Consider the following 72,089-nt stretch of genomic DNA (forward strand, 5'->3'; position numbering starts at 1 on the left):
GGTTTTTGGGGAAGACATAGCCTGGTTCGATTCAGGCGAAATTTTGACTTTGGATGGTGAAGAAGTGGGGTTGGTCTCAAAAGGGGCTTGAGTGGTGAATTCTTCTAGAAATTATGAGATTTTGATTCTGGAAAGGATGAAGAAGATTCTGAGAGAGAGAGCAGGTTTGAGTGTTGAAGAAGAGAAGTAAGGAAATGAGTTGAAATTTTGATTTCAAGTGAGGAAGGGAAAGTGAAATCATGGGTATTTGAATGGGTAAAATGACAATTGGGTCGGGTTGCGAGTCATTTGATTGGGTCGATTTAGAGAAGGCGTAACGTTTGGAGGAAGATTTCAAAATTTAAGAGGGAGAAGTTTTGGTGACTTGGCACTTAAATAACAATTTCAATTTCATACAAGTGCTAAAGAGTCTACTAACTTGAGTTGCAGAGACCAGGTCTCTTGACTGTTTTGGTTTGAAAAACATCCCGGCAAACACTCTGAAATATGTAGTATCACTTATGCTTGCATTGTTCTGAAACATCCATGCGTGTATACCTGTAACAGTACATATGTGAGTTAAATGTCACCGAAAAACACTTTTTACCATAATGTACCTCTCCTCTTATCATAGCCATTGTAGAAAGGAAGGAGCTTCTTCTAATCATGTTGCCTGCTTAGTGTAAAGACCAGAACAACCTGGTCTTTCGTGTTTGCATAGAATGTTTTGCCTTGTTGAGTAAGTTCATGCACTCAGTAACCATAATTAGAAAAATCACACTTTCTTGAAAGGTAGAAAGGACCAGGTCTCTTCATGTTTGCTCCAACACGGCATCTTTGATTATATATCTTCACTATGTGCCTTCTGCACCTTTGGTGCATCTTCTTCAGTAGTAGCCATTTTCATATCATGGGAGAGTGTCTTGCTCATATTTTCTATTTTCAGAAACACACCCTCTCCCTGGAAGCTCTTGAGTGAGAAGAAAAGAAAAAAAGTTATTATTTTCTGGACAACCCTTTTCTCACCCAAGCCTTCTGACTGGATTACTGATTCCGTTTGGGAACCCACACCGAATTGGGTCCCTTGGAGTAGTGAATTAGGCTTCCTCTTCTCCATTCAGGCATGTCTTCTTCTTTCTGGTGAGCACCAGGTTCCTCCTCTCTTGTGTTTAGCAGTGTCTTCTTTTCTCTTAGGTGTATTGGTCTTGACAAGATGATTCCCTTCCAGAGGACTGGGTTATTCGTGATGAGTGCACCTTAATCTTTCTGCTTTAAGAGTGCCTTTGCTATGGGGATAGTTGGAGATGATGGTCTTTTGAGATCCACATTCTTGTCTGTCAATTGTATTCCTCGTATCGATGGATGTGGTTGAGGACCAGGTCTCTTACAAAGATTTCTCCAGCTTGATGTTCACTTTGCACAGGTTCTCTTGAGGTTCCTTATACTTTTTCATCTCAGCTTCAGGACTTACTTTGGCTTGCTCAAGCTTGCTCTCATGCTCATCCTGAGCTTTGCATGCTATTTCCTTCCCTTCAAACAGTGTATTCATCAGCTCTTTGATATGGCTGTTTAGAAGAAGGTTTTCTTTAGTAACTTCCTCAACTTGTTCTCGTAGATCTACGATGCATACGACCATATAATCCCTCTCTTGTTCGGTATTGTCAAGTTTCTCAGCTATCTCCTTCTTTTCTTTAATAAGTCCACGAAGCTCATTTATCAACCTTTTTACCAGGGAGATTAATCTTTTGTGAGAGTGACCTTCCAGTTTTGCTTGATCATCAAGAAGATCTACTTCTTTTTCTTTGGTTTCATCATTAGTGCCAAATTTTTTTAAGAGAATAAGATTCAAATCACTCGTTGAGGATTCATTGTTGACTGCAAACTTGGGTGTATCACTTGAGTCGGTTTCATCTTTAGCCTCATCGAGTCTCTCCATGCAGTTAAGGCCTGCCTCATTAAGTTTTCAGCTACCTCATTTCTTCTGAGCTTTTTTATCAAACGCTAGATTTCTTGTAGCTGTCCTGTTGGAGTTGTCCTTGAGATTTTCACTGTGATTTCTTTTCTTCAGGGATTCAGTACCTTTCCGAACGACTCCCTAAAATCTGTGAGTGAGATACTCGATTTCTAATTCGTCATCATCACTTGACTCACTTCTGCCCTTAGCATTCAGATTATTCCTTTTCTCTTCTTTGTTTGGTAAAGCAACCATAAGAACGATCCTTTCTAAGTGTTAATCTTTTAGAAAAAACATGCTCTGATACTAATTTTTAAAAGCTATGCTTCCACCAAACAATGTATGAAGGGACCTGGTTATCTACCAGTTCCCTTATGCAGTGCCGAAAGTAAATGACACAGAATATTTACGTGAAAAACTCCTTGCTCAAGGGATTAAAAACCATGACATACCACATAGGATTTCAAACTCCACTACACTGAGCAACTTTCATATTACAACCTATTGTAACCTCTTAATCCATCACCCTTACAATACCTATATTGTAAGCTACAACTCTTGACAACCCCTAGCCAAGCACTTAACATAGTTTGACTACCTCTAGCCAAACAGACTAATACACCTTGAATACCTCTAGACAAGTGTACCACTCAAGAGCTTGAGTAAGTAAACAACCTACAAACAACTTTTGAGAATTCTAGCTACCTACACACGGCTTCCTTTTGAGAAGAGTAGGTTTACAAGTTATAGAACAAAGGAACAAAAGACTTAACACTCCTAGGACTTAACACATCATCAGTTGTAGGGAACAAGTCCTTGGATTAGTTGAAGCTTTGTTCTTGAACACACCTTGATAGGTGGAGACTAGCAGTCAAGATCTGAACAATGTTGGGATGTTGCAAGAATAATCTTTCCCTTAGGATATGTTGTGTATATAAGAGGAGAGGCAAGGTGAGAGTGAGAAGTCATAAACCTTGGACCATTGGTTAAGCTTCAGCAACTCTGCTGTTGTACTGCTGCACTGCTACAGTGTCAGCAGCTTTACAGTTGTCGAGTTGACTGTACGACGCCCAGGGGACCTGATCGAGTACCTGGTCCCTCTAACGACATAATTGGTTCTTCGAGTGAGTTTGTCAAATCATCAAAACCCGAAGTAGCATAGCTTATTAAGTAAGGTGTCGTGAAATATAGCAAAACCCTTCATAAACTTATGATCATCAACATCACCCGCTTAGTCAGAATCACAGAAGCCATGTAAGGAGTGTGTGCCTTGAGATGGGAAGGAAAATCAATGAGTAGGAGTGGCATTTAAGTATTGCAAGATGCACTTCAGCAATTTTTGCTCTCTATGTTTATCATCAACTTAATGAAGATGAAAACCTAAATTTTATTGAGATAATTACACCTTATGTTAATTAGGGTAACAATGCTACCAAAATTGACCCATATTATTTTAAATCTTACAAAAAATGACCCAAACTTTTTCTCCTACCGCCTGAGCGTCGTACCCCTCCCTGCTGCGTTTCCCAACCTTCGCCACTGTCATTCATCGTCTTACCCCTAGCTGTGCCGGTGCAGCAAGTCAACTTCTTTCACCACCGACCGCCTGAGCTAGATCTGGCAAAAAATTACCTAGATCTAGATCTATCTTTGCTAGATCTTGTAGACATCGAAATTTTAATTGAATTAATCCATACAAAATTTGGATTAAATTCTAAGTTATTGACATGTTGACCAAGTCAAATTTTGGCTAATAAAGTCGGATTAATTATTTAAGTCAAAATTACATGATTTAAATGAAATCCAAATTACATCTAGGTTAATCCATTAAGTTGGGCCTCTACAAGAGACGAGCTCAATTAACATCTTTCTAGCCCAAGGTCCCCTAGAATTTGTTGGAGACCAAAATACCCCCAAGCCCTAGCTCACACCTATATAAAGGGGTCACATATCCCCTTTTGAAGACATCTTAAAAGTGATATAGCATCTTGAAATCTGGAAAGTGGCTCACCATCTTGACTAGAAGCAAAAGGAGAGCAACGACATCTACATAAGTCTTCTCCAAAGGTCTTCAACAAGAAGGAGAGTTTGAGAGACGTCTTCCCTCTAGAACAATCCAAAGTGCTGCTCAAAGTTCTTCCAAGATTCAACACATCAACAGAAGTTCATCCTTCATTCGAGAAAAACGCTACATTGGCCCTCGAATCAAGGCAAACAACACGGAGATTAGAATCAAGGGATACATCCAGAGTTGTACTCACAAAATAATCAATAAAATGATTTTTTCTTATATTTGTTTTATGATTGCAGTTATTTATTTTCTGCTAGCAAAATTTATCGCGAACAGATTTTTGGCACGCCCAGTGGGACCAGCTCTGCCCTTCATCTCTTCATCTCTAAAATCAAATCTGCAAATTTCCAGATCTACTACTGTGATGACCTATGAGAAAAGCTTTGATGTTTCATCCACAAGTGTTATTGTTGTTGCTTGCCCAATGACTCGTAGCATGTTCAAAGCTGGCGAAGTGTTTCATCTCCTTGGAGACGTTAAACAAAGCCAAACCGACGATGGCAACTGCAAGATTTGGGGGGAAAACCTTACTTTCGTTGTCTGGAGAAGTTTCTCAAGCATGCTTTAACTTCTACGAGTCCGAGGACTTGGTGGATTCTTCAACTTCTAACGTGGTAAGTGCCATGATGACCAATGCAACCAACGCAGAGGAACAACTCGTCACGATGATGCAAACTATTGAGGCGTTGAAAAAATCCGTGCAGGACAAAGATCTTCAAATAGCCTAATTGATGAACAAGTTGGAACTCTACATCACTGGCGAGTCAACTCACATCCCAACACCACAAGAAAAAAAGGTTGAATTTGCCACCAAGATGCCCAACTATCAAAGTGCAAATCAAGTTAATTTAGTTGTGACGTTGTCTGTCAAACAACTGCAAGACATGATGACAAACACCATCAGGGCTCGATACGATGGACCATCACAAAGCTCATTGTACTACTCTAAACCTTACACCAAGCGAATCGACTGTCTACCTATGCTGATTGGATATCAACCACCGAAGCTGCAACAATTCGACGGCAAAGGAAACCCAAGACAACACGTCGCACATTTTGTGGAGACTTATAGCAATGCTGGTACATATGGCGATCTTCTTCTCAAACAGTTTGTTCGCTCGTTGAAGGGAAACGCCTTTGATTGGTACACCGATCTCGAAATAAAAAAATCAATTGATAATTGGGAGATAACTTGAAAAGGAGTTCCTCAATTGCTTCTATAGCACACATCAAACGGTAAGCATGATAGAGTTGACAGAGCCACCAGGCAAGGAAAGGATGAACCAGTAATGGACTACATTAACCGCTGGCGAGCATTGAGTTTGGACTGCAAAGATCGTCTATCAGAAATGTCTGCTGTTGAAATGTGCATCCAAGAAATGCAATGGGGCCTTGCATACATTCTGCAAGGACTTAAGCCATGAACTTTTGAGGAATTGGCAACGCGAGCACACGATATGGAGTTAAGCATTGCGACTCATGGAAAGGCTTCCCCAGTTTTCGTTCCAAGGAATGAAGAAAAAGAATTCAAGCGACTATCAAAGCACCAAACTGAAGATACTATGATGGTAGGAGCAACATCCGTAAAGTTGTTGCTAAACAAAAAATAAAGGAAAAAGATACAAGACAAAGATCCTCTAAAAGAAAAGCGACATCCAACGTTGAAGGAAATAGAAGCAAAGTTTATCCTTTTCCAGACTTTGATGCCCCTTTGATTCTTGACAAGTTGCTAACCATGAAGGTTATTGAACTTCCTCCATCAAAGCGACCTAACGAGGCCAAGAAGTTAATGATCCCAAGTATTGCAAGTTTCATCGCATCATCAGTCATCCAACTGAAAAATGTTTCATCCTGAAAGAGAAGAATATGACGTTGGTTAGGGACGTAAAAAATAATCATTGATGATGAAGATATAGTCGAGGCAAATCATGCCAGTGCTTATCTTCATAACAAGAAGAGTCCGAAACTCGAAGATGTAGGCATTTTGTTGCTTCTCCGAAGATTGGACAAAGAAAAGTCGTGCTATAATTTGGGAGCTCTGAACCAATTGAAGTTTCGGCTTTGAAGAAATCTTTAAACACGTCCAAGGTGGATATCCACTCCCACAAAAAGGATGGTGAAACTTGGACTTTGGCTGCTCACAAAAGACATAAGCATCAAAAAGCATTAAAGCAACAAACCTCAAAGGCAAAAGCAACTAGGAATCAGCTGCAAACATGCAAAAGCATAAAGTCCGACATCAAGAGTTGGTGCAACAATGCTTTATCATGAAAGGTTCGAAATCCAGTTACACTATTGGAGTTCTTTCCCAAAATGCTCCTCGATGCGCGAGCTTAAACTGCACATCACGATGCTCCTCAACGCACGAGACTAAACTGCAAGTTGCAACGCTCCTTTTCGCACGAGCTTAAACTGCACGTTTCAACACTCCATGATGCACGAGTATAAACTGCATACAAAAACAAAACTCAAATAAAATACTCTTTCTGAACTACGTAATGACTTGATCCTCTTCACCGAGGTACGTAGGCAATTTAGAATTTTCTTCTAAGTATAGTCACATGAGTAAAAAAGAAAAAAAACTCATCCCTTCAATGCGAAGCCAAAGAAAAGTTGCTTGCATGAAGTTTCCATTGCTGCTTTTCGCACGCTTGGAGAATCTAAAGACAAACTTCTACAACTTTAGAGGATGGAGCGATTCTCCATGACGATCTTCTTACATCAACTTCTTCGTAGTAGATAGATCTTGGTGCATCATGAGTTTACTTACTCTGTCTGGGGGCATATCTACTTAGTTCAGGTACTTGCTCGTCATAGATGAAAAAATGAGGTACTTTAAGTGTCTCTCTCACCAACCTGAAGAAGGAGATGCACCATCAACATTCTCGCCAAGGTTGGAAAAAACTACTCCAAGTGTCAATCTCACTAAGCTGCAAGGATGAGGGTCACCATGTTATTGTCCTACGAACATCGCAAGAAAATTCGAGTCTCCAAGTTGTTTCTGCAAAAATGCTCGAAGGATGGTCACACCAAGTTTCTTCACCGATCATATGGACGTCTTCTTGGTCTGATATCTAGACCATTTGTGATCCTTCACAAGCTTGCAAAATAAAAAAAACCACTACGACAATGCCATAGTGCTTCAGTGCGGGTTGGCGAACATTGTGACATACACTTCTCTATCAAATCTTGAAGGATGAAACGCTTTACAAATTCTTCTGTCAAGTCTTTGGAAGGATGAAATGCTCTTTGTACGTCTTCCTCAAAATGACATCCACTTCTCTTGCCAAGTCGCATAGATGAGATGCACCGTCTAGATAAAATCTTGCTCACCAAGGTTGAAAGGCTACTGTAGTCTCCTCCATCAACGTCGCAAGAAAGGTGGATACTCTAAGTGATCTCTCCGATTCCTCAGGAAAAGTGGACGCACCAAGTCTTGTTCCCAAGAGGAATGAAGCCCGTCCAAATACGTGACAACAAAGATGCCAAGTGATGTCTTGCCAAAGTTGCAGGGCCACAAGGAAGGATGAAACATTAAGTGGTTCTTCGCCAAAGTAGAAAACCCACAAAGGAAGGATGCACCAAGAAGTTTCTCAGCAGAGCTAGAAAGAGGGATGCAACAAGTTTCATCAAAATCGGACAGATAAACACTCCAAGTAGTTCCGCGCCAATCAACAATGGATGAACTTTGAAGGCAGTTGCTCTATTTATGGCTTCAAGAGAGGGTGGTGACATCACGTGCATCTTCTTGGTCTGATATCGAGACTATTTACACCTCGTGCAAACCTACAAAGAAGAAAGAAAACAAAAACAAACAAAAAAAAAATAGCGTCCATGAATGTTGTTTGAAGACGAAGTACCAGATTGTGTCACCAACTTTGAAAATTTATTCTAGTCGATTCAGAAGGAGTTTTGTTTTGATTTTGGATATGTTGTAGCCTTGGATATCTTCTTTCTACAAAATCAAACCGCTCATCATTTGGACACTCCAATATCAAAATATGAAGTTTTCTGTGAGATTGCGCGAAGCTGTGAGATCATGGGCCAGAAGTGCATATCTTCTCCAAAGTTCAATACAAGCTCTGAAAAAAAGGATTTGCTGAAAGAGTAATAGAAGGTTTCATCTAATGGGATAGCAAGAACTTAAAGCAGATGTGAGAATTCTTAATGCAAAGCATCTTCTTAAATAGAATTTCTTAGTTGGTTGAGTGAGGGCTTACCAAGATTAAGTTGGATGAGAATCTATTTTCTCCAAATTTGGCTTGGAGTGATTAATGTCTTCAAGAAAACAAAAGAAAAAAATAGATGCTTGATTGGTGTTCAACACGGAAATGAAATCAAATCAGATTACTCAAAAAGAGTGAAAGGAAGAGCAATATTTTCTTCAATTCATGTGCATTAAATTAGTTCCTTACCAAGTTTGCAATAGAATGACTATGGCTCTACATGGAAACATATGTGGAAGGATCTCTTTGCCATATGGAGTTATAATACAACTTTGGTATTTGAATATTGATCAAAAAAATTGAGGCAATAAATTTTTCCCCAAAATTGACGGAAGAGAGTTGTCTCTTTTTGGTTGTTCAAATTCAAGTAACGTTAACTTTTGAGCCACATCTCAAGAAAAGTCACCGAAAACAAGTATCAAGGAAGTTTGGTCGAAGACAAAAAAAAAAAAAAATGGTCTTCACGGGTACTTCAAGTCTCGTCTACAATTTCGGCAAGCCTACACCTCGACAAGTCTTGAAGTAGGGGGCATCTGTAGACATCGAAATTTTAATTGAATTAATCCATACAAAATTTGGATTAAATTCTAAGTTATTGACATGTCGACCAAGTCAAATTTTGGTTAATAAAGTCGAAGTAATTATTTAAGTCAAAATTGCATGATTTGAATGAAATCCAAATTACATCTGGGTTAATCCATTAAGTTAGGCCTCTACAAGACGAGCCCAACACACATCTTTCTAGCCCAAGGTCCCCTAGAATTTGTTGGAGACCAAAATACCCCCAAGCTCTAGCTCACACTTATATAAAGGGGTCACATATCCCCTTTTGAAGACATCTTAAAAGTGATATAGCATCTTGAAATCTGGAAAGTGGCACACCATCTTGACTCGAAGAAAAATGAGAGCAACGGCATCTACATAAGTCTTCTCCAAAGGTCTTCAACAAGAAGGAGAGTTCGAGAGACGTCTTCCCTCAAGAACAATCCAAAGTGCTGCTCAAAGTTCTTCCAAGATTCAACACATCAACAGAAGTTCATCCTTCATTCGAGAAAGACGCTACATTGGCCCTCGAATCAAGGCTAACAACACGAATATTAGAATCAAGGGATACATCCAGAGTTGTACTCACAAAATAATCAATAAAATGATTTTTTTCTCATATTTGTTTTATGATTGCAGTTATTTATTTTCTGCTAGCGAAATTTATCGCGAACAGATCTAAATCTATCGTAAAAGCTCATCGAGGTGATGGTGGAGTAGCCGTTGGTGGAGCGTTGGTGGAGGAGATGAAATTACCGGCGGTGGGGGTCGCCGGAGCTGGTTGAGGTCGGCGATGGAGAAACCGGTAGGTGCGGGTTAGTGGGTGTATAATAGTGTATAATATTATATATGGGTGTATACATAGCTCTTATACACTATTATACATCTTTATACACCTACATAATGTATCTGTCCTGTATACTTATGTATATAGGTGTATAAATATGTATAAGTCTTATTCAAAACCAGTCCATATTTATGTTTATACCTACTTATACAATATTGTATAATTGTGTATAAATATGTATAAGTGTGTATTTTCTTGTATAATGCTGTACAATTAAATTTTTTAGTGTATATACCTACACATTATACACCTTCAAACACCTATATACATAATGTACTTGTCTTTTGTATATAAGTGTATAACGTTGTATAAAAGTGTTTTTGGGCCAAAACTTTGCAATATAAGTTTTGGGCTTTTTTTTTTGCAATGTAAGTGAGCAAATTCTATATTTCTGAAATTTCCCCAATTTTATTTAGGTTTGACTAACATTTCACATAATGCGTAGTGATACTTTTGGTATGGCCTGAAAATTACCAAGATTAAGATGTGGTTATTTTTTTAAATGACATGTATTTAACTCAAAATTAAATTCTAGAAATACTTTCGAAAAGACACTAACAAATGCGCGTCAAGTAAACATTGTTTAATATTTTATGTAAGTTTTAGAAAAAATTATACTCATTAATTTGGAATACACAAAGAAAGCGTGTACCCAAAAATTAGTATATTCAATATGAGTGCCATAGGTCTGACTCTTAACCAAAAGAATAAATTCAACAAGTACTTCCTTTCTCCAACTTCTCATACTACAAACACATATAAATAGCGGCGATCTCGAATCATATATACTTTTAATATGAGATTTTCCACATCAAGATTACAAGATACACAGGCTTAATGTCTGGTGATGCTATAAATGTCAAAGAAGCAACTTATATCGAGAGAAACAAATGAGTACATTAATGTCTTGCAAGGGTGAAACTAAAGAGGGTAACCGGAAAACCACCTATCAACCATGGGTAGGCATTGTTCCGGCTTGTATTCAGGAGCTGTATGACCCGCACCCTAAATAAATTAATCCATGAAAACAAAAGATAAAAGAAAAGAAAGGAAGATTAATATGTAATGTTGTTGGTTTAAGAGTTCTAGGGAGTAGTCCTTACCTTAACAGTTGCATATGTCAGCTCATAATCATTTTGTGAATACTTCACCTTGTATCTACATAAACAAAGTATGAGAACAATTAAGAACTACTGGTACATGTTCAAGATCGGGGGAGTAAAAAACATATTAGAGAAAAAGGAACCAACCCTGCAACTTGACCGTCAACAAACCAAGGCTCCCAATCATCTACAATCGGCAGCTTCAAAGTGTCTATCCATTCTTCCGTGCTCAAATGAGGAATAACCATGTCATGGTCACCACTATCAAAAGTAAAAATTTATCAAACAGTCTCTTCTGGTAACTTTTTCCATGATTAATTAGGCTTAAAATATAGTTTATTTTTCTTAAGCCAGAACCCAGGCTAACAAAATGAGTAACTTCATTCAATATTCAAGTTGAGCTGAACCTCTTCTTTCTTTGTCTTATTGTTTTTTCCCCTTATCTAGTGATTAGTAAAACATGAGGGAAAATCTTTCTAAGATTAGCGACTAATATACTAAGGTTACTTAGAAGAACGACGTAACATGAAGAAAAAGAAACTATTTGGAGTAATACCTATAAATTAGAGCTCGACAGGATTTGCTGGTGAGATGCCGATGATCATCAATGACACTTTGGACATCATACACATATGACTGAGTTCTCTCCTTACCTCTATAATGCATGCTTTCGTTGCATCTCACCCACTCCAATGTTGTTCCCTAGTTTTTTTCCATGACCATATTCAATATCTTTGGGGGGGGGGGGGAGCATTGGATATTGACCGTAGGAATAAAAAACTATATTTGCATACCTCACGAACATTTAGTGCTTTCTGGACAGCTTTATCATTTGCCCAAACATATAAGTATATGTAATTTTTTTCCTGGTTTTTGGGTTTAAAAGTTAAACTCTGCAAATTCTTGTATAATATACCAACAGAATTAACACAATACATGATGCTATGGAGGCCTCGTTAGGTGGAAGAAATAGACTTACTCGACACCATGGTCCTGCAATCGGAAATATTGACTGGCCATTTGTAGGAGTTTCTTGGAGAATGCTCACTAAAAATGGCAGGTCACACCAAGGTTCTAAAATATGCGCCCGTCGTATGTTCTTGAGACACTACACACATGCAATGACAGACTATTTACGTCTAATTGAACTTCAAAGATATCTTAGAATTTTATAAGTGCAGAACTTGATCCCTTACCTTTTCTACTCTCTGAAGATCATTTTGACATAATACGTTATTTGGATCAATGGCAGTGTAATTCCCATTGCAATTTGCTTTAGTGGACTACACAATAACATAAGGAAAATTAATTGCAAATTGTAAGTAATTTCTAGTGGTTTGGGGGGGGGGGGGGTTGTTGATTTTTCATTCCTAGACCGTTATTATCTAGTAGGTTAGTTTCATGAATGTAGAGTACAAAGCATAAGATATTAGATACCTGATAGATTTTATCTGAAATAAGTCCCATATGATTAGCATATTTGACTCTACCATTCATATCGATGTGATGATCTGTTAGAGCATTGCCTTGTATATATCCCTACATTCAAACCAAAACCTCATATTCGACAACAGAACTTAAAATGAGAAGTATCACTAATGAGAATAGCAAGAAGGGTGTGCAACTGAATGCATTGGAGTTCATACTTTGATATTCACTCGAGGCTCGTCACCAACTTCAATACCTTGAGAGATAGAAAAAAGTCACAAAATGAGATAACAAAAAGACTGATCCTGAACTCAGGTACAAGATACCATACCATCATATATTTTGCGAGTAAGCAGTGCGACAAAAATGCCTGAGTAGGAATCACCACTAACATATAGTGGATTCTTGAGATACTCGGGATGATCCATAAGCCACTACAACATAACAATTTCATAGTCTCATGAATTTGCTTATGGAAGTTTCATGGTTTAGATGTTACCTTATGCATGTGATCAAATGAGTTCTGATCGACATTGAGACATGATAAGTGAGTTAAATAAATGTTGTTGGAGAAAAAGATTCAAACAGGCCAGGGTCTTGTCACTTTTTTAATCACGTCTCACATCGTAAAGCTTCTTTTTTCAAGATTTACAATACGAAGAGATAACAAATCCCACTATAAAGAATCAATATTTCCTGAAATAACCTAGCTGACCATGGAATTTTGAAATTTAGTCTTAAAACATCTATAGAAATTAATCATATGTAAACAATATTTAGGAGGAAGAAGGATAAATATTGATTCTCCACCTATCATATAAGAGCAACATCTTCCTCTTTTACTGTGCCAGGCAACAGAAAGATATTATGTTCCACACTTGGCGTGAGTAACTGTGTTCCCAAGCTGTAACAAATGAGCTAGAAAGAGTGTTTTTATTGGCCACAGTCCAGGCTAACTGAAGATCACATTTTGTGTTTTTTCCCGAAGAACTAACATAAGCCTTTATTAACATAGACACATTTGTCTTGCTAGCTACAGTTTGAAATATTGAAAAAAGGGTAGATTAGCCATATTGATTGAGATCACAAGATGCAATTTCAGCTACACATAATAATCTCAATGAATTTGCTCAGAACAGATTTCTCTCACCTTTCTAAGGAACTCATAAGTTTGAGTTACAGACAGGGTATCATTGCAGTTGTAAGCTTCTGATGTCTTTGCATATGAGTACCCTGTCCCAGCAGGTTGATCTATAAATATTATGTTGGCCACCTAGTAATTAAAACCAGACACTGCTTATATAAACGAGCAACAATGAAAATATAAGCAAATGCTAAAAGGGTAAGCTTACAAAACCTTGGTCCAAGAATGTGAGTTCAACCGCAATTTCGGAAAATTTCCACTAGAATTTGCATAATCAAAGATTAAAGGACCTGAAAGAAGCATAAAGCATCATTTCTACAACTTATTAACTTTTGAGACACAATAATCCAAACCAACAAGCGTACACTTCTTCAGAACATCCTTGTTTTTCCTCTTAGACTAATGAATGGTTTTTGTTAACAGAATACTAAAGCTTGATGAAAAGGATTCAGCATTGCAAATTCACCAAACAACTTTTTGGACTATCCAACTCTTGAGCTAACAAAACCAAAAGCATCTCATTGACCCGAAATTGATTATTGATATTCTTTTAGCCATCATTCTTATTGCTTACACATTGTAAAACATTGTGTACATCTATTGATATATGGAAAACATTATTTATGACACCTTATCCAACCTTAACTAGCTTTTGTTATTTCTTTGTCCCAATTTAGTGACAACTTTGCTTTAATGGTTTCATTTCCATCTCCGAACTTCAAAATTAAAACCATCCTGAATTATGCCTTTGCCAGTTACTGAGTGTCAACTTCACTAATTTATAAAAAGAAATTAGAAGTTTAAGACAAAATTCACCTCCAACAATAATAAGATGCAGTAGTTAGTATTCACCGGGAAGAACCTGACCTCCTCAAGAAACACTGCAGTAACTTTTTTGAAGAGCCATCAGAACTTATGGTACCACATTTTTAAAATCTACAATGTATCAGAATTTCTTTTCAGTTACTCTTCATAACTGACCTTTTCATAAACACGGAGCCATGTTAATTCATAAAAGGTTATAATGACAATGATACACCTTTTGCGAGTTAGGATCCACTGGAAGCCATGTCATTGATGACTGGATTAATCACACATGAATTGGGCTCATTCCATTTTGGCGGGATAGTTGGTTACAATTAGTTGGCATTTGAAACTCAAAGATTTTCATTTCCAATTGTTGCACTTCATTTTATTTTCCATTCGATTAGCATAAATAGTAATTGGCACCAACGTAGTCACACTAGGGGTGCTTATTGGTTGGTTAGGTTCAGTTTTTGTGACTTACTGATTCGGTTTATCGGTTTTCGATTTCTATATATGCTAAACCAAAACCAAACCGATAAGATATTCATTATCGATTTTCGATTTATCGGTTTTTGGTCCTTAACGGTTTGATTTTCGGTTTAACCAATAAGAAAATGCTCTGCTAATTTTTTTTGCTCTCTCTTGTTTTCATTTGCCTTCATGCATAAAGTCTACACAAATTACAAGACAAAACTATAAAATGCACTTTAGCAATCTTTCAAAAACAAAATAAGGCCAGTTCCAGTTCATTTGTTCATAAACAAGGCCAACTCCAACTTCTTCAGAAAGAAAACACCAGCAACAAGACAAAAACTATAAAAGGCGAAACAAAAACTATAAAATGCAAAAGAAAGCAGTAATCAACAGCACCACTAAGACAACAACTTCAAAGATCCAAAAGGTTTGTATTTAAAAATTAAAATTTAAAGCCACTAATATATAATTAGGGATAAAAAGATAATGACTCCCTCCGTATAAAAAAAAGTGTCCACTTAGTCATTTGCACATCCCTTAAGAAAATACTAACTCCAAGACAAAAATAGATAATTTGACTAAACTACCCCTAATTAAATAGGCATTGGGATTTGATCATATAACACTTAATAGGGAAAAATCTGAAAAAACAAGGTTAATTCTTTCTTAATTTGATAAGTGAACACTCTTTTTGACCCAAGAAAAAAAGGTTAAGTGGACACTTTTTTTATCCGGAGGGAGTATAATATAAGCTTATTGGATTAACGGTTTAACCATTAACTAAATCTTTAAAACCAAACCGATAACCCAATAAAAAAATTTACAAAACCATTTATAAACCGTTAACCCAATAACCCGATATCGATAAACCAATAGCGTTTTTATTGGTTCGGTTTGTCGGTTAAATCGGTTTTTGCACACCTCTAAGTTACACTTTTGGCATGATATTGAATCAAATCTCCTTTTCCTTTTCTGAATTCTCTCTCAATTCTCTCAAATCTTCTTCTACCTTTCCCTTATTTCTGCAAATCTGTCTTCAATACCAACAATTTGGTATCAATTGGTATCAGAGCTCAGTTACGAATCCCACCATGCCTCCTCGTAAAGCTATTGAAACAACCACTTGAAATCCAACTGTGAATTGGCAAGAGCAGTATGAAGACCTTGCTGCTGAACAATTGGATCTGCGCATACTGATGGATGAGAGACACCAAGAAATGCGAGCTGATATGGATCGTCGACAATCAGGCTTCTTCGCATGGTGAATGCGATCTAGGATTCATTGGAGGGCATACAATTGCATCAGAAGAATAAGGACGATTTAGCTGCTTCCAATACCAAAGAAACAAGACAGCCCACAAAAGCAGGGAGTTTTAGGTCCCAATCCTTTTTATGTTGTGAATCCTCAAAACCACAATCTAGTATTTCCTCGATTTAATGGTGAAAATTTGAATACATGGCTGTATAGAATTGAGCAGTATTTTTCTGTGGATGAAACACTTCTAAACCATAGGGTGAAACTGGTAGCTATGAACCTAGAAGATGAGGCTCTAGCTTGGCACCAGTCATACCTATGGTGCAAGATTTCACTTACACTACCTAGTTGGGAAGAGGATTTGGGTGCATTAACTAAAACTTTTGGGGATGAATTTGCTGATCCCATGCTTGAGCTGAAGCAGTTGAGGCAAACAGGAACTGTCAGGGAATTTCAATTTGCCTTCGACAGGTTGCAAGCTCAATGTAATCTTACCGATAAGCAAGCCGATCCTTTTTTTTTTTTTTTTTTGGGTGGATTGAAGGACGAGCTGGTGACATGGTTATGATGCATGAACCTCCTACTTTGACTAGGACAAATGGGTAATGGGCCAGGTTAGCTGAGGCTACTTTAATGGGTAATGCTAGATCTCAGAGATCATCTAGGCTGCATCCTACTCTTGTCAAGAGAAACACTGCTGATAACTCTAACATGAAGCCAAATGTTAATTCCTATGGTCAAGGTGCAAGGCTAGACTTAACTGTTCCTACTGCACCAGCTAATGCGAGGCCTAGAAGAACCATATCTCCAGCTGAGATGCAAGCTAGAGAGCTCAGGGCTTGTGCTCTTTCTGTGAGGAGAAGTACACTCCTGGTCACAAGTGTAGGTTTCCCAATCAGCTCCTTCATTATGGAACTAGAGGGTCCTTGAAGTGGAAGAAGTAGCTCATCTATCAAGCAAAATTTCGTCATTGATCCAAATTCCACTGCGAATGGTTGAGGGGGGAACTCCTATGATATCTGTTTGTGCCTTGACTGGAATACAAGGAGCCCAAGCTATTCATGTCAAGGGGTATATCAACAAAATACCAATCCAGATCCTGCTAGATGGTGAAAGTACTCACAATTTCATTGATGTTGAGTTAGTGAAGAAGCTGGATGCTCAGTTGTGCCTACACAGATGGGCTATGTGAGTTTGGGCAACAACTTTTTAGAAGCCACTTCTTGTTAGTGAAGAACTTTGAATGGATGTTGCAAGGTACTACTTACAGTTCTGATTTGATTGTGTTCCCAGTGGGTAAGTATGACTTGGTGTTGGGAGCATTGTAGATGAAAACATTAGGTCCAGTTACTTTGGACTTTACAGAGCTGACTATGACCTATAATCACCAAGGCAAACAACATGTACTACAAAGAGTGTTAGGATCGAGAATCCGAGTAATGCAGAATTTAGCCAAACAATGTTATAATGACAATAACAAAGACAATCGTAAGTTGATAACAACGGCAAGCAAAGAAATAAGTGAGGCACAAATTTAACGTGGTTCGGTCAGTGTGACCTACGTCCACAAGCGGAGAGGAGTAATTTCACTAGATCAACAAGAGTACAATAGAGAGTACAAAGAGTAAATACTCTAATTACCCCAAAAAGTATCCCATGAGAATAACCTTACAAGATCACTCCAAAGAAGGGTTCACACAAGTGTTTCCCAATACACAAATCTCTTACAATAATACTCTAAAAGAAGAGAAGAAGACAAAGAGAAAGAGAAGCTCTTCAAATTGTTTTTGGTGTGTTTTCAACTATGGGAAGCTCTTCTATTTATAGCAAGAAGTACTTGGTCTCCAAGTTTGTGATGCCATGGTTAATGTCATGAATAAATGTATCCACCACACATATTAAAACTTGGTGCCCAAGTTAATTGCTAATAGGCTTATGCCTATATCAAAATGAAGGCCATATTACAAATCTCCACCTTGGCCTAGTTTTGAGTGATATAGTAATTTTGCTCCACCATCTCCGCTAAAGCCCATATGGGCTAAATCTTCCTTCATAAAAGGCGATCAAGTTCAACTAGAGCTTGAAATTGCCAACTGGAAGAGGCTTTGTAAACGTGTCGGCAGGATTGTCTCTGGCGTTGACTTTACGACAGAGACCTTCCGCCAAGAATAGTTTCCGGATGAAGTGATACTTGATATCTATATGCTTTGTCCTCTCATGATCATCGATCTTTAGTCAAGTTGAATGGCATTTTGACTATCACGGAAAATAGTAATACCACTTGGTATAAGCCGAGTTCACCAAATAGACCTTCAACCATAAGGCTTCTTTGATCGCCTCGATCATCTGCCATATATTCGCTCGTAGTAGATAAAGCTACTACATTTTGTAATGTAGCTTTCCAACTAATAGCGCAACCACCAATGCAAAATAGATAGCCTGTTAGTGATCTTCTTTTATCAACCGTGGCGGACCCAGAATTTAAGGGTCGTGGGTGCAACTAAAAGATAACTACATTTAATATTGTTATTATCAAAAATGAAATGCTGACCAACAGGCCCGAACACAGGTCCCCTTCCACCCAAGCCTTTAAGTTCCACCTAGAAACCAAAGCACCCAGCTGTCTTATTGGTTTCCAGGGTGCTTTTTTAACATTTACACCCCAAGTTTCATATATTTCTTAGATAACTATACCTAATCTACGTCGGATTTAACGGGAGCTGGAGCACCACGAAAAAGTACATAGAACTGCCCCTGTTTATCAAGATCACCCGTATAATCTGAGTCTACAAAACCAACCAAACAGTTAGTATTTCTCCCAAACTCCAAACATGCGTTTAAAAAAGTATCTGAGAATCCATTTCACAGCCTGCCAATGTGATTTACCTGAGCAAGACATATACCGGCTTACCACACTTATGGCTTGTGAAATGTCTGGATGTGTCACACCATTGCATACATAATACTGCCGACTACACTAGAATATGGTACTTGTGCCATATACCTCTCTTCCTCCTCTGACTGCGGTGATTGAGCAATGATAACTTAAAATGAGCGAAGAAGAGGAGTACTCACCGGTTTAGCATCTTTCATGCCAAACCTCTCCAAGTACTTCGGGTCGGGGAATAGCACGTAGGCTCCTCGATCTCTTTTGATCTCCATGCCAAGGATTTTCTTAAGTTTGCTCCCAAATCTTTCATTTCAAATTCACTTTTCAGCTAACGTTTCAAATTGTGAATTTCTGTCAAATCCTTAGCAGCAATAAGCATGTCGTCAACATATAACAATAAGTAAATAAATGAACCATCATTTAGCTTCCGAAAGTAAACATAGCTATCATACATGCTCATCGAATAACCATGATCCAACATAAAGGAATCAAACCTCTTGTACCATTGTCTTGGAGACTGCTTTAATCCATACAAGGATTTCTTCAACAAGCAAACACGATCTTCTTTTCCTTCAATCTCAAAACCTTCAGGTTGATGCATGTATATTTGTTCCTCAAGTTTGCCATGTAAGAAAGCTGTCTTAACATCAAGATGTTCTAACTCCAAAGCACGAATGGAGCTATGTTTAACAATAGGTGAGAAAATATCATTAAAATCAACTCCTTGTACCTGATTATAGCCCTTTGCTACTAATCATGCCTTATATCGTGCATCTTCAACCCCTGGAATGCCATCCTTTTTCTTAAAGACCCATTTGCAACCAACAATTCTTTTTCTTGATGGTAGCTTTACAAGAGATCAAGTACCATTCTTGTGGAGAGATTCAACTTCTTCATTCATTGCAATCAGCCGCTTGGCTAAATCGAAAAATTTTATAATGGGTGAGGCAAAAATATGACATGGTATGTGAGGGAGTATTTTATTATAATTATATTTTGGCCCCACCACTTTATGCTCTTCCTTCTTTTCCTTTCTTCTTCCACGTTTTTTGTCATTTCTCTCTCCTCTCTCCTCTTTCCTCTTTTTTCTCATTTTCTTTTCATCAATTTTAAAATCAATTCTATTATACATAGATCAATTTTTTTAAGATATTCTTCCATTTTATTATTTATCTTTTCAATTTTTTCTTACAAAATCAGTTAAACTCCGTACAAGTTTAAAAGAAAATAATTGGTACTCAAAAAAAAAATGTAAAAACTGATAACTAAAAATGAATGTAGGATACTTTTAAAAGTAAAAAAAACCTTAGGAAATTTATTGCAATTCTTTTTTTCCTTTTTTTTTTTGGTATATATTATTCAAAGTTGCTACATTCTGTACCCGAGAAATTCAAAGTTCTAAGTGTCATCAAAGTAGACCCTGAATTTAGTAGTGTGCAAAAACCGGTTTAACCGATAAACTGAACCGGAAAAAAAAAGTTATTGGTTTAGCAATCTATTTGGTTAATTCCTGGCGCCACCTTTTGACGGGGTACGAGAAGTACCCCAAAGATCTGAATGAATGTAATCCAAAGTATCTTTTGTTCAATGAATTGCTGGAGATTTGAAGCTGACACTTTTCTGCTTCCCGAACACACAGTGTTCACAGTACTCCATATTTCCGATACTTGTCCACATAGGAGACCTCTTTTGCTGAGAATGGAAAGACCTTTCTCACTCATATGCCCCAATCGCATATGCCACAATTTGGATGTCCGAATCAAAGTTGATTTGATGTGGAAGCTGCAAAAGACTCGTATCGGGCGGATTCCAATAAAGTGTACAACGTACCATATCTGCGTGCTTATCACCAGAGCACCTAGAGAGATTTTCAGAACTCCACCTTCACCTGTGTATTTGCACCCAAGAGATTCTAGAATGCCCAATGAGATGAGATTTTTCTTTAAGTCAGGAACATATCTAACATCGCTGAGAGTTCTCACCACACCATCATGCATTCTGATTCGGATTGTACCTTTACAATAACTTTGCATGGAGCATTGTTGCCCATCAAGACAACTCCACCTCCAACAAATTCGTATGTGGTAAACAAATCCCTATTGGGACACATATGATAAAAGCAACCCCAATCTAAAATCCATTCATCATTAGATTTAAAGCTATTGTTAATAGCTAAAAATATTGTTCCCTCGGTCTCATCTCTAAGCCTACACTTGCTTCAAAGAGTTGTTAGTATTTTGGTGCTCATTTTTCTTTTCCTTATGCTTTTCTTTATTTTTCAACTTATAGCATTCGGAAATAATATGACCTTTCTTATGACAATATTTGCACACAACATTTCTGTAGACTTTGACCTTGATTTAGACCTCTCACTACTTGATTCTTTCTTATCAGATCTACCTCTTACAAACAAGCCTTCCCTAAGAGGTATACTAGCTTCCCCAGTAATATCTCTATCTATCTGTGCTTTTGATTTTAAGATAGATTTGATATCTCTATAAGAGATATTATCCTTTCCATAAAGCATAGTATCTCTTATATGTTTAAATGACTGGGGAAGGGAAATAAGCAATAATACGGCTTGATCCTCATCTTTAACTTCAGCATCAATATTGCTCAAATCCATAAGAATGGAATCAAATGCATCAAGATGTGAGATACCTTCAACCATACGAAATGTGTAAAGTTTTTGCTTCAGGTAAAGTCTATTTTCCACCGTCCTCTTCATATACAGGGTTTTTAATTTTTCCCACATGCCTTTCGATGTGGTTTCTGCAGATACTTCACATAAAACCTCATTTGAGAGATTTAAAATGATACCTGATTTTGCCTTTTTGTCTATGACGGCAAACTCAGGGTCCGTCATACCTTCTGGCCTCTTTTCTTTTCCTTCCAATGCCATAGCCAAGTCGTCCTGAATTAGGCTAGCTTCCATCTTCAATTGCCACATCCCGAAGCTTGCACTTCAGTCAAATTTCTCAACATAAGTCGTTGTTACAGTCATCTTTGGCTACTGAAATTAACTCGGTTAGATCCGCCTCTGAAACCAATTTGTTAGGATCGAGAACCCGAGTAATGCGGAATTTAGCCAAACAATGTTATAATGACAATAACAAAGATAATAGTAAGTTGATAACAACGACAAGCAAAGAAAATAAGTGAAGCACAAAATTAACATGGTTCGGTCAGTGTGACCTACGTCCACAAGCTGAGAGGAGCAATTTCACTATATCAACAAGAGTACAATAGAGAGTACAAAATTAGAGTAAATACTCTAATTAGCCCAAAAAGTATCCCAAGAGAATAACCTCACAAGATCACTCCAAAGAAGGGTTCACACAAGTATTTCTCAATACACAACTCTCTTATAATAATACTCTAAAAGAAGAGAAGAAGGCAAAGAGAAAGAGAAGCTCTTCAAATTGTTTGTGGTGTGTCTTCAACTATGGGAAGCTCTTCTATTTATAGCAAGAAGTACTTGGTCTCCAAGTTTGTGATGCCATGGGTAATGTCATGAACAAATGTATCCACCACACATATTAAAACTTGCTGCCCAAGTTCATTGCTAATAGGCTTATGCCTATATCAAAATGAAGGCCATATTACAAAGAGTGTCAAAGGAATGCAAACTGGCAAGTCCCAGGATTGTAAAACAAACTATATAGCGAAGAGGTTCAGTTGTTCATGTTGTAGCTGGTTACTCCTACTATTGAATCACCAATCATTGGCCAGCTATGTTCATTTCATTTTCCATACCTGCCTGGTGATTCTACCACTGATGCCATTGAGGATATTATGTTATTGAGGGATTTCAAGCTTCAGCTAGCCAAGTTTCATTTGGGAAGAGCACAATAAAGGATGCAATCACATGCTAATGCTCATAAGACTGATAGAGAATTCTAGTTTGGTGATTGGGTTTTTGTGAAGTTGCAACCTTATAGACAATAATCCTTGTCCGTTTTTCCATATCACAACCTGACCTCTAGATATTTTGGTCCCTATCCTATTGTTGAGAGGATTGGAATTTGGAGTTGTTGCTTATAAGCTTGCCTTACCTCCTGAAGTCCTCATCCAGTCATCCACCCGACCTTCCATACTTTTCAGCTCAAAGCTTGCTATGACATCCCCATTGAAATCATTAATCCTCCGGTGCTTGACCTTTCCGGTGCTCATTGTCCAGCTCCTAAAATGGTCCTTGATCATCGCTTGATCAAGAGAGGTAATAAAGTTGTGGCTCAATGTCTGATCAAATGGACTATCCTAGATGCTTCTTATGCTACTTGGGAGTTGGCCTCAACATTGAAGATTCGGTTTCCCTCTTTCACCCTTGAGGTTGCTCCACAAGGGGGTGTTGGTACCCATATTGCGAGTTAGGACCCACTGGAAGCCATGTCATTGATGATTGGACTGATCACACACAAATTGGGCTCATTCCATTTTGGGGGGAAAGTTGGTTACAATTAGTTGGCATTTGAAATTCAGCATTTTCATTTCCAACTGTTGCATTTCATTTTATTTTCCATTCGATTAGTATAAATAGATGTGGTGGATGTGTGGGCACACTAGGAGGGATAGGATTAGGAATGAAGATATCTGAGACAAGGTGGGAGTGGCATCAGTGGAGGACAAGATGCGAGAAGCGAGGCTGAGACGGTTTGGACATATGAAGAGGAAACACACAGATGCCCCAGTGCGGAGGTGTGAGAGGTTGGCTATGGACGGTTTCAGGAGAGGTAGAGGTAGGCCAAAGAAGTATTGGGGAGAGGTGATTAGACAGGACATGGCGCAATTTCAACTTACCGAGGTCATGATCTTAGATAGGAGGTTGTGGAGGACTCAGATTAGGATAGAAGACTAGGAGGTAGTCTCGCTTATTCTTTCGTCCTAGTAGTTGTAGTTTTGCTCATTCGTTTATTGTCATTTGATTTCTGCTTATATTTGTTGGTTTATCTATGGTAGCTACTGCTCCTTTCTTTCCAGACTGTTTTATCATGACTTTCTCACTTTTGTTATTTCTCGTTTTCATATTGTTTCGATATATTTGTCCTTATCTGACCTTTTTGTCTTGTTCTCTCTTGAGCCGAGAGTCTTTCGGAAACAGTCTCCCTACCTTTCAAGGTGGGGATAAGGTCTACGTACACTCTACCCTCCCCAGACCCCACATTGTGGGATTCTACTGGGTATGTTGTTGTTGTTGATTAGTATAAATAGAAATTGGCACTGATGTAGTCACACTTTTGGCATGATATTGAATCAAATCTCCTTTTCCCTCTTCTGAATTCTCTCAAACTTCTACTACCTCTCCCTTATTTCTGCAAATCTGTCTTCGATACCAACAATTTGGTATCAGATTAACACTGTTGAAAGATGGAATTGTTTTTTTAAAAAAAAGATTGTTTGGCAGCATAGAGAAATGGGTTATAATGGAGTAATTGATAACACCATTTGACTGTTAATAAAGGGAATCTGTTTTATGGTTAAAAAAGAAGATTCAACTGATTATCAATGCAAAGTTCATTTAACTGGTTAGCAGTAATTGCGTACCTAACGCCCTAATAGTGTAAATATTTTCTCCAGTACAAAAGTTAAATTCGAAAAAGCGGCAGGACTTCTTATCGACCAAATTGATGGCAAATTAAAGGTAATACTCCCTCTATCCCAATTTTCGTTACACTTTTCGCTTCCCGAGATTCAAATTATATTAATTTTGACCAACACTTTAAGGTGTATGTTTTCACCAAATTTATATAAGAAAGGTTGTAATGAATAGTAGTACTACTTTTCATGTAGTTATAAATATATAAATTTTAATCTTTCCAATTTAACTACAAAATTCAATCAAATTAACTATCGAAAAGCGAAAATTATCACATAAATTGGAATCAGGGAGTACGAAAGAATGAGGGGAAAATTAACATACCGATCTCATATACGAAGGAAGAGAGACCGGAGCAACCTGGACCTCCAGTGAACCAAAGCATAAGAGGATCATTTTGTGGGTCTCTTTCAGATTCTACAAATAAGTAAAATAACTGCACTTTTTCCTCTTCTCCAATTCCAATGTAACTGTTAAACATACCAATTACCAGTTTAGAGTGTGTGTAATATATAGGGGAGTAGGGGTTCTAAGAAAATAAAGATAATGGTCAATAACACACTTAGAACTATCACATTTTTCTGAATTTTATACCTCAATTATCAGTTGTTACCTGAACTATCACCATATTAAAATATAACTAATTAAGTAAATAGTGATATTTCAGGTAGGAAAAGAGATCAGTTGATAGTTGGTCTAATCAAAATTCGTTTGTTAGGTAGAAAAATGGAACAATTAATAGTTCAGGTGTGCTTTTAACCATTAAGTCAAATTAAAATATGAGAAAACTACTACTACTTACCCAGTTTGGAGTGTAAATGGAAGTTTGCCATTGAATCCAGGCAGAGTGTCAACGATGAAGTGAGATGAGACAACGTGAGAAAGAAGAAGTAGAAGCAGCACTGGAAACACCATCAGCTGTAACATTGGAGATGCCAGACAATTCGGTGGACTGGAACTCAAAAAACGAGAAAAACGGGGTGACTAGTGATGACAAGCCATTCCAGAAGAAAGAAAAATGTAGGCACTGACACAGCTTGTTTGGATGTTTGTTACCTACTCAATTTTTTTAATATGACGCTCCTTTCTATGAGATACTTTAAAAGTGACCTTAGAATTTGTGGACAAAAAGTGACCTTGGAATTTGTGGACTGTCTTCTATTCCCACAATTTTTCGTTATGGTATGTATTGTTAGTTTATATAGTAATAAACACTAGGAGAAGTGAAGCCCGTGCTCTGTCTGGACCCAACATGTGTGTGCGATTTCATATTTCTACGATTGTAAGAATCTTTCGGCATATTTTAATGTGTTTCTCAAAAGTAATATATGAAAATAATATAAGATATTATAGAATAATTGATGTATTATTGTACTTGTTATGTTCTTAATGATCGTGAAAAAGGCGCGTGATAGTTAAAATGAGATTGACGAAGTGTAAATTTCGAGTCATATTTTTCTATAATTTTTTAAATCTGTTTGCTTACTTGTTAGCTAATAGTTAAAAGCGCTAGGTTACATTACTATTACTTAGAATTGATTTGATTATCCTAAGAAGTGATTGAAATTTGTGTTGTTTTACAGTGGAGTAACATATTTTTACACTATTAGTATTTCCAACTATTTTAAAGATAGTACTTAAAATTTAAATATAATAACTTTAGCAAGAAAAAAGTTATTAATATACAGGTACTCTTCAATTTTTAAGCTGTAATGCAGACACAATGCTATTAGAAAAAGCAAAACTACTCTATATAAATTTTATAAAATATTAAAGTATTTTTGTATTATTACTAAGTTAAGACTCAAAATGGAAACAGCTGGTTCATTATTTTTCTTACTTTCAATTGTAAACATAGAACAATCAAACTAATCCGCGCTTTAAAGAAGAAACAAATATGAACAAATTTTAAATTTGTATTTTATAAATGCTACATAAGCCTGCACCAGCTTTTGTGCATAGCCTGAATTTAATTCGTCTTTAAATAAATCCATATGTAGAATAACAAATGGAGAAGTAACTTTATAATATGCTATCCTCAAGTTTAGCATATAAATTAATTAGGCTAGCTTTTACTAAACTATATACTTAATCAAATTTAAATATGCGACAAAAAGAAGAAGCCCTGAATTACTCTTCTTATTCTTTCAATATATTTTCTATTATGTCATATTGGCTATTAACATGTATACCAAAAAAGTTATTGGCTATTAACAAATACTCTCTCCGTTCTATAATAAGTATCATCTTAGCCAAAAAAAATTATCCCATAATAAGTGTCACCTTAGGAAACCAACGCATAAATTGGCTAGTTTTTTTCAACTTTACCCTTAGATAAAAACAGACAAGTAACATCTAAATGATAATTGGAAGAGCCACACAATAACTTGGAATTGTTGGATTTTCAATGGCAAAAAGATTACTACTTGTGCATATTCTAATCAAGAGGAAAAATAATTTATTTTTATTATATAGGGATAATTTAGTAAACTTTACATTGCATTATTGATTTCTTAATGTACGTATTTTAGCTAAGGTGACACTTATTATAAGACGGAGGAAGTAATATAAATAAGGAAAATTTACTTGTCATAGCTATCTCTAAGACCTATTTATGACTAATAACTACATTTTATTTTATTTATTTTTCGTAACTAAAATATTTTTTTAAATTACACATCGTAACTAGCATCCTGTATTTCACAAGTTCCTCTTTGAAATTGATTTTCTCTCACCTACCAAATCTATCTTCTCCCTCACCCCTCTCTTTCTCTCTCTCCGTTCCCTCTCCTACCCTAGATCTCGTTTCCCCTTACCCCCTCCGTCCCTCCTCCATCTCCACCACCAATGCCGCCGTTAGCACAAAAAACAGTGGGTGAAGCAGGAAAAGGGTACAAACCTTATGAACGTTCAAACATAAAATCTATCCATAAAAACAACTCCCAAAGCTTCTTTGGTATTCGTACCAATAATGCTATATATAGCAACCTGATGATCTCATTGTATTATATTGTTACTTTAATCTAGTAACAGTATATTTTTCGGCTTATTTTTTAGATCTGGTCCCTCCGGCACGGCTCAGATCTGAGCTTATTATATTCCGACATTTTCTGGCGTGCTGGCGTTTTCCGGTGTCCCTCCAGCGTGTCAGCTCAGATCTGATCGTATTCCGGCGTGCCGGCTCAGATTTGAGCTTATTATTTTTTTGTATTTCAAATCAAAGTGTATTTTATTTTCTTGTATCTGGGATGGAGGTGTATTTTATTTTTTGTATTCAGTATTTGAGTTTATTCGTTAATTTTTTTGTGCACAATTCAGTGTTTGGGCGTGTATTTTATTTCTTGTATTCAGTATTTGAATGTATTTTAATACATGCGATTTGACTCTATTCTTCATTTTCGTCATTTTTTGAGTGTAAATACATTCAACTGATGCGACGTCAGGCGGCGACTTTAGTGATCTGAACTCTAATACATTTAAATACAGCCAAAACAAAAGGATTATCAATACATAAATACAATGAAATACACAACTCCTTCGTGTATTTAAAGGACTTATTCACTCTGTTTTTATGATACATGTATTTCGCTTTATTAAAAAACACGAAAATACAGCCAAAACTCCTTCGTGTATTTAAAAGATTTACTCCACTCTATTTTTATGATACATGTATTTCGCTATATTTAAAAATACAAAAATACAATCCAAATCACATAAAAGGTAGCTATGATTTGTAAATTGCAAACTTATAACTATATATTGTTAGGAGCTTATAAAATATATCCAGTTGTTTATGTAAGGCTCCCTATAAATAACATGCGCAAAACATGGCATGTAGACATGATGTGTTGGAACTGGGCCTGCTGCCTCAAAAAAGACGAACTGGCCCAACAAAGAAAAGTTATAACTGGACATGCGTAAACTATCCCATGCAAGGGATAAAATTGTCAAAGCAACACAAATATTTAGGAAGGAAGCCGCCATTACCTTTCAGCCAATGGAATTGCTCCAATTATCCGAAATGACTAAACTGCCCTCAAAATGCCAAAGCAGGCATGTTGACCGACTGTGTGCTTATCCCATTTATAGTATACTAGTGGCATTTGGCCAGGGCTTAACTAAGATAAAAAGTTAAATTTGTATTTATTTTTATTTTTTAAATCTTTAACACGTGACAAAAATTAAGTTATAGAAATAAAAAGTTTGATAGTTTATTTGCCTAAAATGAAAATTTAACAAGGCCCAAAACTAAGATTAAAAGTTAAATTCTCCTCTAACAAGAATAGCTAAGAAAGAGCGAAATGTCAACACTCAAGTATGCGGGCATTTCAATACAAAAAAGATGCTTCAATATCATTGAAAAAGCAGTTTCCATGTGCGTCAAGCACATCTATGATTTTGGAGAAATAACTAGTAAAGGAGTTGGCCTAGTCTTCGAAAGGTTAAGAAAACATCAATTGAAGATGAACCCGAAAAAATGTTGCTCTTTGTGACATTAAGTTGTTGAAAGATTAGTTCGATATTTTCTGCAAACTCTTAAAAACTAAAGACTTTCCATATATTTAGATTGCAAAAAAATATTTAAAAATTGAACAAAAATTGAATTTTTGTCCTTACTTTAGACCTTTTTTTTTTTTTTTTTTTTTTTTTTAACCTTCAAACAACTACATGATATACATTTATCTTTTTAATTTTTTATAACAACATCCAATATGAACTATACTTACTAATGTTTTCTTTCCAAAAGAAGAAAATTAATTACTCGTATCGTTCTAGAGACATCAACTATTTATGCTATATTTATTCTTTTTTTGAGATTTTAATGAGGTTACTTATAATCAAAGATAACTTTCAAACAAATAAAAATAAAATTTTATACTTACTAATGTCCGTAGATGTCAATTTCAATTAAATTATACAAAGTATATCGAAAAGATGAAGAAAATTAATTACTTTTCTTAATATAAGTAGACTTTCGTGCTACTTTCTAACAATTTACGTGATGAGAAAATGACATTTTTCCTTTCGTTAGTTTAAATGGAATATATTTTATAAAATGTATACTTTAATTATTTTCTCAAACACAAATGAAGATTCAATGCTTCATGATTCATTTATTCATGTTTCCCTATGCTAACAAACACTGCCTAACATTTTTTTCACCCGCCCAAAAAAAAGATATACAAAGAATATAAGAAGTATATTCTCTTTTGTCACAATTTGTTTGACATTACTATTGCCTGAGAAACTAAAAAATTATTTCATTAACTACATATTTTTCAAAGACGTTCTCAACATTTAAACTACTCTATCAAGTTCAGATTATAATTTCTTTTTATGTAATTTTTAAGTGTAAATATATATTAAGAAATATATCTATGAATTCATACCAAATATTGAACTGACTGACCGAATAGTACGCCTTGCACTATTTTTTTAGATGAATGGAGTATAAACTACAACTGACATTGTTCGTTATGCATAGAAAATATTACTAAGTATGCGTATCAAATTTAAAAAATAAAATATTATAATACACCAAATAATATCTAAAAAAGAAAGTTAATTTTGTTAAACATGAACAATATGGCTAATCAACATACAAACCAACATAATATGCCAATGAAGATTCATATTTCAATATTGTTAACAAATGATTAGATAAAAATAAATATTTTAGGTAACAATATCTAATCCAAATGAAGACCAATTTTATTTGTTAAATTTTTAAAGTTTCACACTGAGCAATTAAAGAGCTGTTAATTAGAGAAATTTCGATTTTTGGGTGCAGTACATGTTTTAATCAAGGTAAACTGCAAATGTGGTGTATTCTCTCATTCAAATTACGCATAGTGACGTGTTTCTTTTAATTGACTTCATGGAATTCACAATTTCTTAAGCCTTTTAAGAGGAGTTTAAAATTTTCTAAATTTATCAAAATTAGGTGTGGCACTTAAGAAAATAAAGTAGGAGTAAAAATAAGATATATGAAGAAGTTAATACATGTCACATCACCTTAAAAAAATTAGCCTAGGGGTTTTGTATTATCAAAAAGGTTTTAAAAGTGTCTTGATATTTTTTAAACAACCTATAGTAAATGAAACAATAAAAGACAAATATAGTGATAAATATGAAAAAAAACAACCTTTAGTTGGCAACACTTAGTTGTAATCTAACCAAGGACTCTAATTAACTCTAACTAAGGACTACAAAAAAGTTACATTGGCTCTTATATATAGTAAAATCTAACACTAGTTACCGTAAGCCCTTGCTAAGCCTGGGCCCAACTCAAGCTACAAAACTAATAATTCTAATTAAAAATTATTTGCTTCACAGTCTTACTTCTTCTTATTGAAAACAATCAAATTAACTCGAATTACAACCAAGGATATATATTTTCTGGGACATGTTTTTTCTTGCGAGTTAAATTCCAAATCCTCCGACACATTTTTAAATCTTGTATTCCTCTTTTGTGAATCCCGAATTGATGTAGCATGTCTCATATTTATGTCTTTATCGTTTGGTTGGGGAACAAGTTATCCCAAAATTAATTATGTCAGGATTAGTTATCCCGAGATTCTTATCCTACCCTTCCACGGGATAAAAATAATACTACAATTTAGGGATTGGTTATTCCAAGGTTTTATTCCAACTAAAGATGAGATAAACTCATCTCAAATTTAATCCCGAAATTAATTATCTCTTATCCCTCGTACCAAACGAAGACCTACTTAAAACTCGCATCAACACAACAAACTGGGAAAAAACTTCAAGTATCTACAACATATCAAAATCAATTATACAAGCTTGGAATTAGATGGTTGGTGTGCACTATTTTTTTTCTCCTTCCACCACGTCATTTTGGTGTTTTCAAGCTTGTTATCCATTTTCGTGAAATATGTTTTCTTGTCTAAGTCTTTTGGGTTAAAAAATAATGAAATGTTCAAAGTTTTCACTAAAAGTGCATATGAATACAGACTCAAAAGAGATGGAACAAGAGAATGATAGATTTCCCATCTTTCTCCTCTTTTCACTCTGTTTGAAATAATTTCATAACAACAAACAAATGAACAATCCACAAGAAAAAAATAATGTAACAAAGGAGATAAACTTACCGAAGAAAGGAGCTGCAAGTCTCAAAACAGAGCATTAGAAACACATGAGGGACATTTTGAAGCTTCTAAAAAAGTAGACCATCACTAACCTTTTAGTACTAAAAGAACTAAAATCATACGCAACCTAATTAAGGACAAGCTGTTTTTAAAAGATAAAAAGATCAATGTTCTGTTTATTGAATGAAATTTTCTATTTTCTCCGTCTCTATTTATGTGACATCATTTAATCGGATACTAAATTTAAGAAGTAAGAAAAGAATTTGTTATATTTATCAAATTACTCTTACTTTAATGCTTAATTTTATTAATTTTTCTTCACAATAAATATACATCTTTAAAAGTAAGTGGGACACTAAAAATAAATGGAGATTCTGTCATTAAAAAATTGTCTAATAAAAAAAGATAATATTTATTTCCGAACGGATTAAAAAGAAAATGATGCCTCGTAATTTGAGACGGACGGAATATATATCTTCTTTTGACATGGGTAAAAGCTGATAACAATAAATGTAACTGGCAGAGTAAAATAAGGACATGTGGCTGTAGAAAGTCCTCAAAATCGAGCTGGTATCGTGGAGACAGGCAACAGCCAATTTGCATTTCTTTCAATTTGTGCTATTCGGGTTCTTAGTACGTTAGAATAAAAAAACAAAAAATCAACCTGATTGATATCTAAGGACACGTGGGGTTTCAAAGATGGTCCTTAAATTCTTGCAAGGTCCAAATTGCCTTCAGTGAGACAACAAAAGTTCTTGGGTCGTGGCTTATATATAGTAGTAATTTATTTTGATTTTTGCTTTAATTTTATGTATCATATAAATAAATTAGATTGAGTGTAATTGTATAGTTATTGTCTTTTTTTCTCATTTATTTATTATTTAATAATTTTATTTTTTCTTTACCTTATTTTTTTTATAACACCTATCCGGTACTTTACTTTTTTTCATAAAAGGGGAAAAAAAATTATCCCTTTATTTTAATATATAGTATTTGCATCTATCCTCCGTTATACTATGTGGCCAATATTATCCATGTCGCTATAAAAGGTCTCAAATATACCCTCAGATTAACAGATTACCCTTTCAATTACATAGTTTCACTTGACCCATTAACTTACATTTGGTAACTCGTAACTCACATAATCAACTTACGGTGGTGGGTAAATGGGTAATCAAGTGAAATTGGGAAACTGTCAAAGATACTACACTAGGCTATTCTAGCAAATTACTAAATATCTAGAATTTTTTGTAGCTCCAAAAAATCTAATTTATTATTTCACACTCCCCCTTAAAGTGATTTTTCTGAACTACCCCAAGCTTGTCACGGAAGAACTTAAGCGAAGCTTTTGGACGTGCCTTGGTGAAGATCTCAACAGTTTGTTTCTTGACACCTCTTGCTTTGCAAATGATGAAGGTTTTCCATCCTCGATTGGTCCACGTGAAACATTTCCTTGTCGAGTTTCATGTTTTTGAGTTACCGGACTCCCCATTTCTCTGAGCTCCTCGACAATGGTGTTATCTGCAAACACACCTATAATGGGCAAGCTTGAAACTTCAGGGTTCAATATTGTAGAGCCCTCTCGTTCCAAGGAAACTTCATAATTCAAGAAATTTCATTAGTATCAAACTCCTCATCTGAGCCGGTGACAACTTGACCATCAATTTCCTGCGAAGCCTCAACCCCAACATAGGATCCACCACCAGATTCCCATTCTAATTCCTCAGTAAACTATTTGTCAGCTTCAGAGATTCCAAAAAACATGTCGTTTGTCTCTCCATATGAAATTGAGCCTTCAAGGTCAACTCCTTGATCTATTTGATCTTTAGCTTCTCCATTTGCTTCTAGTATTTGTTCTGAACCATTGATTGACCTTGATATGTCAGACGATTAATCATGAACTTAAACTTCCGCTACATCTCCCTCAATACTTTCTCCGGAATAGTCACAATTGGCATATAAGTTTTATACATTGCCTGCTCAGGTTCTACTTCGCCATCCTTCACGTTCAGACTTTTGTTGCCAATTTCAGGTTTTGCTTCTTTGATTTCCTCGATAACAGTTACCACGTTACCAGTCTGAACGTCTTCAGAATCTTCTTGCTTCTTGTTGATGATAAAATTTTCTTCCTTCCCCACATGATGTAATGTATTATTTGTTGTTACAGTGACTTTATGGCCATTGTATTCACGAAAGATGGAAAATTTGGACTGATCTCCAGTAAGACGGTGCACACATCCTGAATCGACGATACAGTTTATTTCAAGATTGATGGAAGCATCTACACGTCGTGTCTCAAAGAACGAAGCACTTTTCTAGTCTTCTTCTTCTTCTTCTTCTTCTTCTTCTTCTTCTTCTTCTTCTTCTTCTTCTTCTTCTTCTTCTTCTTCTTCTTCAGTAGCTTTCGTTGTTTGAGCCATGTTGTTTTCTTTGGCTCGATAATATCTTTTTATGTGTCCTAGTTTACCACACCGGTAACATTTGAGAGTCTTCTTATAGTTATTAGTAGACTCTCCCTCCTTTTCTGGCAAGCTTGAACCATTTTGAAATCGGGAGTGCGGCTATCTCCAGTTGCTTCCCCTTTGAAGTTCCTCTTGTCGGCTGCAGGAGCATTTCCTTCCCCTTCTTTTATAGACACATTAGCCATATATTTGGATAATAACTCTTATGATGATAACAAATTCTCAAACTCCTCCAAGGATGGTTGTTGAGCCTATCCTTAAATTGATGTAACAAAAGGAATATATTCTAACTTCAAACCACGAATGATAATTCTTCTCATTCATGCTTTAGAGATAGCTTCATCCGGATTTAATAAAAAGACCTCAGAACACAAGTTCTTAATCTTCAAAAATACTCGGCAATAGAAAGATTACCTTGAGTGGTGTTAGCCAATTCATTCTCCAATATTTGTAGTCGAGCTTCATCCTCCTTATTGAACAACGAATTAAGAGTCCTCCATGTTTCATGAGCTGATTTGCACCTTATAATATGATCAAACAAATTGTGCGAGATGAACTTCTTTAAGATGAATTCCGCCTTCACATTAATCTGCTTCCATTTCTTGCATTGCATGCAATGGTATTTTCCGATCTATCGACAGAAGGACTTGTGTTACTCCCATTAACAACACGCCCACAAGGTATGACTCCATACATGTCTTCCATACATTTAATTGAAGGTTCAACAGCTCCATCTCCATTCCACTAACATGACTGCTTAAATTCGTCCATAAAAAACAGTTGAATCTACCACTAACCCGAACTTGAAATAACACCTGGAAGCCAATCTACAGGTATGGCTTTGATACCATGTAGAGAAATAGCAGAAGAAAAATTAAATTGAGAAAACCTTCTAATAGCTCAAGATTGTTAACTAAGATCGGAAGATTCAACTAAAGAAGAGGAAGCTATGAAAGGGAGTGTTTACTGGAATTGGGTTTTATTGGCTTTGAAGTGGGTTATTGGGTTGGTTACAAATGCCTAATGTCACCCTTATTTATACTTCTCTAGGGATGGTTCTAGATATTCTTCTAGATACATCCATAAGAAAAATCTAGTTATTTTTATCTTCTAGCACTACTCTAGAATATCTAGATATTTCTTCAAGATAACTATCCAAGATACTACATTAGGCTATTCTAGAAACTTACTAAATATCTAGGATTTTTTGTAGCTCCAAAAAATCTACTTTATTATTTCACAGTGTCTACCATGATCGCGGAGGCCAACCAGCGATCGGAATGAGCATTACTGGTTGGGCTTCGCTATCGTGGTAATGGGATCGCAAACGCATTGGATGAAGGGGGAATAGGGGCATCGAGCAGCTGTTCTTAGCGAAGACGGGGTTCCAGGCGCGAACGCGTTGAAGCCATGCTGGTGAGTTGCCGCGAATGCACTACCTGTCGTGATCACATAAGAGGGGTTGTTAGGGTGTGAGTTGGGCCCCAAAAAACTTCACTTTGTTTGTAGACTAGACGGGCGTGGCCCATGCTCACTAAAGTAATTAAATTGTTGTTCTAGCTCAGACCAAACAATTGCACTATAACCCCTTCATAAGTGACTTGAAATTGAAAATCATACTAAAATGATTGAAACAAATAGCTCAAAAGGCTGTTTGCAACTATTGTTGTAAATTACACTCCATAGCAGACTTCTATTAGTATAATCGCTACACACAAGTTTACACTCCGTAGTAGAATTCTATTAGTATAACTGCTACATACAAGGTACCAGTAAGTGCAAACAAAAGAGGTAATGACCATAACTCTTATTTTTTGGGTCAGGATGATCATTACTTGTGCACATGTCATCCATAACTGCAAGACACCTAGCTAAAGCCAAAAAATTGAATCCTACTTTTTAAATGAAATCTAAAACTCTCATCAACCAAGCGTTTTAAAGTTCATCTAGCACCAGCTCACCGCAACAACCTTCACACTGATGCAATGAACGTTACCAGGAAGCCATGATTTGTTGCATGTGTAAAATAAATACCATAACTAAAGACTTCTGTGCACATTATTGTGATTAATAGGTGCTTTTGCTTACAATATATATATATATATATATGAAAGAGACAACCCAAATGCATCTTCAAGAACGTCTTGATTCATCATTTCAAATGAGCTGGAGTTACAATCCCCAGCTTGGCAGCCAACTTTCGCTATTCCAGGAACCACATAAATGAGAGGCATTTTGAAGTACCTTAAAAAATCAAGTAAACACCAATCAACTGAAGAAGTTGAAGTTGAGAGGAGTGCAAAAATAGAGATTATAGAGTTATAATTTAAATATACATCTAGATATTTCACCTGGTAGAAAATTTACCAGATAGACCCTCATGTAGTTAATCACGAACTTGTAGACAACTTCAAATGGCAAAAATTATTAAGTGGTAGAAAGTGTGCCAACATCTCAATTGATTTGGTTAGTGATTCAGGTAAAGTAAAGTGTCATTATTTAATGCCTTAATGCGATTGTCGTAGCAGCCATTTCAGATATCTCTTTTCCATATTTCTCAATGAATAGGGCAGTCACAACGAGGACACCAAATAAATTAAAAATAAAACAAAATCATAAACTATAAAAGCTTCAATGTCAAAAGTGAGTGTACAACAATGTCAACAGCTAGCTAAAGGAATGAAGTGCAAAAAAAGGAGTATACATAAATCATCATGAAGTGAATGTTCTACAACGATTCTCTGTTCAAGATATGTTTTCATGTTATTTTTTACATATAAATGTTGAGTTTTTAGCCAATGTGAAGACTATTCAACTCCTATATCTTTTGTTTTATGAGTTTGCTGAAATTGCTAAGTCTCAGCAGTTTCACCAACAAAGTTACAGATCATTCTTCTACTAAATCTATTAATGAAGTTGTGTTACTACTGAAGTTGCAATTATATTGTTGTTTTAGTTAATTAGTTGTATTCACTCTTAACTTATCTTCTTGATTTTCAAATGTCTGGATAACATCCTCAGGTACATGGGTGAGAAGTACTTTTGTTGATAGCTAAAGAATAATTTCTAAGAGAAATAAGAAACTGAATGAGCTCACACATTTGTACTGCATCAGAAAATAATATATCCCAATATCAGTATCAAAAGCAATCTTATTTTAAACAGAGTTGTTGACTCTGATATGACATACACTCAATAGTAGATCTCTTACCTTTCCACCTCATATATCTCTGACCTTTCCACCTCATATATTAATCATCTAAATTCATTGAGTAACCTTTACAGTCTCATAATCCTCTACTTTTCCTAACGGTTTACCCTCTCCAAAAACATAAAAGCAGCTGGTCAATCATTTTCTGAAGAATGTCATCAAACTTATGATGCAACTGCTACAACACTCTAAGAGAAATCCGGCCAAGCAATATCTTTTTTTAGTCTTAAGAGGGGAAAAGTAAACAATAAACACGATGTACACGTGAATTACGATAGATGTTCATCGAAACATGCATTGCTTTTTTCTTTAAGCTGCAGATGACTGAAAAGAAAGTGGAATAATATGTTAGAGAAATTAAAGGAACATTGCAAAATGTAGGGAATAAAGCTCTATAGAAAATCAGTGACATATATACTACTTGTTAACCATGGAAGCAAGTCCACTCCTGTCCCTGTATTAGTTGATAACTAAAACAGTTCATGATGACAAATAAAGTTCTCCAGAAATAGCCTGCAACCATAGATATGGCCATCTAAGGTTTATAGTCTGGGAAATGTCTTCAAATAGTCTAAAGAAAAGAAACACATTGAAACAAAACTTTATAATCCCAAAACTACAATGAAATCTTCCCACACCCTCAAATGAAAAGAGAGTAAAAAGGAAATGAATGATCAGCCTAAGACTTTGTAAGAACAAAGAGAAAATAGAATGATAATCCTGCCTCAGATAGATACATCAACAAAGCATTTGTAGAAAAAGCAGATAAATCAAAGTTAAATCAAGAGTCCAGGTTATTCCTGTTAAAAATAGAGTGCACGTTTTCCCTTATCGAAGCAAAATTCCGAAATAGTGCATGTTCATTTAACTGAATAAGAAACTATGAGAGCAAACTAATTGATATTCCATAGACAAAGAAACACCTACGAAAATTACGAAGCGAAATTAACGCAAGAATAAAGTGAAAATTCATATTAATTTAAACTGCCGTAAGGCGCACAAGGTTTGAGGAATAGTTTTGAGAAAAAAAAAAAAATTCCTCAATGTTATAGCATTCAAGTTTTTAGTTTTCAAGTGACAGCATAAATTTGGGTAAGTACAACTTTCAGCAACAACAGTTAAAAAAATATATATAAGCAAAAAATGGCAAAAACACTCGCATGCAATAACTTTGAATAGCCATTTCTCTCCATTCCATTTCCGACATCTCAATACAGAAGACACATAAATACTTAAAGAGACAAAGACTGATTTTAAAAAAAAAAAAAACATGAGTGAAAATGGCAGAGGAAAACAGTTGTTCCCCACACAGATTAAAAAGTAAACATGTGTTCCCAAAATAGTAAAATTGAACGGTTAATATTTGGGTGAAAATCATTTACACCCCGCAACTTTGTTTTAAACCCCCCCCCCCCCCCCACCTTTATCCTAATTGACTTTCTTAAATACCTATATTACCCTCACATTATCAACTTTTGTAAATTATGATATTTTTCATTTTTTTGGATATATTTTTTTTTAAAAAAATCGTAGAATAAAAAAAAATCACTAATAATAATCAAAACTCTAATATCTATTTGTGCAAGTAAAAATAACAGGTAATAATAACTTCATAAATATATTTCAATGCGTACATACATATATACATACTATGCATATAATAGTGATACAAAAAAATAGAGACAAATTTTTAAAAATTATTTTTTTATATTGTAAGTACAATTTAAAATTATAATTTAAGAAATATTCCATTAATGACAACCAAAATTTATTTATTTATATAAACAACATAGAATAAGAGAGCAGTGAAACTTAAGTACACAAATACGGGCATGTACATACATATATACATACTTAATGCATATAATAGTGAAATAAAAATCATAAAAATAACATTAAAGTAATTCTATTTATAACGTTAATGAACTTAAATAAGAATCTATAAATACCTAGGTTAAAAATAAATATTATATATAATATAAAAAGTATTACATAAATAGAGGATTGAAAATAACAAGGGTGAAATAATAACAAGGGTGAAATAGATATTGCATAGAATAAAGGAGGGAGAATGTCTATTTTTCAAAGTTGAGGGGATTTTAATTTTTGAAAAAAAGTTGAAGGATGAAAATGATTTTCACCCATTAATATTTAGTTGCAAAATACAGGTGTCCATAGAAGAAACCCAAAGAAATTCAATTACCCAATAACATATGGAGTTGACAGTACACTTTTTTTTTTCCACTTCTAGTTGACTGTACATGAAATTAATGCAATTCGATTCGTCCCTGTTTAGGGTACTATTTATGTAGCTTGTGGTACAAATATTTGTAGTTGTGTTCGTCCCATCCAACTCCCACTTCTATATATTAGTAAAGTAAAGTAATACTCCGTAAATAACAAAGGTGTTAATTTATCCTACAAATTTTTAGTTTATCCTACACATTTCTTTAGTTTTTCCGCTCTTGTATAGGCTGTGGCTTAAATTATTTTAGCAATTTTTGCTCTATATGTCTTATCAATGAAGATGAGAACCTAAATTTCGTTTAGGCTTTGACTAATATTTCACATGATGAGCAGTATACTTTTGGTTTGTCTGAAAATTACCAAGATTAGGATATGGAAGATCTTTTTTTTTGGAAATTACATGTATTTAACTCGAAATTACATTCTAGAAAAGACACTAACAATTGCACGTCAAGTAAATATTGTTTAACTTTTTTTATATAAGTTTAAAAAGAAATTACACTCGTAATTTGGAATACACCGCAAAGCGCTTACTCAAAAACTAGGGAATATATTTAATACGAGCGCCATGGGTCTAATTCTTAACAAACATAATACATTACAAGTACTAACTTTCTCCAACTTCTCGTACTACAAACAAATACAAATAGTGGCGACCTCAAATCATATATACTTTAACATGTGATTTTCCAGATCAAGATTACAATATACACAAGCTTAATGTCTGGTGATGATATATATGTCAAGACGCCACTTATGTCTAGAGAAACAAATGAGTACATTAATGTCTTGCAAGGATGAAACTAAAGAGGGTAACCGGAAAACCACCTATCAACCATGGGCAGGCATTGTTCCGGCTTGTATTCAGGAGCTGTATGACCCGCACCCTAAATAAATTAAATCATGAAAGCAAGACAAGAAAAGAAAGGAAGATTAAGATGTAGTGCTTTTCGTTTTAGAGTTCTTGCAAGTAGGGAATAGTCCTTACCTTAACAGTTGCATATGTCAACTCATAATCATTTTGTGAATACTCCACCTTGTATCTACATAAACAAAGTATGAGGATTCAGAACTCTTGGTACATGTTCAAGATTGGGAGTTAAAGAAGTATTAGACACCAAGGAACCAACCCTGCAACTTGACCATCAACAAACCAAGGCTCCCAATCATCTACAATCGGCAGTTTCAAAGTTTCTATCCATTCTTCTGTGCTCAAATGAGGAACAACCATGTCATGGTCACCACTATCAAAGTAAGAAATTATCAGTCTCTTCCAGTAAATTTTTCCCAATGATTAGGCTTAAAAATATAGTACCAATACCTTAATTTATTGCTTATTTTTCTTAAGCCAGAACACCCACGGCTATAACACAATGAATAGCTTTATTCAATATTCAAGTTGAGCTATACCTCTTCTTTCTTTGTCTTTTGTTTTTTCCCTTATCTAGCGATTAGTAAAACACAAAGAAAGATATTTCTAAGATATTAGTGACTAATATATTAAGGTCACTTATAAGAACGACGTAACATGAAGAAGAAGAAAGCCATCTTGGAGTAATACCTATAAATTAGAGCTCGACAGGATTTGCTGGTGAGATGCCGATGATCATCAATGACACTTTGGACATCATACACATATGATTCGGTTCTCTTCACAGAATATCTAAAATGCATGCTTGCATTGCATCTCACCCACTCCAATGCTGTTTCCTGGTTTTTTCCATGACGATATCATTCAAAGGCTTTTCGTTTTTCTCCCATTCAATTTACTTTCTCGGCTAGGGTTAAACCTACTTCAAGACCTTGGGGTTCGGGGGGGTGGGGTAGTATTGGATATGCACAGTAGGAATAAAAACTGTATTTGCATACCTCACGGACGTTTAGTGCTTTCTGGACAGCTCTATCGTTTGCCCAAATATGCAAGTATATGTAGTTGTTTGTCTGGTTTTTGGGTTAAAAAAGTTAACTCTGCAAATTCTTGTACTCCCTCTGTTTCAATTTATGTGAACCTATTTCCTTTTTAGTCCATGCCAAAATGAATGACCTCTTTCCTAATTTGGAAACAAATTCACTTTATGAAATGATTTACAGCCACACAAATATTCAAGACTTATTTTGAACCACAAGTTTCAAAAGTCTTCACTCTTTCTTAAATGTCGTGCCCAGTCAAATGGGTTCACATAAATTGAAACAGAGGGAGTATAATATATCAAAAGAATTAACACAAGACATGATGCTAAGGAGGCCTCGTTAGGGGCAGAAACAGAGACTTACTCGACACCATGGTCCTGCATTTGTAGGAGTTTCTTGGAGAATGCTCATTAAAAATGGCAGCTCACACCAAGGTTCTAAAATATGTGACAGTCGTATGTTCTTGAGACACTACACACATGCAATGACAGACTATTTAAGTCTACTAGAACTTTGAAGATATCTTAATATTCTGTAAGTGCAGAAATTGATCCCTTACCCTTTCTACTCTCTGAAGATCATTTAGACATAATATGTTATTTGGATCAACGTCCATGTAATTCCCCTTGCAATTTTCTTTAGTGGACTATACAGTAACATTAGAAAGATTAATAGCAGAACAAATAACAAAATGTAAGTAATTTCTAGTTGAACTACTCAAGAAGTTAGTTTCTTGCATGTAGAGTACAGACCATAAGCTATTAGATACCTGATAGATTTTATCTGAAATAAGTCCCATACGATTAGCATATTTGACTCTACCATTGAAGGCGCTGTATTTATCTGTTAGAGCATTGCCTTGTATATATCCCTACATTCAATCCAAATCTTCATGTTTGACGGCAGAACTTAAAATGAGATGTATCAATAACGATAACGGCAAGAAGAGGTGTGCAACTGAATGCATTGGAGTTCATACTTTGATATTCAATCGAGGCTTGTCACCAACTTCAATACCTTGGGAGAAAGAAAAAGGTCATGAAAACGAGATAACACAAAGACTGATCCTGAACTCAGGTACAAGATACAATACCATTGTATATTTTGCGAGTAAGCAGCGTGACAATAAGGCCGGAATAGGAATCACCACTTACATACAGTGGATTCTTGAGATACTTGGGATGATCCATAAGCCACTACAGCACAAAAATTTCAAGGTCTCATGAATTTGCTTATGGAAGTTTCATGGGTTGGAGCTTACCTTATGCATAAGAACAAAGTTTCAATCGATATCGAGACATGAGATGTGAGATAAATACATGTTGTTGGAGAAAAGGATTCAAACAGGACAGGGTCTTGTAACCTTTTTCATCAGGTCTCAAATAGTAAAGTTGATTTTTTCAAGATTAAGAATACCAATGGATAACAAATCCAACTACAACGAATCAATATTTCCAGAACTGTATTTAAATTTTATTACCTAGCAGACATGGAATTTTGAAATTGTCTTAAACATCTATAGAAATTAAATATATGTAAACAGAATTTAGGAGGAAGACTCCACCTATCATATAAGAGTAACATTTTCCTCTTTTACAGTGTCAGGCAACAGAAAGATATTATGTTCCAGACTTGGCATGATTAACTGCATTCCCAGATAGTAAAAAAAAATAAAAAAATGACCCAAAAAGATTTTTTTTATTGGCCATAGTCCAGGGCTAACTGAAGATAACATTTTGTTTTTGTTTTCTAAAATAAACTTTTATTAACAAATACACATTTGTCTTTTGGTAGCTAGCTAGAGTCTGAAATATCCAAAAAGGGTATATATTGAGCCATTTCGATCGATATCACAAGAAGCAATTTCAGCCAACACATAAAAATCTCAATGAATTTGCTCAAGACAAATTTCTCTCACCTTTCTAAGGAACTCATAAGTTAGAGCTACAGAAAGGGTATCACTGCAGTTGTAAGCTTCTGAAGTCTTTGCATATGAGTACCCTGTGCCAGCAGGTTGATCTATAAATATTATGTTGGCCACCTAGTGATTAAACCAGATAGAATTTGCTTATATAAACGAGCAACAGTGAAAATATAGGCAAATGGTAAAAGGGTAAGCTTACAAAACCTTGGTCCAAGAATTTGAGTTCAACTCCAATTTCGGTAAATTTCCACTAGAATTTGCATAATCAAAGGTTAAAGGGCCTGAAAGAAGCATCAAGCGCCATTTCTACAACTTATTAACTTCTGAGACAATAGCAATACTTGAGTGACTTTCTGAGATAATTATTCGATATGAGAAATTTTTGTATTGTTTTTTTTTTCAAAGCATTAGATTCTGACTTTTGTGTTAGAACTAATAGTAATTCAAAATAGAGGGCAAATTAAATGCAATATGAAGGGAGGAGGAGAAAATTAACATACCGATCTCATATAGAAAGGAAGAGAGACCGGAGCAACCTGGACCTCCGGTAAGCCAAAGCATGAGGGGATCATTTTGTGGGTCTCTCTCAGATTCTACAAACAAGTAAAACAGCTGCACTTTTTCCTCTTCTTCAACACCAATGTAACTGCTAAACATATTAAATGTTAAATAGGTTGATATTAAAAAAGTAAAAAAACAACAATTATATAGAGGGTAAAATAGCGACCTTTTGAGTAATATAGACATATATAGTTAAATGACTTTTCTGTTACAAACTAAAGAAATATGACTTTACTAGATAATTTCAATTAGTTGAGTGATTGGATGAACATATCAATTACTACAAAATTTAGAGCGTCCCGTGTATGTGTGTGTAATATATAAGAAAATGACACTACTTGCCCAGTTTCGAGTGTGAATGGAAGTTTTCCATTGAAGCCAGGTAGAGCGTCAACGATGAAGTGCGACGACACTATATTGCAAAGAAGTAGCAGCAGCACTGGAAACACAATCAGCTGTAGCATTGTAATTCAGACAAGCTCTTTGAAAAGTTCTGAAAAGGAACAGCACTGACACTCACTTAGGTTTTGTTTATTACGTGGTGGTCGATGCCTTCACAGAATAAAAGAGAGAGAAAAGGTGTGGGTAAGCAAAAGTACCGATGGTATCCAAAATTTCACTTTTCAAGCAAAGATGGAGCCTCGTATAATTTTTGTTGGTTGAACCTTTACCATTATAAATTTTTTTATGATTTTTTTTCTTTTTAGGTTGTCATAAATATTACTCTCTTGATCTCAAAAAGATTATTCTTTTTTGATTTGACACAAATTTTAAGAAATAAAAGAAGACTTTTAAAATATGTGATACAAAATAAGCCTTAGATATTTGTGTGTTTCAGGAATCATTTCATAAAATTAAATTATTTTTAAATATAGAAAGGGGATAATCTTTTTGGGATAAACTAAAAAGGAAAGAAAGATAATTTTTTTGGGACAGAAGAAATATAAGATATGAGAATATGTCAAGGGCAAATTGAAAAAGAGAACTAAACTGATTTCTTGATTTTGTGAAAACCTCAATTATTTTAGATCAATTTTTAGAAGTTAAAACCTCAATTATTTTAGATGGGAAGGAGTACATAAAAGTGATACAGAGGGAGTAATTGCCAATATTCGAGGGCGTCCACTTACATTTATTCAAATGAAATTAATTATTGTCCCTACAATGTGCCTAAACCCTGTCTGGTTCACCTGATCTTGTCCATGGTTCAGCTCACCCATTTAATGCGACCACATTAAATTGTCGTCTCCTCTTTTTATTTATTTTTCTAAAATAAAAAAAAATAAAAAGTCGTCAAGCAGCATTCTCTACTCTCTAGACAATGAAAATTTGCAGAGGTATTATTCTCGATATAGTAGTGCTAACATTTCCCCAAACCAATCGAACTTGTAAAATACTTCCTCCTATTTAAAATAATCGAGGTTTTAGATTTGGAAACATGAATTAGGAAATTCACTCACTCCTAAGTGTACTGAATAAAATACCCTTAACTAAGAGGGGCTTTGAAACTATAACAAGCGTTTGGAACCAAAATGACCCATTAAAAATCAAAGTGAACCAAAATACCTCCAAAAAAATTTTTGGTACAAAAGTACCTTTAGCGCAGTATTTTATGCGCTAAAGCACTTAATCATGACGGAGTCGTTAAGTGCTTTAGCGCAGTAAAATATTGCGCTAAACCAAACTCTCTCTCCCCTATAGCGCAGTAAAATACTGCGCTATAGGACTCCACCATTTTCCCAAAACAGCCTCTTATTACATTTCACACTTTTTTACATAGTTTAGCCATATATTAATCATTCTTTGAGACTTCGGAACTTCAATATTTTATATAGAACCCTACTTATATTTGTACGATTAATAACGTAAGCTCAATACATCAAGGATACGCAAAAAATTGGATTGTCGTTTTAGTTGGTTGAAAAGTGCTCGAAGTCATTTTTTGTTTGAAGACTTGTAGTCATTAGCTTTACGTTACTTATGTTTTAGGGTTTTGTGTTATTTTTAAATTAATGCTTAACTTTATTTCGAATGTGTCACGTTTTTTTTAATTATCAATTTAGGATGTGAAACTATAAACAATAATAAAGACTAAGATAATATTTATAAATATAAATAGATATGCAAAAAATATATAATATTTACGATAAATTGTACAACACTAATGTATATACACTATCGTGGATGGGTCCCACATGTGGTATGCCTGAGACTATCCTTAGGCCTAAGGCTCATACCATCCCCACCGCCCTCGCCATCGTCTCCATCGCCCTTTTTCCTCTTAATAATCGGGCGCTCCAAGTCATAATCATCTCCTCTTCCCCTAGCCCTTGCGCCCTTAACTAGAACGTGCTTCTTCTTGGGATCTAGTCCCGCCGACACGCTCGAACCTCGGTAAGCCGGGTCCGAAACTCGACCTCTTCCTCGTCAGGAGTTGCCACCGCGGGCGCCAAAGGATGAACCTGAAAAATATATAATAATTAGTACCATTTCTTATTTATATTGAATACATTAACGTTTGTTGAATAATCAAACCTGTGTATCAACGGGTGCCTGAGTAGGCTCTGAGATGGGAGACGAGATGGTCAGGTGCGAAATATGAGGTAGTCTCCTGGACGAGATGCTGTTCGAAGTCCAAATAAAGGTTATAAAAATTAAATAAATATTTACCTTATATTGAATAAAATTGATTTTAAGTAAAAATCTTACCTGCGCCTCGATAGTCTCATGAGAAGACACCTCTGCCTCGGCAGGCTGATGAGAAGGCTCCTGAATGGGTTGCTCCTGTGGACCCACTGGCACTGAATCCTAAAATACGAAAAAAAAATGAAATAATAAGTAACATACATATTTAAAATAAGTACTTTAAATAATCAAACATGTATTTTAAATATTGACCTTATATTGAATAAAACTAATTTTAATAAAAAGCTTACCTGTGGCTCGACAAACCGATAACCAAACCGGAAAAAAAATCGACATTTATTTGGTTTGATTTGGTTTGGTTTTTAAAAAAAACCGATATGGGTTTGCTTTTGGTTTCAAGTCTAAAAAAACGGAAAAAACCGAATCCAAAATATATATATTATTTTAAAAATAAATTTGTATATATATATATTTATAATATATTTAAAAACAAAATATTATTTTTTATACTAACGCTTTTGAATTAAAAATTGCTCTCGAAATACTACCAATTTGTTTTGTGCTTGCTCTCTTGTTCTTGGCAATACTACCAATTTGTTTTGTGCTTGCTCTACTGTTCTTGGCAATACTACCCATTGCTAAGAATAAGTATGCTCCCGAGTTTATTTCGGGGTGAGTGTTCTTGGCAATACTATTTCACATGAGTTTAAATTTAGATAGTGATTACAATGTATTTTAAAAAATCGACAAAAATCAAAAAAACCGATAAAAACCGACAAAAACCGAATTGTAAAAACCGATATAGTTTGGTTTGGTTTGGTTTGACAATTTGAATAACCGACTCAATTGGTTTGGTTATTTTTTAAATAAAAACCGATCCAAACCGAACCGTGAGCACCCCTACCTGTGGCTCGACAAATCATGGGAAGATAACGCGCGGCGTCGACGTAGGCCCATGAGAAAACGCACGAGTGGGTGGCTCGGTGGACCCGGCGCCGAAATAATGAGTAACATATATATTTAAAATAAGTAATTTAAATGAACAAATAAGTATACTAACGGATAAAAAACTCATCGAAGTCAAGAATCCCCCCTTTAAATTCCTCACGGGATCGGCCTCATCGCGTAACGCCGGCCAATCGACGTTATCACGCTCCTCCAGGTGTCCTCCTCCACCTCGTCCTAAACGTAGGTGAGTCCCGATGGTGTCCTCCACCACCCGAAATGGCTGCTGGACTAGAACGGGAACGTCCTCGGGAATGGGATCGTCTCTCATCTACGCCTCCACCGCGTCCTCTAGCAGCACACGCGCGCGCGGTCTCTCGGGGAGACGACCTCCTCCTCAGCGACTGGTCCTCCTCCTGGCGCTGGCTGATACTCAGCCTCTGGAACAGGCTCCAGCATGCGCCTAATCTCTCTTGCCTGCCGGATACCATCCTCGGATATCCGTACCATCCTCGGATATCCGTACCATCTCCACCGCAAGCCCCGCAAGGCATATGCTCTAACCCCAACATGCGTAATCGTTGTACGGCCACCAGCTGCATTTGTGTTCAATAGTAAAAAAAAAGTTATTTTTAAAATGTAACAATTAATGCAATTAAATAAATCTAAATACGATAAACTTACCAATGCCTCGTACTGCCCCGCGAGAACTGAGTATCCTACATCCCTTGCGGGACGCAAAGCTGGGTTGCCGATCAATCAGCGTGTGATCTGATGATACCAGCGCATGTAATCCACAATGGGAGTCAAATGGCCGACCACCGCTAAAGTGCCCAACCTGTTCTCCCAACGGTGGAGCTGGATAGCCATGAAAGCTAGAAAATCATTATCAACGGTAGCCCGATTGTCCCGCTGGTAGTGTCGGAGCTCATGACGGACGTCAAGCGGTATACTCTATGTATGCCCAAACTGTCGTAAGACGCGCTCGGGGATGTGGTCCCTACGATGTCCAGGTGTATCAATGGACACCGCGACCTCCAAACCCCCTTATCTGACCTGCCCTACAAAAGGCCGGCAAACCATCTAATATAGCAGCGTACGGCGTCCATATAAATAGTTGCATAACATATAAATACAAATCAGTGATCACCAAGTAGAAAAGACGTTTAATTAAATTAATAATGTAAAGTTAAATAGTTTTACCGCATCGTCCGTCATGTGATCAAGCTGGTCCCGGAATGGAAGAATACTGTGGTGCGTATCCACATCCCGGTCAAAACCCGTTGTCCACCTCCTCGCATAAGGCATGTCAATCTCGAGGTGATGCCTAGGTACGGGCTGAAAAGGCAGCATCCTCTCCCACGCCCATAACTGTAAGCGATATTAGAAAATACGATTTTTTAGTCGTCGTTTCAAGAGGTTTGTTTACATTAAAGGAACGCACACTTAAAATATTACCTGGAGAAGAGCAAAAAATCCACACACATCGCTGACAGCACCAATAGACGCTCGGCATAGGCATCTGTAAAGATACGCCAAAACAGCACCGCCCCAGCTGTAGTCTCCCAAGCGGTCCAGATGCTCCAAGAAAACCAAATAACGTAAACTGACAAAGGCACCCGATGAGTTCGGGAACAAGATGCCCCCGAATATAATAAGCAGGTACAAACGGGCATGACGATCAACAACGTCCTGCTGGGTGTCGTCCATAACGGGATCCAGACCTTCCAAATAAGTGCAGAGTGCACTAATCTGAACCCGACTTTGTCCCGAGATCTGGGCCGCGGCATCAGGCACGAAGTGGGTGAGCCTAGTCAACTCCGTCACCCATGTCCTACCAGGAGGAGGCTCGTACCGAGTGTATAATGGCTCTCCATCTACCCGCAATCCAAAGAGGACCTCCACATCCTGAAGTGTAATCGTGGCCTCACCGGTGCGAAGATGGAAGGTATGTGTCTTCGGTCTCCACTGCTCAACCATGGCCGTAATGAGCGCCCTATCATGCGTACCCGACCAACGGACACGCAACGATAGATGCCCCCCCCCCCCCCCCCCCGAAACAATATCTCTAAGACGCGAGGGTGTGGGGGGCGCTCGCGTAAAAGAGTCCACGCTCTCTGCAGCCTACGGGGACGGAGCCTAGTCGATATCCCTATAGTACCAGCCCATAATAACTCTGACCTATGATTGCCTTGCAAAGACAATACTAATCTATCATCGGGCCCCGGGTGATCATCGGGCCCGAGGTGATCATCGGGCCCCGGGTGATCATCCGGCCCAGGGAAAACATTCGGATCCATGAAAGAGTCCGGTCTGTACAAACTAAATTAGTCATTATTCTTGAAATGAAAGAGAAATTATATTAACTAATTAATAATTTGTAGGGAATATGTGAATTATGTTGTATTATATCTTGTGAATAATTAACATGGGATAAACAATTTCACAAATAAATAAAATAACAATGGCATAATTAACATAATAGGAGATTACTATATTTTGGGGGTATGTAGTCTCTTGTACGTGCATTGCACGAATATTTCTTGTCGATTTTTATAATATTATTTATATTCTATTGATAAGCAACTTGGAAAAAAAATATCTACTTATTATCTTGAATACAATATTTATTTTGAATGTATAAATCTTTATTAGATAGTCTTTTCCAAAAATTATTTTCACTCTCCAACCAAATATTGGAAGAAAATAATTATTTTCAACATAACTTTCGTCATATTAAATGTGCACTTTAATATGTGATAGTAAGGACACGGGTTTTGAATTATGTGATGGCAAAGACTTTTAAGTTAATTAGTTTGGGAATCAAAATTTTAAGTTAATTAGTTTGGGAATCGAAATTCAAAGAATATTTGTTTAGAACTCTATTTTGAATATGTGATATATTTTTAGTTGACCAAATAGCCAACACAAATATGATAAAATTAGACTAAAAGAGTATATTCGTCGACCACATATTTTCCTACAAACTTTACATTTTTATCGTTAACGTATGTATTTATGAAAAGAATAACTTTAACTATTCTTTGTTAGATAATCTTTTTTTATTTAAAAGAAGAACTTTAACTATTCTTTTTTAGATAATCTTTTTTTATTTAACATATATATTCATGCTTTTAAAATAATATAGATTTAACAATTCATAATCATTTACAACTTGTTTGGATGGTTGTTACCTATTGTATTATATTGTGTTGTTAGTTTAAATACAATGTTTGCTTTGATTGTTACTTTAATTTTATTGTATCGTATCGTTAAATCCATCGTTATGTAACGACGAAAGGTCCTATTTTATGTAACGACTGATTTGATCCTATACGACAACACAATACGATACATTATGAAACAATACATAACAATCATCCAAACAAAGTGTTAACAAAATAATAATTCATTAACAATCAACTTCTTTCAATTCATAATCAATATTTAACAACTAATTAATTCATAATCAATATTTAACAAAATTAATCAATAATAACAAAATAATAATTCATTAACAATTAACAATTCATAAACAATTAACAAATTAACAACTCATAAACATATAACAACTTAACAATTCATAAACATTTAACAAATTAACAATTCACACACATTTAACAATTAATGAATTTGCCAAAAAAAAAAAAGAACAATGGCAAAAGCCACTGCCCAGCCGATCAAACCGGAAAAAAAAAATGAAATTTGACTCTTTTTTTTTTAGAAATTAACGACTATTAAATGTTAAACATGTGTACAATATAATGTATATAACAAATTAATAACAAAAGTTCATAGTAGAAAACCTTAATCGAAGATTTTTGTAGAGTTGTGTTAATCGAGTTGTACGCTGCTTTTTTCCACAATTCGAGCTTAGAATCTTGCTCCTTGACTTGAATATACCAAGAATCTAAACTTTCCCGATGAAAATTAATAGAAAACGACGTTTTTTTTTTATGTGGGGACCACCTTAAATCGCCTCCAATGGTGTTTTTGAAATTTTTTATCGCCACTGGAGGGACCAGTGGTGGAGCCGAAGGGGTTTTATGGTGGATTCCTATAGCGCATTATTTTAATGCGCTATAGGAGAGAGAGAGTTTGGTTTAGCGCAGTATTTTACTGTGCTAAAGCACTTAACGGCTCCGTCACGATTAAGCGCTTTAGCACAGTCAAATACTGCGCTAAAGATACTTTTGTACCATTTTTTTTTTTTTTGGGTATTTTGGTTCACTTTGATTTTTAATGTGTCATTTTGATTCCGGACTCTTCACCTGATCTTGTCCATGCTTCAGCTCACTTCTTTTCGTTCCAGCTCACCCATTTAAGGCGACCACATTAAATTGCCATCTCCTCTTTTTATTTATTTTTCTAAAAATAAAAAAAAATCATCAAGCAGCAGTCTCTACTCTCTAGACAATGAAAATTTGCAGAGGTATGATTCTCGATGTAGTAGTGCTAACATTTCCCCAAACCAATCGAACTTGTAAAATACTTCCTCCAGTTTAAAATAATTGAGGTTTTAAATTTGGAAACATGAATTAGGAAATTCACTCACTCCTAAAAATTAAGAGGTGTACTGAATAAAATACCCTTAACTAAGAGGGGCTTTGAAACTATAACAAGCATTAAATTTGTTCATTGAATTAAGAATGTGACAAGGATAATTCGGAAAAAGAATGAAATACCTTCTTGATAGACTAAAAACCTCAATTATTTCGAACCACTTTTTAAAGACTAAATCCTCAATTATTTTGGACCGGAGGGAGTAGTACTCATACTTCATTAAGAAAACTAAGCAATAAGTACTAAAAATATGCAAATCAGCTTTGTTTGAAAATAACATTGCTATTTGAGAACTGTGTGGAACCAGTGTTTTAAAAGGCAGGAGCGTAAGACAAGGCGTTTTACATATGCTTGAGCGAGGCGTATTGTATTAGGTAAAATTCGTAAAACATAGCTAGACGAATGTCGTGGTAACACGTGTCAACAGATATAACTCAAACACAAGTCAGCATACAAAGGCCCGGGGGGAGACCGAATAGATCCGAAGGCATTAAAGGACCCGAATTTCATGCGAAATAAGTTGACACCGGTTGGTAGGTAACAGTCAACCGTTACCATTTGACCTTGCACCTTCTACGGGACGTTAATGAGCTTTATTGCTCTCTTTATTGTTTATCATTATGGTGACATTAATTCGTATTATTAGCAGAGGCACAATCTATGAAATGCGTTCCCCTTATGCCAAGTATAAATAGGACTTATCATTTCATTGTAATGGACACGATATTCAAGAGATATATACAACGCAAAATACTCACTTTGTTGATTACTTTTTCACATATTTGGCTAAATCGGCATCACAACTTTTAGTCAGCCTGGAGACTCTAGCTCAAAACTTCTCCAAGGCTTAGGATATTCTAACTCCTTATTTTTAATTATATTTCGTTCTTATTAAGTTCTATTGCTACTTATCTCATTATTTTGTTCATATTGATCCACGTATCCTTGACCACTTATACAAACTCAACTGTACCGAATTTACGGGTAAGCAATTTGACCCCTACCGTGGGGCCAGGATAGTTGTGGTAATCATTGTGACCACTGTCTTTTAGACTAGCTCCTTAGAAACACTGCTTTGCCTTTAGCATCAAATTTTGGTATGTCAGGAGTTAACGCAAACGTTGAAACGGTACGGGCGATGTGCAGGTTGGCCCGCATGGTTTGCTCCTTCGTGATCTTACAGCAGATCCGTCAACCCAGAATACAGACGGGGTGACATCAGGAGGTGTTCCTACTCATCAATCTACTTAGAACTAAACTTCCACCGATGAAACCCCCGCAAAGGTGATACAATTAAGGCAGCAAAATCACACAATGAGAACATAAATGGAACAAATGAGGCAGATCATCTCTTCACTTACGGCCAACCTTTTTACCAGAGTTACAGCTCCTGGTGGGACACCTTTGACCCCAACCAACGGGAACGTCACTAACGAAAGTGGGCATACGAAGGCGAGGAATGGAGATGCATAGGGAAGTGAGTTCGCCCCGAAGGATCCCTTCCAAGCACAGGTGCTGCACTTTAGGAAGGAGATCACCAAAAAAGTGGACCAGACCGCTAAAGAAGCAGAAAAGAATGCCAAGAAATTCCAGAGGCGTCTAAGCCAGATTCCGACGGCTCCCCCGGTCGTGGAAGGTCCGGACAAAAAAAAGTATATCCAACTGGAGTACAAACCTGAGGACGCTCCGGAGTTGATCCCAAAGAGATTTAAGATGACGGTCATCCCCAAATATGACGGGACAACGGATCCGCAGAAGCATATTATGGCTTATACTATGGCAGTCAAAGGTAAATGACTTAAAAGAAAAAGAAATCGAGCCGGTCCTGATTAAGAAGTTCAGAGAAACCCTCACCAGGGGGGCTTTAACATGGTATTCTCTTCTGCCTGAGCATTCGATTAGCTCATTCGCCTTGATGGCCGACATGTTCATCAAAACACACATAGGGGCTTAGAAGGTGAAAACCAGGAAGGCGGATATCTTCCGCATCTCTCAAGGAAAATCAAAATGCCTCCGGGACTTCATTACCCGATTTTAGAAGGAACACATGCTTCTATCGGCGGTCCCCGACGAGTGGTCGGCTGAGGCTTTTACCAAGGGCCTAAATCCTTTGAGCCTCTCAGAAACTTAAAGAGAATCTCCTAGAGTTTTAGGCTACGACTTAGGAGGATGTTCATAATAGGTACGAGTCAAAAATCCGGGTGGAGGACGACTTGCTGGGGACTTTACCCGGAGAACCCTTTGGTAAGGCGGATAAAGGCTTCAGGCCAGATCGGAGTTTTTTGAAGAACCACTTCCAGCCCTATCCTACCCCTAAAACGTCTGGTGGCTGCCAAGGTTAACGATCATTGGAGAAGCCAAATGTAAACAAGAAGGGAAATCAAGGCAAGAATAATCATGGTTTGCAGAGCCAAGATAAGGGCAGTTCTCTCGATTCATCTACAAAAGGGATAGAGTATCTGAAGCTTGCCGACTACAACTTTACTATCGATGAAGCGCAAATGGTAGTTGTGTTGAGGACCCATCCGACAGCACACCCTCCTAAACCTTTGTTATCCTATCCTAACACTAGGGATCAGTCCGTATGGTGTGATTTTCATGGCACTCACGAGCATAAAACAATGGATTGCAGACATCTCAGGGAGGAAGTGGCTAACATGCTCAATAGAGGGAACCTTCGAGAATTCTTGAGTGAAAGGGCAAGGAACAATTTCGAGGCAGCTGGACACATATAGGGGAAGAGCGCTCTGGATCCCCCTCCACATGTTATCAACATGATTTTTGGCGGATCCATGATTGCTAGTACCAGTTTCACCGCTGCCAAAAAAATGAAGATCTCGGTAACGCGGGGAAAAAGAATTCAGGAACTTCCCGATGAAGTCACTATAACTTTTTCTTATGAAGATGCAGCCGGCATCACCCTACCACATAACGACGCTCTGATCATCACTGTGTCCATTGACTACTTCCAAGTAAAACGTGTGATGGTCGATCCGGGCAGTTGAGCTAACATCATCTGCTGGAAAGTTATGGAAGAGATGGGACTCCTGCAAAATATCAAAATATTGAGATATCCTCAAAGTTCTATGACTTAGATAATTTGGCATTGCATGTGTGTAGTGTCTCAAGAACATACGATGGGTACATATTTTAAAACCTTGGTGTGACCTGCCATTTTTAATGAGCATTCTCCAAGAAACTCCTACAAATGCCCAGTCAGTATTTCCATATGCAGAACCGAGGTGTCGAGTTAGTCTCTGTTACCCTCCCCTCTTCCCTGACGAGGCTCCATAGCAGGATATATTGTGTTCATTTTGTTGATATACTATGCAAGAATTTGCAGAGTTAACTTTTTAACCCAAAATTCAGGATGAAAATTAAATATACTCATACATTTGGGCAAACGATAGAGTTGTTCAGAAAGCACTAAACGTTCGTGAGGTATGCTAATACAGTTTTGATTCCTACTGTCTTGAAGTAGGTTTAACCCTAGCCGAGAAAAGAAATTGAAAGTGAAAAAAAAAAAGCCTTTGAATGATATGCTCACTGGAAAACCAGGGAACACCACTGGAGTGGGTGAGATGCAACAAAAGCACGCATTATAGAGATTATATGAAGAGAACCGAATCATATGTGTATGATGTCCTAAGTGTCATTGACGATCATCGACATCTCACCATCAAATCCTGTCGAGCTCTAGTTTATAGGTATTACCTTAATATATAAGTCACTAATCTTAAAAAGATCTTCCTTTGTGTTTTATTAATCACTAGATAAGGGAAAAAACCAAAAGACAAAGAAAGAAGAGGTATAGCTCAACTTGAATAATGAATAAAGTTATTCATTGTGTTATAGCCTTGGTGTTCTGGCTTGAGAAAATAAGCAATAAAGCCATTAGTACTATATTTTAAGCCTAATCGTTGGAAAAAATTTACCAGAATATAATGTTTGATAAATTTTTTACTTTGATAGTGGTGACCATGACATGGTTGTTCCCCATTTGAGCACGAAAGAATGGATTGACACTTTGAAGCTGCCGATTCTAGATGATTGGGAGCCTTGGTTTGTTGACATGGTCAAGTTGCAGGGTTGGTTCCTTGGTCTCTAATGTTTTTTTTAGCTCAAGTTGCAGGGTTGGTTCCTTGGTCTCTAATTTTTTTTTAGTTCCCCCGGTCTTGAACATTGTACCAATAGTTCTTAATTTTTCTCATAATTTGTTTATGTAGATACAAGGTGAAGTATTCACAAAATGATTATAAGTTGACATATGCAACTGTTAAGGTAAATACTCTTCCCTATTGCAACAACTCTAAAACAAATAACATTACATCTTAATCTTCCTTTTTTCATTTATGCATTTGTTTAGGGTGCAGGTCATACACCTCCTGAATACAAGTCGGAACAATTTCTGCCCATGGTGATAGGTGGTTTTCCGGTTACCTTTTTTAGTTTCATCCTTGCAAGACATTAATGTACTCATTTGTTTCTCTCGACATAAGTTGGTTGTTTAACATGATGTGGAAAATCACATGTTAAAGTAGATATGATTTGAGGTCGCCGCTATTTATATTTGTAGTATGATAAGTTGGAGAAATTAAGGAAGTTCTATTAGTGAGAATATGACGAAACGAAGACTATTTGACCCCACAGGTTGCAAGCGTAAAGAGGGCCATAGTCTATCATTGAGTTTGTAAATGCTAGTTTGGCCAACTGTTAGTTAAACCATCCGAGAGTTACTATCCGAACCATAGAGATCCTGAACGATCTATAGAAGGTCCAGAGTTACCGGACAAGGATAACTCAAATAACGTCCGGACTCCAAGATCCTAGGGATTCCATTTAATGCCATTAACTCCCATGATCCTAGCTATGTAACGACTGAAACGGACGAGGATCACGGAAAATAGTTACTGCTAGCTACCCTATAAAGGTACCATACTTCCGAACTGTTGAACTATCTGATTTTCACCTAATTACTCAGAATTTTTTTACGCTTATTTTCTGTAAACACGATTGTTAATTACTGCTATTTATCAATATTCATCACGAAGGCGTTGATGGTCGTCACAAACAGTAATTATTTCACGACGAATAAGTAACTTCGATCTTGAATGCCTTGAGATTTTATTTGTCGTTCTTCTCGATCTTGAATACTTGAAACTTGTGTGAAAATGCTTGTGCTTGAACATTTTTTTGTAGAGAAATTGTGACTTTTACATGTTCAATTTTATACAAGTTGAGGTGTCTACTTGTGCAAACAGAGGCGTAGCCAGGATTCGAAGCTTGTGAGTTCGGCGTTCTAATTCGTTTAAGTTATTGGGTTCTACATAAATAATACGTACATATTCAATAATTTTTCAAGACAAATATAGATTTAGACCAAAGTTACTAGGTTTGGCCAAACCCGCGAGTCTTATGCTAGCTCCGCCCCTGTGTGCAAACCCAAAGTTAGAGGGCATACTTGCCAGCCAGGGGCAGATCTACAGTAGCGGGTGTGGGTTCCCGGCCGTAAGTCTTACTTTTATATTGCAAAATTTTGAAGAGTATAAGTATTTTCAGTGTGGAACCCATAACTAAAATAATGGATGGTTACATAGTAAAGGGCGGATTGCTATAGGGGATTTCGCCCAGGTGATGCGGGATCGAGTCCCGCTGGGGGCTCTCCTTTTTTTTTTTTAATGAAAAACTGCTTTCTTTTGCTTCTAAAAGCTGCAGTCACGTTTTTTTTCTAAATCAGCAGGTAGCAGCCACCAAAACAGAGACCCAGCATAACATGTCACGTTCTTTTTCTTCTTTTATTGTTTTTTAAAAAAACATTATAAAGTCAACTAAAAAGAATCAACCAATAAATTATTACTTTACCCAAATCCCAATATCTCAAATTAAATTTAAAACCAAACAAATGAGAGACAAGAAAAGCTAGACAAAGTATCAAAAAACCCTTAAATCCTCATCTCTCATTTTGTTTCTATCCCAAATCTCAAGAGTCAAGGCTCAATCTCATTCTCATCTCCAATTCTCCATACCATTGCATTCTCCTCCCACATAGTAAGCTTATTTTCTCTTTGTCTATGTATAGTATTTTTCTTCTTTTACTATTGTTGTGTAGATTGTGACATTCTATGATTGTGATTGTTGTGTAGATTGTGAGTTTGTGACATTGTCATCAATATTGCAATTGCTTTCTATTTCACATATCATAGTAAATGTTGTGCATATTGTGATAAGGTTGCAAAGCTCATATTTGGTCCTAGAATGTGATTTGTTTTAAATTAAATTTTTGTATTTAAATAGGTCAAAATTGTGAAGTGAGAGATATGATCACAAATTTTTTCAAGCCTCAAACGACTTCAGATTCTCCTCCGCTAAACTCTCGACAAAGTCCAGTTATTCACAACGTCGATGATGCCAATCCTTCTCGACCATCAGGTAAAGACAAGATGTTGAATTTGGCTCCTCTTGAATCCGATCCCGCTAAAAGAAAACAAATGTCATCTTATTTTCCTAATCTACGTGATAGAGTGAGGAGATATTACATTAACAAGGGTCTATGTAAACCTGATGATCATTTTGTTTTTCCAGTAACATATTTTGGTGTAAAACCACGTTCTTGTCATTCTGATTGGTTTGGCACTTCATATTCTGGATGGTTAGAATACAACATTGAAAAAGATGCAGCTTTTTGCTTATGTTGTTACTTGTTTAAAAATGAGACGGGAGGATATGGAAAACAAGTAGGCGATCCATTCACAGTGGATGGTTTCAGAAGTTGGAATAAGGGTTTAGCAAGACTTAATAAACATGTGGCTGAAGTGAATAGTGTTCATTATTGGTGTTTCAAGATGATGTTAGATTTAGATAATCAAGCACAATATATTCTAACTTGTTTTGACAAGGAAAATGAGGAAACTAAAGGAAAATATCGGGTTCGCTTGAATGCTTCGATTGATGTTGCAAGGTTTCTTTTAAAAGAAGGAATGCCTTTTCGAGGCCATGATGAGAGTGAAACTTCTTCAAGAAGAGGAAACTTTTTAGATCTCTTAAAGTGGTATGCGGATAAGAATGAAGATGTGAAACAAGTTGTGTTAGAAAATGCTCCACAAAATGACATCATGATTTGTCCAAGTATTCAAAAAGACATTGTGAGTTCTTGTGCAAAAGAAACAGTGAAAGCAATTGTTGAAGACTTAAATGGGGATTACTTTGGGATATTAGATGAGTCTAAGGATGTCTCTCATAAAGAACAAATGGCTCTTATTCTACGGTACGTCAACAAAGAGGGTAAACTAATGGACCGATTCCTTAGTGTTGTTCATGTTAAAGATACATCTGCAAGATCGTTGAAAGACACGATATATTCTTTACTTTTAGAACATAATTTGAGTTCATCTCAAATTCGGGGACAAGGTTATGATGGAGCTAGTAATATGCAGGGAGAAATCAATGGTCTTAAAACTTTGATTATGAAAGATTCTCCTTCGGCATATTGCACACATTGCTTTGCTCATCAATTGCAATTGACTCTTGTAGCTGTTGCGAAGAAGCATCATGAGGTAGATCAATTTTTTGATATTCTTGCTAATGTTTTGAATGTTGTTGGAGGTTCTTTTAAGCGTAGGGAGGTGCTTAGAGACGATCAAGCAGAAAAATTAAAGGAGCTACTAGTGCTTGGTGAAGTTCATACAGGAAGTGGATTGAATCAAGAACTTGGGCTTCAAAGGGCAGGGGATACACGTTGGAGTTCTCATTTTAAGACAATGCGTAACTTTATTATTTTATTCTCTTCAATTATTCGTGTACTTGGAGTTCTTGCTAAGGAGGGTTCAAATTATCAAGAGAGATCACTGGCAAAAATTTTAGTAGATGACATAAGATCTTATGAGTTTGTGTATACATTGCATTTGATGTTGAAAGTGTTAGCAATTACACATGATTTGAATATGGCCTTGCAAAGAAAAGATCAAGATATCATAAGTGCGATGAACCTTGTTGGTTTCACAAAGAGACAATTGCAATCTATGAGAGAGTCTAAATGGGATTCTTTGGTAAAAGACGTCTCTTCATTTTGTGTCAAGCATGATATTATGATCCCCGAAATGGATAAAAATTGTGCTCTTGGAAAATCAAAGCGTAAGAGCTTAAGTGTTAAATATTCTCATCATTTGCGTGTAGAAGTTTTTGATGCTGTAATTGATTTGCAACTTGCAGAGCTTAACAATCGTTTTGATGAAGTGAATACCGATCTACTTCTTGATATGGCTAGTTTGAGTTCGGATAATTCTTTTGCAAATTATGATAAAGAGAGGATTATGAAACTTGCTACACATCATCGGGATGAGTTTAGTGTTTCCATGCTTGAGAATCTTAGTTTTGAGCTTGACAACTATATTGACTATGTACGAGAAGTGAACAATGCTTTCTCTAACTTGAAAAGACTTGGAGATCTTTCAGAGACATTGGTTAAAACAAATTTGCACAAGACTTGGAGACTTGTTTATTTGCTTGTGAAGTTGAGCTTAATATTACCTATCGCTACTGCAACAGTGGAAAGAGCTTTTTCTTCGATGAAGTATATTAAAAATGACTTGCGTAGCAGAATTGGTGATGAAATTTTTGAATGATTGCTTAGTTTGTTATATAGAGGATGAAGTATTTGAAAGTGTACCTAATGAAGTAATCATTGATCGTTTTCAAAAGATTGCAGTTCGTTGAGTACAATTGTAATGATAATGTGGTTCGCTACTTTTTATTTATATGAAGAATTTCAATACTTATTTTTTGTCTGATTATTATCGCATGTTAATTTTATTTTTTTGGGAACCCACAACCTTAAAATCCTAGATCCGCCTCTGCTTGCCAGCTAAGGCCAAGTTTGAGGGTCTGTTTATGTATTTTGTGTTCTGGTTATGACTTCAACTTCTCGTCCTCTTAAATGAGATATGTGACCTCTTTGTAGGAATTTTTACGTAGTGTAGCTTCTTCTAAGAGGTAATTATTGATAATAACTACCTTTTAATTTATTTATATTTAGTAGCTACAGTGATTTTGTAAATTACCATTCGTAGCTACATCAAAATACATAAAGTTGGAGTGGCTAAAGTGGTTATTGGGCGAGGCTCTCACCCTACCCGCCAAGGTTTGAACCCGGCCAACAACATTTCTTTTCTTACATATTTTCCCTAGCTTCTTCTCCTTGTATTTGAGTGTATTTCGCCAGCCAAATACATATGAGATACAATATGAGCCAAATACATATGATGAAAATACACTCAAAATACAAGGAGAAAAAGCTAGGAAAAATATGTAAGAAAAGTAATGTTGATGTAAGAAAAGTAATGTTGTTGGCTGGGTTCGAACCTAGGCCGGCAAGGGGAGAGTCTCGCCCAAATACACAACTTTTGCTTAAAAGTAAGCTACGAATTGTAATTTGAAAAATGGTAGATACTAATGGTAAGATCCTCATAGAAGATAGTTATATCTGTAAGTTTGCCCTCTTTATATAGGTTTGGGGTGAAGTGGCCTCTATAAAACTAATGGGCCATTAGGCTTACACCACATGGATGGACTCATCTGGAAGACCAACTAAATAAGCCCAATAACATTGAACTTTAAGTTAAATAAATTAAATTTAAACAATTAATTCAATTATATTAGCTCATGATATTTAATTATTTGTACTAATGAATTTAGAAAAACAACCAATTTATTTTGGATTTAAATTCGACAAAATATAAATGCTTACAGATATTTCATTGGTCAGAACTTGTTTGCTGCTTTTAGTTTTTAACTTTTTATATATCAAAGTCAGCAATTCATTGATTAACCGTTGTTGGAGAAGTAGATTAAATTTCCTAAAAAGGATGAGATTTAGATAGGTATTTAGAAATTATAGAAAGAGTACTCTCAGTTGCAGTTTTCTTCGTGTGAATTTCGCAAAATAATACTTTCAATTGTAGTTAAATTATACTCATTTTAATCTCAGGAGACAACATTAAGTGATAGTGTTTTGAGAAGGAGAGGGCATGTATTTTCTCTTTGGATGTGCATGAATGGCATTTTAACTCAATATTCACCATTCTGCAGTCTAATTAGGCGCAAGTAACATAATCATTTTCAATATTGACAAATAACATAATCAAGATGTGAAATAGAAGAAAAAGATACTAGTTGTGAGATAAGACAATCTAATCCTGCCAAAACTAGTTCCAATCTTGTTGTAATTTAGAGAAGACAAAAAATGCCCAATAACCTAGAATTAACCATGATGCCCTTCGTGATATCATTAGACCTTGAAACTTAAATCTGAAATCAAAGACTCAAAAAGCATCTTATATTTTTAATCTTTAGCAAAAGGGCGTGATATTACAGTGTTGGTAACAACTGGAAAAATAAACTGAATTTTTGTAAGCAATAGATACATGTAAAGCATTACGAAGATGTCACAAATAATAATAAATTCAAAACCCATAATTTCATAAGCATAATGGGTTCGATAACAAGAACCTTAATTACTGAATTCATAACGCTTAAATTCTGAATCGACCTCTGTTAACAAGAGCATAACTTCTAGATCTTGGGTAGACAACCATGTTAACATCCAATTCCTTGAAATCACAAGGCTTGTTTTCATCAATTCTGCCTAATCTTCCTACCCTAATGCTATAGCTTCTCAAAGTAGACTCTATATTTTGCTTCTTCAACTCTCTGTCGTTCATATTTATATTGATGACATTATTAGAAGAATTCTTGGGCTGCTGATAAGTTATATGATGGGGAACTGTACATGTCATAACATTGCCACCTTGACCAACTTGTTGAGCACAATCAAACATTGTTTTCATGTAGAATTCTCTGGCTTTGCCTAAGACCTTAAAGGGTGCCACAATATATTTGATCAACTTGTTCTGCTTCTTCTTGGTTTTGGTTTCCATTAAGTCTTTTAAGAAAGTGAAATCAACAGGAGAAAGTGGTGGAAAAATGGATAGTGGAGAATTTGTAATATGAGGAGTAATATATTTGTATGATTAGAGGAATTAAGCTATCTTGAATTAGACGGCAAAGAGAGGACGGTTTCAAATATGACTAGCTATTTAGCAATGTTGTTTTAACCGCTCACGTGAGAAATGACACCCATAATATGCCAAAGAGTAGGAGACAGATGGTCACACAAAACACGCATCTATCTTTTTTTCAAGTGTTCTACCAACGTTTTTGAGATGTGACGTTGGAAAAAACCTTGTTTTAGATTTTTAAAAAAAATTTAAGTAGTGTTAAATTTTTAAAAGAAAAAGGAAATCGATAGTTGGTAGCCATCTACGATTGAGAGACTCACTCGTACTTAATTCTTACAATACTTTTTCCTTGTAAATATTCTCAAATAAGAAAGCAAGACTTTGTCCCTTCTTTCATGTTGAGTCACTGGCAATGCACCAAGAAGGTGAAAATTAAAGATCAGCCCATTTTAAAGGCAAAAATTAATGACCAGCCCATTTGAAGGGAAAATCGTGCAAATGAACACTATGAATGCCTGTGGGGTTACTTTTGATAGGCATCGACCCCTTAATCCCCTTCTCGGCCCATGTTACAAGGGGCTCCACCGTATTTAAAATCTGTCACCTGCTCTAAGGAGCCGTTTGGACATGATTTGAAATCATGTTTGGATATGTAATTTGGATATTTTAAGTTGTATTTTTAACATAGATATAAAAGCCCCATAAATTATGAAAACTATCAAAACATTCCCAATTTTTATACAATCTTTACCAAATGAAAATGAGTCATAGTTAAGCATACAAAATTAATACGCTACTTGAAGGCGCTTTCTAAAAAATACAACATCAATTGATCAAATTTTAGTTCAATAAAAATGAAAATTTAACATGAATAGTGATGTAATTATTCTTCAATATAATCCTCCCATATGATAGACATAAATAAAAGTTGGTGGAAGTTAATGAGGTTGACAAATGGTTGGTGGGAGTAATTGTTAAAAATATTTACCAACTTATGGGTCCTTTTTTATAAAATATAAACTTAGGTCAAGTTTTATATTAAAATTTTTTGAAACCCCAAATCATGCCTTTTTGGATGATTTGGGGTTTGAAACCATGAGATGAAATGCATGTCCAAATGCTGGTTTCATCTCATGATTTCAAACCATGGTTTCAAATTGCATGTCCAAACGCCTACTAATTATACACATTACCTCAATAAATCATAAAATTATTAAACTTTAGCCTTTTTGCCTAAACTTCAAGAAAAACGCCTGAAATTTAGTCATATAACAGTTAAGACACTGTATTTTTGAATTTGTTTCGAAGTGAATAGAGTTAATAGACGTGTAATTTAAAAAAAAAAAAAAAACTCAGTACATGTTAAATAGTGGTGTCCAAACAAGATAGTCGTAAAAATTATACCTTTTTAAAGAGTTTTTAACCAAAAAAATATGCTTTTGAAATATTTTAAAAATAACAATTTAAATAACATTTATAGCTAATTAATTTAAAATTTAAAATCAAAGCAATAGAATTTATTTATTGTTTATTTAAAGACATGAAAAAATTACGGTAAAACACAATTCGTTTAACTCTGAAAAAGCGAAAAGTGTCAAACAAATTGAAACGGAAGGAATAGTAATGTTTTTGTAGAAACTATAGATAATAGAGAAATCACCCTTTCTTGATTCTTGTAGTCAAGAGATCAGGAGCTTCTTTGAATAGGCTTATGATTTTAGATTTATTTTTATTATTTTAGCTTAAAAGTAAATGTTTATAAACATTTTTTATCTTATTCAAACACTATAAAAGTACTTAAAAGCTATTTTGACTTTAAAACACCTAAAATTAGTCAATCCAAACCGGCTCTATATTTTTATACTCCCTCCGTCCCAAAAAGATTATCTTACTTTACTTATTAGTTTGTCCCAAAAAGATTGACATAATTCTATATTTAGAAACAATTTAATTTTATAAAATGATTTATAGTCACACAAAGATCTAAGACTTGTTTTGGATCACACATTTCAAAAGTGTTCATTATTTTTTAAACTTTGTGCCAAGTTAAATTAATACAATCTTTTTGGGACGGAGAGAGTAGTATATTGTAGTGATCTTGTGTTCTAATTTCATTCAATTACACGTGTCAAACCCAAATTTTTTTAAAAGCGAATTAATTAAAATAAAATAAAAAGAAAAGAAAAGCATATTTGGCGCCAAAGCTGTTGGACTTCCGCCATTAAAAAGGATTGACCTATAAAAAGGTAAACAAAATTGATTAAGCTCTAAGGTGATAAAAAAGATGGGTCAAAAAACACATTATTGGTTACTAAAAACGGAACCAACAGAGTGGTCATGGTCAGATCAAGAATCCAATGGTGGCATATCAAAATGGGATGGTGTCAAAAACAAGCAAGCCCAAAAGTATATGAAGTCAATGAAAATAGGAGACCTATGTTTCTTCTACCACTCTGGGTCTAAAGCCAGGCGCGTGGTGGGTGTTGTCTCGGTGGCGCGTGAGTGGTATGAGGATGGTGATGGTGGTGGGGCGGTGGATGTGAAGGCTGTTGGAGAGATGAGGCGAGTTGTGGAGTTAGGGGAGATGAAAAAGGATGAAGGGTTGAAAGGTTTTGTGCTTTTTAAGCAGCCAAGGTTGTCTGTTGTGCCTGTGGAGAAGGGGTTTTGGGATAAGATTTGTGAGATTGGTGGGGGATTTGAGGGTGATGGTGGTGTAGAATGTGATGAATAGTTTTGTATATCAGGTGTTTGTGTTTTTGTCAGGTTCTCTTTAATATATGAACTTTTTGCGGTAATTAGGTTTGGTAAAGCTCTTTGTTGATAATGGGTATGTAAAGCTTGCACCTAAAGAGTAATAGTATTATATATTTCACTTGCTTATTATCTTGCATCTGTTGTTATTATTCCCTCTATCCGATTTGTTTGACACTTTTTGTTTTTAATTAATTTAACTTAGTTTTAGTATGTGTTTGAATACGAATTTTTAACTTTTTTCAAAATAAAATTTACATAGTTGGAAAACAACGTAAAAAGTATTGTAAGTCACCTTAATTAATAATTTAAAATATTTAAAAGACATATGAAAACATTACTGCCAAAGAACAATTCATTTAACTATCGAAAAACGAAAAGTATGAGAGTAATATTCTTTTGATAATCGTGGTGTCGGTCGGTTTTATGAAGACTCGACTAATTTGTGAGATACTGTCATCACACCCACTAACAACGAGATATCGGTGAAGCTACGTCACAAAATCAAAACAGATCGAAAGAAATCACCTAGTGTTTTGTAATCGATACTAAAATGTCGGTGTCTTTGTTGGTTTAAGAAAAGAATATGTAGGATCTTTGTCATGATGAATGAAATGTCAAATGCATAAAGATATGTTATTTCGAGAAATGGGGCAAACAACTAAAGAACTTGAAGTCAATCTCTTCAAGAATATTACATTTCAATCTCGTAAAGTTTTTTTCTTCAGAACCAACTTCACATTTTGTTTACCTTCCAAAAGGTAATATATGTAACTCCCTAATGTAACTTGTAGGATAGCTACCTATCTAAGCAAAGAGAGAGGAGGTATATGTCATTGGTACAATACAAAGGCTTCAAGCCTAGATGAATATGAGAAACACCTATACTGGAGGTGGGTACCTCTTAAAAAATCCTACATCAACAGAAGAGCCTCATTCTTCAAGGTAGTTCAAAGAAAATGTCTTACTTTTTCATGTTGGAAATCCGGGAAACAGGGAAGCTCCGTCTATCTAAGTACAGTCAAGAGTCCCTTAATCTTATTAGGTAGTTCAGAGAAGTTATGAAACAATGAGCTTGAGCGTATGTGTGAGACTTAGAGAAGCGAGTCTATCTGCCACTTGATTGCTCTCTCGGAAGCAATGCCTCAGATTAAAACCTGACTGCTCCATAGTCTCTCTAAGTTTGTGCACTTCCTTATGAATCTTCCAAGGGGTCAGATTAGAGCCATTTTACACATTCCAGCAGTAGCTTGGAGTCACTTTCAGCTACAAAGAACTGAAAGCCATTCTCCAAGCACCATTGTAGATTAGGAACAAGACTTGAAATTGGCTTCTCCAATCTGAAGCTTGCTTGAATAGTAGCTAGAAGAGACACAACGGGCTATAAGGACTGAGGTAAAAATTCAAATCAAAAGGATTGTAAGCAAAATCAAGGAAGTTGGTTTCCATGGGTGATGGGTAGCATATCCGATAGGTAACTGTTTCTCAGTGTGAATATATAACCAGTCTGATTACATTAGAACATTTGATAGGAAAAATTCCCATTTCCCAGATTCAGATGGATGTCGCAAATTAAGAGCAAAAGGCAGCAGCATACAAGTTTCAAAATGCTATATATTTATATAAAGCTCATGCGCAGCAGCAATTGAAGATGACCATTTTTACTCAGGAAGATAAACTCTCGGACCTCTGCTCGTATTGCTACTTCCACTACGTGTATGAGCTGCAAGCATCTTGCACTTCTGAAATCGCAATACCTTTTGACAAGCTTGCCATTTTTCTGTGGCAGTTCTTTTACTGTCTGATATGTCATACAACTAAATCAGATATGTAGGTATGTCTTGGCAATTGTAATTCTGAAAAGGACAAACATGATTATATGTGTTCAGGAAGAAGCATAATATTGGAGTTTGTATTTGCACCTTTCAGTGATAATTTCATAGGATATGCCAGGAGCCATTGAATGATAGCTTTACAACTATATCAGATCTGTATGTATTTCTTTTGTGGTATAGTAAACTCTAAAAGATTCAGACCACTTATGAGCAGCAAGTATGTCTGGAAGGACACGTATGTATAAAGAAAGAAGCTTGATAGTAGACTTTATTTATTTTGAACCTTGTAATATAAATTAGTACGACATTCAGGATTTTAATTGGTACTAAACATATCCTAATTTGTACAGCATATGCTAATTTTGCATCGTCATCACAGAAACATTATCTTTCTGCTGTTTTGAGTATTTCTCCACCTAAGAGATGCTCTTAAGAGTTAATCCTGCTGAATGCAGAAGCATATGCCTTGCTCATGGAGATGCCCTTTGAAGTCATGAATATCTTGACTTCAATGTTATGGCTATGACATTAGAACTTTGCATATTCGCTTATACAAACATGGCCTGCATATCATTGGCTGGTTTCGAAGTTCTTTTGTCGGAGAAGTTGTGACTAGTTTCTGAAACATCATCAACCGATTTTCAGTTTGAATTACTAAAAGAGCTAAAACAAACTCATATCTTGATTAATTTGAAGGATTTTGATGGAACTTAGCAAGTATTTAATACAAAAGACTGTATCTGGGACAGGTATTTGCTTCTTCTCTTCTTTTCTTCGCGTTTTGCTTTAAAATTACTTTACCCTTTCTGTTTTGGAGAAGTCAGAGATGCTCCAATGATAGAGACTAAGCGTCCACCAAACAGTATAGAGAACCAGGTTCTCTATCTGTTCCCTCAAGTAAACAAACAGAAGGTAAATAAGACAAGATATTTATGTGGAAAATTCCTTGCTCAAGGGATTAAAAACCACGACCCACCAAAGTAGGATTTCAACTTCACTAAACTGAGCAACTTAAAGATTACAACCTCTTGCAACCTAGGAATCAACATCTTAATTCCTCACCCCTTACATAACTCTATGGTAAGCTACAATCCTTGACTAACTCTAGCCAAGCTACCAAACTAACCTTGACTAACTCTAGCCAAGCACCCAAACACACCTTGACTAACTATAGCCAAGAAACCATAATAACAAAGGTTTAAACCTTCCTACAATGACACTTCTCGAAAGTAGAGTAGGATTACAAATGAAGAACAAAATGACAAAGACTTAACAAACCTAGGACTTAAGACATCTTCAGTTGTTGGGATCTGGTCCTTGAGTTTGATGAAGCTTTGTTCTTAGGAGCATTAAAAGAGCAGTGGCGGCTACACTTAAGAGAATATAATTTTCTAATTTTGCAAGTGATAGGTTAAGCATTGTAACATGTTGTATATATATTAGGGAGCATGTGAAAGTCATGTGACCATGGATAGGAACATTTCCCTTTTGGTTTGGCCTCTGAAACACGGTTTGGCCTCTAGTAAGCTGCACCGTGCTTCTGTGGTTCTACCGATCGGCACGATATGATCTGCATGACTTTATAGATGTAGGGCATTGACTGTACGACACTCAGGGGACCTGATCGAGTACTTGGTCCTTCTCTGGTTCCTTGAATGTTTGTCAAATCATCAAAACACAAGATGACTTTAAATATAACTTAAGTGATCGTCATACAAGCCCCCAAATTAAAACACTGACCTTACTCCCTATCAAGGTCGCGACGCCACCTGCGGCTCGCGGATGCATACGCATCTCGCGGCCGTCACAGTGGCCGCAGGGTGTGTTGGCCTGCGCTTTAATGTGGAACTTCCATCGAAACTTGCTTCCGATGTTCCTACAAACCTAAAAATTTCCCGAAACAATTTAACTATTCCAACTTATAGATTCCTGTTATGGTAATAGCATTACCTTATATTCATAGAGTCATTGACTTTATTTTGCATCGCTCCTTTTTTACACACTTTCATCGAGTCGTTGGCTATTCTCTCTCATTCTTCCTTAATTTATTGTTACCATAATATCCTCCATCCTTGGTTAATTCCTTATAATACAAATCCACAACAGAGAAGCAATACTATTCTAGCAATACTATTCTCAACATAAAGAAGTCTATCAACTAGCCGACGAACGGTGAGCACCTTTAACATAGTTTTATGGCATTAATCCCTTCTAACTCCCTTTTAAAATTTATTTTACACTATCAACCCACGCATGAATACATATATGTCACATTTTCAGCCATTCAATATAACAAAACTCGCTTAACACATACACACGATACAACTATCAGTTCAAGTACACCATTTATCCGTTTCTCCCATCTTAGATTTATGACATCATCGAATCACACACATAAAGAGGAAAGGAGATATTACCTTGGAACATATTCCACAATACCAAATCATAACCTAACAATATTTTTTTATGGCTCTGTACAACAAAAGTAAACTCAATCTGTCAAGTTATCATATAATACCCGTTTATAACACAACTTCATCATCTATTCCTTCAACTTACAACTTGTATTAACTATGTACATCTTAAAATATTACGTAATCTCATCAACAGTCGGATACGAATTTTCAAATCTTGTGAAGTCAAGGCAGCCCAAATACTATAAAAACAACTTCAACAATCGGGTTTACAAATTCTGATCGTCGCCTCGTAAGTTATTACCGGGGACATGCCTTAGATACTCATACTAGCTCATCAAAAATCATAGACAAAAGATCATACCTTGACTGCCTTCGTTCAACTCCTTACCTTTTTACTTCACTACAAAGTAACTTTCGAAGCTCTTGGATTCACATCAGAGGATGGAAAGCGACTAATACCTTTTTCCGGCGTCCTTGTTCAGTCTCTCTTAACCATACTTTTCTTTCAAATCAGCATTACTTAAAAGGAAATCAAGGTGACAAATAGAAGTTTAAATACTTGTGACTCCGCTCTAACCGCACGATCTAGATTTCAAGGAAGGTAACAACCTAAATATGCTGTAGCCTCACGATTATAAATGTGGCGCGCTACGCATCCATAATCAAGACTACTCCCTAGGACGGACACGCGCAGTTTGTCTTACAAACATCCCTAGGACGGACACACGTGAATCATTGAGCGATACCAATAGTTTATCACAAGCCCCAATCCTACTAAAAAGGGTATAACAATCCATCTATCGTACCTGTGGGCATGATCCTCTAGAGCGCACAAAAATGCGTCGACTTCGTACGAAATATGTACAGTATGTATGATCACACGGCGACAGCGTCGATATAAACGTAAGCATATAGTAACATAAAGAGATACGGATAACTTGGGAAAAGATGTAGAGACAACTTTGAAACTATGAACGAGGCCACCGAGGGCGACCATAGTCATGACATAAATGTAAATGCGTGCCGTAAAATCATTCCTCACTTTGTGAGGCATATATCATATTATATAGCAATAATCAATCCCTACGTGGGGTGAGCTCATCATCATAACATCATCTACGCAACGATCGGTGGCAATGCACGGTACGTGCCTACCGGCCGCCTACAACACGACTCGGTAAAGAAAGAAATACATCGAGGTGCACGTATAAGTGCCTAGTGCCTACCCGGCCGACTATAACGCGGCTATATATATATATATATATATATATATATATATATATATATATATATATATATGAAAGACCGACCTCGGAAGAAATATCATGGAAAGAGTCGGAGTGACCTATTGTCGTTATCCTCCGACTATCATTATTGTCGCTATGTTTATCATTATTTGATCATTAGGCCAAAGAAGTGAAATACAAGGAAACATCTTGTTATGAATTATTCACGATGCCAAAGTTAGCCAAACTCTTATGAAATATGATCGACACAACTTTTATCGGAAAGAGAGTGCCAACGAGAGGTTCGTCACCTTGGAGCAATAAACAAGAAGATAAGGATTAACTCAATTAAAGGAAGTACAATCAACTCAACTTTGATGTGAAGAGTACCATAACTAATATCATTCTTCATTCGATAAACAAGAGGGATACGAAATGTGAAAGGTACTTCGATACAAGCTATTCATGAGAAAAGGGTAAAACTTAACCATTTTGGGACATAATCAAAACAAGTTGAACGGAAAGTCTTTTAATAGATAGCCAAAAGGAGATGTAGACCATAATTTGATACAAATCTTAGATGAAGTATGTATCAGCTCAATTATCATGGAACGCGATCGATCCAAGTTAACGGAATCAATTTTTCAATGAAAGGTCATTTGAAATCTAGTCATGCCACAAAGAGAATAGAAAGCACTACATACCTCGTCGATGGAGTTATATATGTTTCCCGAGTCCTTGAATGCCTTACAAATGATTTCCTACATAATACGGACTATTCAAGATCAAAACCAAGGTCATAGCTTAAAGAAATCTTCATTTAGACATTTAATCGAGCAACTCATGGGTATGAATTTATAGGCCCTTTTTTGTAGCGAAATTTTCCCATAAAACGCTACCAAATTCTACTTTTCTACTTCTCCTCTTCAATATGATCCCATCCATATCA

The 72,089-nt window shown here is 35.9% G+C and overlaps 5 protein-coding genes and 1 long non-coding RNA gene across 11 annotated transcripts; 2 read left to right on the top strand and 4 right to left on the bottom strand.

The window, feature by feature from the left end:
• Positions 1-10,383: 10,383 nt before the first annotated feature.
• On the bottom strand, positions 10,384-25,395 carry LOC132050044 (serine carboxypeptidase-like 13). Its single transcript, XM_059441058.1, has 14 exons — positions 25,120-25,395; positions 24,642-24,787; positions 13,509-13,585; positions 13,302-13,424; positions 12,483-12,585; positions 12,370-12,407; positions 12,161-12,262; positions 11,920-12,006; positions 11,703-11,831; positions 11,518-11,589; positions 11,280-11,425; positions 10,871-10,984; positions 10,724-10,778; positions 10,384-10,625 (listed from the first exon to the last, which is right to left on the bottom strand). Exons 1-14 carry the CDS (start codon positions 25,242-25,244, stop codon positions 10,542-10,544), a joined length of 1,401 nt encoding a protein of 466 aa, XP_059297041.1. The 5' UTR covers positions 25,245-25,395; the 3' UTR covers positions 10,384-10,541.
• On the bottom strand, positions 10,646-44,314 carry LOC132050045 (serine carboxypeptidase-like 18). 6 transcript variants are annotated; one of them, XM_059441063.1, is made up of 14 exons: positions 44,088-44,313; positions 43,685-43,833; positions 43,389-43,465; positions 43,179-43,301; positions 42,354-42,456; positions 42,240-42,277; positions 42,030-42,131; positions 41,820-41,906; positions 41,624-41,731; positions 41,219-41,290; positions 40,911-41,059; positions 40,480-40,593; positions 40,338-40,392; positions 10,646-10,723 (listed from the first exon to the last, which is right to left on the bottom strand). In XM_059441063.1, exons 1-14 carry the CDS (start codon positions 44,207-44,209, stop codon positions 10,706-10,708), a joined length of 1,317 nt encoding a protein of 438 aa, XP_059297046.1. In that variant the 5' UTR covers positions 44,210-44,313; the 3' UTR covers positions 10,646-10,705. The 6 variants fall into 6 exon arrangements, 5 of the variants coding, with proteins under 5 accessions (XP_059297046.1, XP_059297045.1, XP_059297042.1 ...); XM_059441062.1 differs by lacking the exon at positions 10,646-10,723 and adding an exon at positions 40,004-40,236 and having other exon boundaries at positions 40,480-40,560; positions 44,088-44,314; XM_059441059.1 differs by lacking the exon at positions 10,646-10,723 and adding an exon at positions 40,004-40,236.
• LOC132050043 (uncharacterized) lies at positions 35,489-38,364 on the bottom strand. The gene is made up of 2 exons (XR_009413211.1): positions 37,365-38,364; positions 35,489-36,135 (listed from the first exon to the last, which is right to left on the bottom strand). It is a non-coding gene; the product is annotated as an uncharacterized LOC132050043 (long non-coding RNA).
• Positions 44,315-48,386: 4,072 nt separating the features above from the next.
• On the bottom strand, positions 48,387-49,328 carry LOC132051031 (protein MAIN-LIKE 1-like). Its single transcript, XM_059442341.1, has 2 exons — positions 48,795-49,328; positions 48,387-48,707 (listed from the first exon to the last, which is right to left on the bottom strand). Exons 1-2 carry the CDS (start codon positions 49,314-49,316, stop codon positions 48,507-48,509), a joined length of 723 nt encoding a protein of 240 aa, XP_059298324.1. The 5' UTR covers positions 49,317-49,328; the 3' UTR covers positions 48,387-48,506.
• A 5,363-nt stretch (positions 49,329-54,691) lies between these two features.
• Positions 54,692-60,520, top strand: LOC132048776 (uncharacterized). The gene is made up of 6 exons (XM_059439463.1): positions 54,692-54,871; positions 55,458-55,606; positions 55,872-55,979; positions 56,126-56,180; positions 56,266-56,323; positions 58,194-60,520. The coding sequence occupies exons 1-6, from the start codon at positions 54,692-54,694 to the stop codon at positions 60,518-60,520; spliced, it is 2,877 nt and encodes a 958-aa protein (XP_059295446.1).
• A 4,610-nt stretch (positions 60,521-65,130) lies between these two features.
• On the top strand, positions 65,131-65,794 carry LOC132051032 (uncharacterized). The gene has a single exon (XM_059442342.1). It carries the CDS (start codon positions 65,196-65,198, stop codon positions 65,640-65,642), a length of 447 nt encoding a protein of 148 aa, XP_059298325.1. The 5' UTR covers positions 65,131-65,195; the 3' UTR covers positions 65,643-65,794.
• The last annotated feature ends 6,295 nt before the right edge of the window (positions 65,795-72,089 follow it).

The sequence above is a fragment of the Lycium ferocissimum genome, chromosome 3 (assembly GCF_029784015.1).
Source record: "Lycium ferocissimum isolate CSIRO_LF1 chromosome 3, AGI_CSIRO_Lferr_CH_V1, whole genome shotgun sequence".
NCBI lineage: Eukaryota > Viridiplantae > Streptophyta > Magnoliopsida > Solanales > Solanaceae > Lycium > Lycium ferocissimum.

Bases quoted from the DNA above. Each gene is read 5' to 3' on its own strand.
- LOC132050044 (XM_059441058.1), bottom strand. From the start codon at position 25,244: ATGTTACAGCTGATGGTGTTTCCAGTGCTGCTTCTACTTCTTCTTTCT. The intron at 12,408-12,482 runs GTATGGTATCTT...CTATCTCTCAAG, and splicing joins TACTCGCAAAATATATGATG to GTATTGAAGTTGGTGACGAG. The intron at 12,263-12,369 runs GTATGAACTCCA...GTTTGAATGTAG, and splicing joins AGCCTCGAGTGAATATCAAA to GGATATATACAAGGCAATGC.
- LOC132050045 (XM_059441059.1), bottom strand. From the start codon at position 44,209: ATGCTACAGCTGATTGTGTTTCCAGTGCTGCTGCTACTTCTTTGCAAT. The intron at 40,594-40,910 runs GTATTACTCCAA...TTACTTTGATAG, and splicing joins TGTCGAGCTCTAATTTATAG to TGGTGACCATGACATGGTTG. The intron at 40,393-40,479 runs GTTGGTTCCTTG...TTGTTTATGTAG, and splicing joins GTTGATGGTCAAGTTGCAGG to ATACAAGGTGGAGTATTCAC.
- LOC132051031 (XM_059442341.1), bottom strand. From the start codon at position 49,316: ATGGTTGAGCAGTGGAGACCGAAGACACATACCTTCCATCTTCGCACC. The intron at 48,708-48,794 runs GTAATATTTTAA...TATCGCTTACAG, and splicing joins GATTTTTTGCTCTTCTCCAG to TTATGGGCGTGGGAGAGGAT.
- LOC132048776 (XM_059439463.1), top strand. From the start codon at position 54,692: ATGATTGCTAGTACCAGTTTCACCGCTGCCAAAAAAATGAAGATCTCG. The intron at 54,872-55,457 runs GTAAAACGTGTG...CTGGAAAACCAG, and splicing joins TGTCCATTGACTACTTCCAA to GGAACACCACTGGAGTGGGT. The intron at 55,980-56,125 runs GTTGCAGGGTTG...TTGTTTATGTAG, and splicing joins TGGTTTGTTGACATGGTCAA to ATACAAGGTGAAGTATTCAC.
- LOC132051032 (XM_059442342.1), top strand. From the start codon at position 65,196: ATGGGTCAAAAAACACATTATTGGTTACTAAAAACGGAACCAACAGAG.